At 40.7% G+C, this 57,779-nt stretch overlaps 2 protein-coding genes across 2 annotated transcripts; both read right to left on the bottom strand.

Moving 5' to 3' along the window:
• Positions 1-3,049: 3,049 nt before the first annotated feature.
• Positions 3,050-6,979, bottom strand: prok2 (prokineticin 2). Its single transcript, XM_085455786.1, has 4 exons — positions 6,268-6,979; positions 4,770-5,048; positions 3,433-3,558; positions 3,050-3,256 (listed from the first exon to the last, which is right to left on the bottom strand). Exons 2-4 carry the CDS (start codon positions 4,923-4,925, stop codon positions 3,131-3,133), a joined length of 408 nt encoding a protein of 135 aa, XP_085311912.1. The 5' UTR covers positions 4,926-5,048; positions 6,268-6,979; the 3' UTR covers positions 3,050-3,130.
• Positions 6,980-30,078: 23,099 nt separating this feature from the next.
• LOC146708904 (uncharacterized) lies at positions 30,079-32,306 on the bottom strand. The gene is made up of 5 exons (XM_085458020.1): positions 32,092-32,306; positions 31,546-31,769; positions 31,223-31,370; positions 31,008-31,117; positions 30,079-30,774 (listed from the first exon to the last, which is right to left on the bottom strand). The coding sequence occupies exons 1-5, from the start codon at positions 32,288-32,290 to the stop codon at positions 30,466-30,468; spliced, it is 990 nt and encodes a 329-aa protein (XP_085314146.1). The 5' UTR covers positions 32,291-32,306; the 3' UTR covers positions 30,079-30,465.
• Positions 32,307-57,779: the final 25,473 nt, after the last annotated feature.

Raw genomic sequence — 57,779 nt, 5'->3', positions numbered from 1 at the left:
TGAGTGAATGCATGACCCTGTGAATTCTTTCTGATCTTTAAGGTTTCATAAAGGGGCATGTGAGCAACTTGGTATTGCACCTTCATGCAAAGAGAGTTCTTAAAAGCAACAGAGAGTGAGATGCTTTGTAGGACACATTTTCAGGTGCAATATTCACCATAATGCAACTGAGTGAAAGTGCTATTAGACAATCCCTCCACTGCCCAAATGTCCACTTATTTAAGACCACATTTTCTTTATTCTGTCTCAACCCAAATTCAACACTGGACTTATGTATAGCAATTGGATATAACTGCTTTAACACCATGAAGGAGGGTGCCAGTAAGACCCACTTCATACTTTATTCTTTTACCATTTTAAAACGCTCTTTAATGCTTCTCTCTATTTGAATTTAATTTGTTGCCTGTGAAACAGCTGTTTACAACTGGAATCTCTGATGAAATCTCTTTAATGTTATCTAGTATTAAACAAAAGATAAGGCTAGTGGGGTGTTGAGAAGACATAAACTTGTGTCTTTTGATCCCTTCAAATCCCCAGGAGTGTCTGTAAATGTGTGTGGAGAGTTGCAAAATTGTAACTCTGTCCCTGTGTGCATTTTTGAATGCGTACAAGAAACAACAAGAAACGAGAAATAAATAAATCCGTGGATGTATAAAGATTAGCATATGTGAGAAATAAATGTTAATGTGCTTTAATTATGAGTCGAAACTGTTAGTTAGCTTTCTAAGCTGTAAATTGATCTGAATTTGTAGCCTTTGCTTGTGATTTGAGGTAAAATCTTCACAACAGACATTACATTGAGTTTTACTCATGTGTACAATTATAACTCAGATCTGAGGGCATGCATGCCTCCTTCCACACACATTTGCAGACGACGGCATAACAACCACACTCCCCACCTCCCTTCTCTGTGCACGGGTGAACATCAGGTTTAAATGGAGAATATAAAGAGACACCTTTGCTCTTTGATTCTGACAGTCTGACACCGACCCTGACATTTACCACCAATTTGCCTATCATTGAAGAAATCTCCCGTCGAGCTAATTACAGCCGGCGGGAATACCTCGCGTCAGTTTCACGTCACAATGTCAGTGTGTCGGCAAATTGTTACCATGTATACATGACAAACTGCTCGTAGCTGTTTAGTTTAAAGGCCAGAGGTTTGATTTAAACCTTTAAAAAAGTCTGACAGACTCGGTGTCAACTAACTGCTCATTAAACAGTTAAACAGTTTCCAACCGTGTTTTAATCAAACTCAATCAAGCTCCTGATTGATTCAGCAATAGCTGTTTTGCTAATTGGCATTGGCCTTGATGAATAATAATAATAATAAAGACATCTCTTTGCTTTATGAAGTTTTTTCTGAGCTTCAGTCCTTTTCGTTCTATCAAAAGCAGTATACCAGGTTCCTCGACACACTGTCTGCCTTCAGTGCATCTATAACCATTAACATCACATCATGCATGACTGTTCAGGACAGCTGGTTCTGCTCTGCTGACAGCGTGCAGAGGTCTCACAGCATCGTTTCTGTGGCTCCACAGCTGCAGGAAGATCCTCACCTGCACGTGCTCTCATGCGATGCAGATACAGGGTGGGTATTTTTAGGTACACAATGTTGTCTTCAGGGCACGCAGGCTGCATTGTGAAGCTGGGGAATTATGATTCCTGCTACCTGGATTTTCCTGCTGGCTTTGCTAGAGACCTTCTCATTCTAGCCAACCCCTAAGCAAACCACAGTGACCTCTGTCATCCTTAATGGGTTTTACAAAAACACTGTTTGGACAGATGGAGGTATAGCTGTTTCAAAATGGTACGCTCAACTGAGTATTCAAGTATTCGATCAGTATTCTTGTAGCACCTCATTGATTTAGCTTGTTCCTCCTTCTTGTTAAACACCTGGTGACTACATTACCCACAATTCAGATGCTACTGCTAACAGGGAGGGCTGAGTATGGTCACCACCTTTGAACATCTTTCATTTTCAGAGTGGTCTTCAGCTTCACCTAAGGCTGGCTCAGGTAACACCATGATTTCACTTGCTACCTTTTTTCAGCTTTATGTGTAAACCCTTTAAGACTTCTAGTGATTATTGTTTTTTCTTACTTCCATACTTACTTTTTCACTCCATCATTGGTCATCATCACTGGACTTGGTTAGCTCAGCTGCCTCAGAACTGTAGATGTTAATTTTGATATACTGCAAGTCACAGAAATGCAGCCAACACATTTAAGAGGCAAGAACCTGGTAATGTTTGACATTTAAACTTCCTGGAAGCCCTGATTTTAATATTTTTTTAAGCTTTAGACAGTCAAGTCATATTTTGAAGTTGTTGCGCAGCTAAGAGAGCGTTTCAAGTTGGTTGAATGATCTTCACAGCCACAGAAGACCAATATCTGTTATAAAAATGGGAGATATGAGTCACTGCTTTACACACTGGGCGAATCTAATTTTAGCCTTAAGCCTTGAAGAAATCACAGCCTGACAGTGATTAATTTCATAGCAGTCTCTGTGTTTCCTGGTGGTGTAAACGCTGCTGTTGTGGTGAGTGTGAATTTTAAAAAAAGCACCTTTGTATTTTAGCAGCAATTAAAATGTTCTCCACAGTTCTTGTTTTGGTATTTTGTGGTTGGAAAAGTGATTAAGCATGAAAAAAACAAAGTCACTTCTATGTTTCAGTTATGACTGGATAATGAAACTGTAACACACAGTGAGCATCACTCAGCAGGCATGTCATTTCATTACTGCTGCAATAACACGTGTTTCTTCTCATGCTTCCCAAAAGGGCAACTGCAAGCTCACCAAGAACTTAAACGATGTTAAAGTATGAGTCTTAACAATGCTGGCGTGTCCCTTTGGGCATTTTATTCATAGACGATATTGTTAAATAAAATAAACTAATCAAAGAAATCAATCCCTGAATTTATACTTGTATTATTTTTGGTTTATCTCAAAGTGAAATGTCAAAATGTATTTTAGGTAGCGTAAGATCCAAAAGGACAAGAGGGTTTTCCTTTAAATGGATGGTTTAATTTGAGCCAATAGGGTGACGCGTTGTTAAATATATCTCTTTATTCCAAATAAAAAAGGCTTTTAAAGGCAGATAAAATATTTACAGTGTAAATGCAGGTCCTCAGAGGTAGAAGTCAGGATACTTGTAGGGTGAGAGACATTTGGATTTGCCTTCCATGATGGTAATACATGACAGGTTCGGCAAACAGGGGCAGGTATGATGAAGCCTTTTGCCAAAGAAGGGAACCTAGAGGGAGAGAATTATGAGGTGCTGGTTACAGGTTCGTCAGCCATAATGGATGGTTGGAAAACAGAGGCAGAGGCGTTGTTTTACGGCCTCCTGTGTGAATTTCTGCCGCCTCTTCTCATGCCCTCCTGCATCATCACTGACACCAGCAGTCAGGCTGTTATAGAAACTCTCACCTTGTGGCTCAGAGGATGACAGTCCTCTCCTTCCTGTCCCATGGGCGTACACATACGCAGGCTGCGAATCCACAAACTCACTGCACAGCACGTCCCTCCTCCACACTGGGAGTCCCTTTCACAGGCCTACACACACACACACACACACACACACACACACACACACACACACACACACACACACACACACACACACGTACTACGTATGAAAAAGACAGCTCGATTTTGTCAGGTGTGTAAAAGTTCTGCAAACACCCATCAGTGTTTTCTCCAGTCTAATCAAAGGAAAGATGTACTGACTTTATGTAATTATAGCATGCACACATAAAAAATGCAGTCAAGCAGAATTATGGTAGCGTTAACAGGAAAAGGCTGGCGAGAAATGTGATAGCAGCTGAGGCGCGATTACACACTGCAGTGCATTGTGCTGTATTTTGAGCGTGTGATTACACTTGCAGTCATACCTCAGCAAAACAAAAAAAAAGCTTTAGAACTGCTGGTGATTTTACCGCTTGGAGTGTAGAGCTGAGAAGCTGAGTGACAGCTCTCGCTTTAGATGAGATGAAGGGAACACAATGAAGAGGAACAGAAGTGATTTCATGTGACAGATGCGGATGGAAATCACTTTCTGTTTCATGGCTGCGCGCTCCTCTCTCAATTCACAATGAGCGACACAGAGTGAGAGGGCTGTGGTGACAGACAGGGCTGTTTTATTGGAAGGGTGTGGATGTAAGATTTGACTCGGATAGCAAAATGATCAAAAAGGATGCAGAGGCATTGGAGTTTAGAAATGAAATGAGTTTATTAATGGAAAAACTGGTCATCAACCGCCATGCTTCAGAATCTGAAATGACACACAGTATGTGTAATTGGTCATTTAGGTGTTGTTATTGTTATATATGGATGCTTTGCTTTGCTGGGTGGTCAGATACAAGGAATATTTTGTCTTTGATTTTTTTTCTATTACAGTATTAAAAATGCAAATTAATGTATATATAACATACATTTACATATTCTATTAACAGATTTTTCTTATCTATCTATCTATGGGGATGAATTGTCAGATGAAAAAAAATACAAGTGAATGATAAATGTCACAATGAAGAACTATGTATTTTATATCTACCTGTGTGCATGTGTATGTGTGTGTAGATAGACAGATATAGATAAAGATATTTGAAGTGTTTGAAGTTTGATATGTATAGATAACCCTATATTGCCCATTATTACAAGGCTAATTTGTAGCAGCGTCCATGAAAAACTATCAAAGAAAAACAAAGCATCTGCCTAATCGTTTTATTTACCCATGAAGTATGTACCTGTTTGGCTGTACTTACCCCTGTGATTACGGCTGAAGATCCGTGGGACACAAACAACAGCGAGAAGAGCAGTAAGAAGAAAGACCTCATGATGAAGCGATGTCTTTGTGTTCCTGTGCCCGCCAGGGTTACAAGTAAGGATGCTGAGGCTGATGGACCTTCCTGCATGTGCATCCGTCACAGACTGCAAAGCCAAGTGGCCTCCAAATCCGTGTGTTGAGGGCTGGCATTGGTTTATAAACCCAGCCCGCCATTCAGAAACTCCGTGACTCACTCACACAGCACTGCCTTGGAGGACTTTTTTTTTAAAGAAAGAAAGAAAGAAAGAAAGATAAATTGTCCAAGAATGTCCCTTCCTTTATTTGTTCTGACGGCGCTCTGTGCCTGCATTATTATTTCACATTCTCATAGCAAAATAGAAGGTTATGTTGCCTTCGTACATGCTAAAGCTGGGCAGAAATCAATACAAAACCGTAGTAGCATTGTTGTAGTTTTGTGTCACGTTCTTCACAATTTTCCTTTTCAGATTGCAAGGCCACAGTTATAAAATGTCCTTTTCAACCAACTCGCAACGCAGTTCACAATAAAAGCCACCGTCGTTCATGGACGAGAATTTTTGAGATACTGAAATAAAAAATCTCTGGAGTTGTACAGTTTGCAGATTATTTTAAACTGCGATTTCTATTACAGAAGTAATACAAGGATAACAGGTGTCATTAAAATGTATTAAGTACTTGTATTCCAGTAGTTCAGCTTGATGCGAATATCAACCTGACCAATCCCACAACGTCTGTGTGGTTTAAATAATGTGAAATTTAAAAAATGTGATGAGAAAAGTCCTCTGCGTCTATACTGAAAAAGTTTTAATTCTTTGTGTTGTTTTCGGGACAAATTAAGACACATGGTGACAAAACAACACCTTGTGTTCTGAAAACCTGTTAACTTCTGACTTTATGATCTTGTAGACTGCAACACAACAGCCACTCAGACAGCTAATAAATAACTGAAATACGCTTTGACTGAAGTGCTCCATAATAGCACTTAATCTTTTGGCAGCTATATTCACTTCATAATTATTTAATCAGTTTGTATTGTTAAGACATTTGAAAAAGCTGATTATTGGCTAAAGTAAATTTTGAAGGCTGATGTGGAGCAGCATTTCAAACAAGTGCAGATGGACCGGGCAGGCATCCTGTGGAGGCCTTGGTTTAGTGTACGGTAGAAACGACTGTGTGCAATCGCCTGAAGTCACCGGAGCACAGGAACCCGACTGACATGGCCAATCAACGCTCGGCGAGCTAAATCTGTCTTCATCACAACTCTGCAGACTGACACTGATGACTGACTCACACTGGTAGACATGCAACGAAGTGCCAGAAATCTATTGTTCCTGTTACAATCATTGCAATGAACAATTCAAATCCCATTAAGTCAGATTAGTTTTATAGCATAAAAAACAACAGTTCCCATCCACCCATCTGTCCAGCCATTCATACATACACACATCCGGACTTACAGCAAACTTAGCATCACCCATTGAAGGAAACGGTTTCCAGGGCCTACTCCGTGGATCGGCTTCCTCCGAGGCGTGGACGTCTATCAGCAGAGAATGTACCTTCACCTATCAGCAGAGAATGTCCCTTAGTCTGTAACACAGTCAAATATATTCTCAAGTAATATTCAAGCATGCCATTCAGCGTGTTAGTACGAGCTCGGGAGCAGCTTGGGAGAACAAGAAAACAGAGACTGCTTTAGATTGTCTTCCCAAAGTGACTCAACTTTATTCACAAGTACAACAGTTTATATAGAGGGTAAAATTCATGAGACAGCAGATTTATCAGTTTAAACCAGTACAGACCAAGATAAGGGAGCGTCTTCCTGCCCTTGGGTGAAGAAGCATCCTTTGTGTAGTTTATTAGTTCAGCTACAATTGTGATTATCTCAGCGACATATTTTCAAGGCACAAAACGAAGAGTTCTTTCATTAGTGAAATCTGAAACAAACCATTTGGCCTTCAACAGGCGTCTAAAAGATTAAGAAACTAATGTAGCTGAGGGAGTGATCTCTGTGGTATTTCAACCTTGTACCAGCCTGTGATTCTCACACATCAATTCTTGGGTCAAAGAGAAAAACACTGAAACAAAGGGGCCTTATTGAATGACAGAGTTTTCCTGTATAATGTCACTATAAAACAATATCCAGTAAATGCTACCATGGTACTAAAATACCTAACACCCATCAATCTTTATACAAGTCTTTAGATTGTTGGAGAAACCAGAAGTAGTTAGACAGAACCAACACAGGTATATGCAGCCACGCTGACAGGCTGTGGGCCCAAATGGATAAAATGAATAAATATGAAGAAATACTGGAGACTAAAAAGTCTTTTATACCCAAAACTACTCCGTCTCAGTGAAGTGTGTTACAGCAAAGTTAGGAGGACAGCTTTCTGTTATCTCCGACAGCACTGGGATTGTCATTCATCTGCATTTTTGTTTTTTTTCCCCAGACTTACACAGAAAGCCACAAGTATAGAGTCTTATTCTTCAGAGAAATCAAAACTCCACAGTTCGTTATTCTTAAACATTCAAGTTCGAATGACAATTTAATGCACCCATTAGTTGACGTGCATATTTTAAAACCTTGAAAATACACTTTATTTGCTCCGATCGCTTCCATAGATAAATGCCTGGCTGGACGTTTTTGCTCCTCAAAAAGGAAATAAAATACCAGAAAGTGCGAACATGAAGAACAGAGCAGTTAAAGGTCACAACTATTTATGCTCTCATAGCTGCAGAATAGCAGCATTTTCTGCTTTGGAAAGTTGTTTTTTTCTTCATTCAGTTTTCGTACATATTGTTCTGAAAGAAAAGGAAAAGTTGAATACACAAGAGGGGCCAAGGGCAAAAGAGGAATAAAATTCATTTATCTGGTCTCGATATTATGGAATGATTTGATCTTTCTTTTAATTTTATTTATTTATTCATTCATTGTTAATCTGCTTGGTCTCATATGCTTCTGATCATTCCAAGTAATTCAAGTATGATCCCCTAAAATGGCATCAATTTAAGTGGCAACTAACATAACCATAATCATAAAGGTTGCCTTGCTACCACATCCTTCCTGAATATCTTTGCAAACTCACACCACTGAAGTACGTCATGCAAAGACGGCGTCCTGGATGAAATCAGTGCTTGTATCTTTGGTTAAAAGGGTAGCAAGACACGAGCATTTGGCAGCCTGACAGGCAGGCTCGACATCTTCAGCTTCTCATCGTGTCAGCAGAGATTATTGACTGTTGGGGCCAAACCCCCACTCCTTATTGCGGCGTCTGTTTTTACACTAATGGTTATGATCTAATGAAGAAGGAGAGCCATGACGGAGCGCTTACATCCTTGATAAAAAACAGTTGCCTTGGCAGCTATCCCACAGCAGAGAGCTGTGGGATAAATCATGAAAACCGTGATGTTCTCAAGTGGAAATGCACAGACATGTTGGATATTGCGTGCTGCAGAACAGCTAGAGCCGTTGTTGTTGCTGCTGATTTCTGTCACCCTCTAACTCTGTTTGTTATCTCCAATCTCCCTACATACATAGACATGCAGAAAGGACACATGCCATAAGATTATGGGGTTTATGCGAACACCCGAGTCCTTCTGCCAGAGCATGCTATCAGAGGATCAGTACTTTGGATGACATAATGTTACTGCTGTTATTTCTCCATGCTCGCAGCACGCCTCTCCTCTTATTTTACAACACGCACGTGACAGAATCCCTCATTCACACATAATCTGATGGGGATTTTTTCACCAGATTACACGATCCTTTTGTTCGGGGATTCATGTTGGCCGAATGTGAGTGGGACAGTCCCACTGAACAGATTAGGCAGGAGTATAAGCATGTGAGCTTTTCACTTTTTAAATATATAATATAATATATATATATATTTTTAATATACTAGCATTTACTGCAGAGTATAATGCGATCAAACTCACCCCCAGACATACATGATTCGATATTAGTGTTAATAAGCAGGTCAACTACTATATATATATATATATATATTTAAACCAAATTAACGCTTTTATCGTCATCATCATTTCACAATCGGGCAAAGCAGCTCAGCAGCTCACCTTGTTCCCACACATTCTTTCATGCAGTAGTAAACTGGCAGAGCGTAGAATTTATCCTTGGCCATCAAAATAACAGCAAAGAATTGAGCATACAAAAACTGAAGGGCATGCACGCAGCTGCAGATAGTGTGTCGTGGAAAATTGCTCTGAATCACTCTATCAAGGTAGTGAAGTTCAAGTTTATACTTTGTTCGCTTCTAAACTAAATGATGGAAAAACATTTTAGAACCTCCTCATTTGCTTCTGACCTTCTCTAATTAAAATAGATGTGAGGCAAGAATGTCACCATATAAAAGACAAAGCCCTTCTGTTGGATTTCATTTCTTGTTTTTGAGTAACTGGTCCATGGGTCCAGAATACATTCAAAAACATGTTCATTTCTCATGAAAAAATAAATAAAAGGATAAATAAATAAAACACTGTTGCCTTCCATTGTCGCTCAAGGTTAAAATAAATCTATTCTCAGGGATGTGGTTGCGTTTTCCTCCCACTAAAAGGTACCCGGCTCACACCTCAAACCTTTGTGACAGTCTAATATGATAGAAGTTCAAGCAGTTTTGGGCGAATGCAACATGTAGCAGGAGATAGTTGACTTCAATTGCATTCTCGCTATTGGCCTGGTATACCATCAATAAGGCAGCACAGTGTAACAGTTCAGTAGTTGTTAATATACTTCTCTCCAACTCTCCAACTCATGTACTAGAAAGCTAACATTTTCTTTTTCTTATGTTAGCTATGACACAGGTTTATTTAGAAGTTGCAAAGAAATGACTTCATGTTGACAGTTTCCAATGAAAGTCAAAAATTGGATTTACAGTCAGAAATGTCGAGCTTCTGAAAAGCACATTTATTATACCCTCAGTACTAGATCACCACAGTGTGGCATGGAAGCACACATGGTGTGTGACTCTTGTAATCAGAGATGGGCTGTAATCTGATTACTTTTTTCAAGTAACGAGTAAAGTAAGGGATTACTATTGCAAAAACGGTAATTAGATTACCGTTACTTGCCCGTAGGAACGCTGCGTTTTTTTTGCGAGAATGTCTCATGACAGTGACGTAAGCGAGTGCAACGTTTGTGACAACAGCTGTGTGCAGATCAACAATGAATAATATATCGAGTGCGGGAGAGAGTATGAGCGTGCAGCGTTTAAAGCGTGGAAGTACTGACCTTACTTTGAGTTTGATTCCATAAAAAGTGACAAAAACATTAGTGTCCGGTGTGCGTACTTCCAAGCAAGCACGGAGTGCGCTACGACGTAATTCGGCACACCTGCACCAGGGCCAGTGTTGGGGAGTAACGGAATACATGTACCGCCGTTACGTATTTAAAATACAAAATATGAGTAACTGTATTCCGTTACAGTTACCGTTTAAAAAGGTGGTATTCAGAATACAGTTACTTTGTTGAAATAAATGGATTACACTGCGGTACTTTCCTGTTTCATATTGTGGCGGGTCAGGACTGTTTGGGTTTTGTTTGACAGCTACGTTCTGTTGTTCCAGGCGGCAGCATTACGGTTGCCGTGGTTTCAGGGTGACGCTCTCTCTCTCTGCGTGTTTCCTGGGTGAGGGAGCGCCTTTTTGTTGTTGTTGTTGTTGTTGTGCTAAGCTGCAGAATGCTACAGCTCTAAAGAATGTAGCCTCATGGGCAGTGTAGTCCGTGCTGCAGGGAGAATGGACTGCCATACTCGTTATGTGGCTGTGAGCGCGAGGAGGGAGAAAAAGGGGAGTGGAAAAGTACGAGCTGTCATCGAGCAAAAACGGGAGATGGAAGCATGTAAATATAATAATAACCACTGCAGCCAAGAAGAGTGCCTGATGAGCCCAGTTGTAAGTAAGCTGTTAAGACTCAACTGTACGCTGTGTTCCTGTTTTCCTCCGAAACAATAAGTTCCGTTGGAGCAGCCTTTCAACGCCTCTCTTTGTCTGTTGCAAGCAAAGTTGACCCAGACAACAAAGTAAAGCTAGTTTTCAGCTACGAGCCCGACACGGACCCCGCCGTATTAGTCAGAAGTCCCTTTACTACGGGTTCGGAGCCACGGACCTTCAGTAATAGTAATAAATCACAGCAATAGTACATTCACGTAGTTGTGAAAAGCATGATAATATATTAAGTAATCCAAAGTATTCAGAATACGTTACTCTCGTCGAGTAACGTAACAGAATACGTTACAGAATACATTTTGGGGCATGTATTCTGTAATCTGTAATGGAATACATTTTAAAAGTAACCTTCCCAACACTGACCAGGGCAAACCTCCGCCTACCCCACTCCTGCTTTACAGGCGAAAATAGAGCATCAGTGTCGTGGTCCTGGGTACTGAACCTAGCGTTTTTCCCTGTTGTGTTTTCTTTGTATTTCTCTGTGCTGGTCTTAGACTTAGACTTAGTTCCTCCTACGCCGGGCGGCGCATCGGGCAGCTAGTGATCTCCATCGATGTCGGTCAGCAGCGACTGCTTCAGCTTTGTCCCAGGCAATGTCGACAGTTCTCAGATCGTCCATGAATGTTCGACGCCATGTGGTCTTTGGTCGGCCTTGCTTTCGCTTGTCAGTGTGTGGACGCCATGTCATGGCAATCTTAGCTGGGCGATGAGAGGGTAGGCGTAAAATATGGCCCGCAAAGCGGAAGCGCCTTTCTGCAACAACATCGGCTAATGGGCGGGTGCCTGCTCTTCGTAGGACCTCCTCATTTGTTATTCGGTCCCGGTAGGAAATTCTCAGGATTCGCCGCAGGCCATGTTGTTGAAGCACTTTCAGGTGTTGAATAATTGCACTTGTTGAGCGCCAGGTTTCACTAGCGTAAAGTGCAGTAGGGAAGACGATAGAGTTCAGTAGTCTGATCTTGACCCTTACATTCAGGGAGGTCGAGTTCCAAATAGGTTGGAGACGTCGCAGGACACCAACTGCCTTCCCTACTCTGGCGTCAACATCCCGATCAGAGACCCCGTCATTCGAGATGATGCTGCCAAGATATGTAAAATTCTCCACCTCTTCAGCACGTTGTTGGTTGATCATGACAGGAATGCGGGCATGTGCATAGCCAACTCGGAGTACCTTGGTTTTTTTTGACGCTGATTCTTAATCCAACTTTCGTCGCCTCCCTCTGCAGGGCCGCGGTCAACTTTTGGAGGTCTTCCTGAGTCGAGCCCAGCAGGGCAATGTCACCTGCGAAGTCCAAGTCAGTGAGATTACGCGCTTCGTGTCAGGGCACACCGATGCCAGCTTGGTCAACTGATCGTCGCATGATGAAGTCAATTACCAACAGGAAGAGGAAAGGGGATAGCACGCATCCTTGTCGGACGCCAGTATTGATCTTGAAGAAATCTGTGCAGCCGTCATCCGTCCGGACGCAGCAACGGGAGTTGGGGTAGAGACAACGAAAGGCATCTACAAACTGCTGAGGGACTCCATAGTGGTGTAGGATAGCCCATAGAGTCGGCCGGTGGACGCTGTCAAAAGCCTTCTCGAAGTCAATGAAATTAATAGAAATCTTCCTTTGGTATTCCAACGTTTGTTCAATGATCATGCGGAGGGTGAAGATTTGCTCGACGCATGACTGGCCACTCTCTGTGCTGGTGGCTTTACAGATACTTGTAGCTATTGTTTCCTTTTTATCTAACCTCTGAATTATTTTGAGTTCTCGGTTCCTGGTTTTGCATTTGTATGGTGCTTTGAGTTTTGCTGTCCAGGGTTATACTCTCAGTTCAGAGACTTCAGAGCTTTGGCTATAATTTCCAATTTCTTGTGTTCTTTGTGAAGCCTTCCTGTCTGTGGTAGGTGTTCCTTGCTACATTACCTCCTGTGTTATTTTGAAAGTCATTTTGCTTTGTGCCTTGTATCTGGTTTTACTCACCCGTCTCGTTAGTCTGATTCTGTTCAGCTTTGCTTTTTCCCAGCTGTGTTCCCACTCTCTAATTACCTCTGATGTATATGTAGGTCTTCACTTGGGTTTTTTGTGTGTTATACTATTTGTTCCCTGCTGCTCTGCCTGTGAGTTTTTTCACACTTTCTGTATGGACTTTGTTTTTGCCTGTTGCTGGATTACACCTTTGCCAAATAAATGTTAATTTTTGTTCATGCGACTTAGGCTTGAAGCTATATTTGGGTTTACTTTCACATCTTCAGCGTGTGACATTCAGCTGATCTGTATTTTTTGGTCTGGTGTTTTTTTTTCTTTCTTCTCTTGGCAGTACTTCATAGATTTCCTGTGAGGTTCAGCTCAGGTGAGTTGGGTGTCCAATGAAGCACAGTAATAACCAGTAAAGCAGTTTTTGTGTGAGCACATCCTGGTGGAAAAGGAAATCTGTGTCTCCCTAAAGCCTATCAGCAGATGGAAGCATGATGTGCTCTAAAATCTCCTGGTAGATGGCTGTGCTGACTTTGGACTTTGTAAAGCAGAAGTGGCCCAACATCAGCAGAGGAAGTGTCACCCCAAATTATCAGAGACTGTGGAAACTTCATACTGGTCTTCAGAGACATTGGACTCTATATCTCTCCACTCTTCCTCTAGTCTTCAGGACTCATCTGAAAAGAGAACTTTGGACCAATGAGCAGAAGTCCCACTGACACGCTTCTGACACTGTTTCCAGTTCAGGAGTGGCTTGATGTCAAGAATGCAACAGCTGTAGCCTCTTCCCTGAGGACATTTGTGTGTAGTGGCTTATAATACACTGACACCAGGACCAGTCCACTCCTTATGAATCTCTCAAGAGCTCCTAAATTGACTTTTCTCGATAATCTCTATCTCCACCACACTTCCCTTCCAGCCAATGAGACTATTTTTCAGTGTTTGAACTAGAGATGCACAATGTTTCTATTAATTGAATACTAATTTACTCAAATTCTTTTGATACTGGCCCTTTGTTTTTCCTGACTTGGCCTTGAAATATTTCGCTTTACATGCTCTGAATATAGAATACATAAAACTTTATCTTTTGTAATCAAATCAAGAGAAAAATCCTATTCTAATGTTTTTTAAATGCACAGCATCAGATACTTTTTCACTACATGAACAAGTGTGTGACGTGTAACCACCCCTCTCAGAAATGTTATTCATTGCAAGAGGGATCCACCTCACTTAAAAGATAACAAAATCCTTTTGTAAACAACCACAATGGCTCCTGGATGATAAAAAATGTTCTGTGCTGCTGTTTGCTGTGTTTTATGAAAAATTGCCATTTGAAGAAGATTTTGTATTTGCTTCTCTTGCAGTTTTGTTCTGCATGTAAGCATTTAGTAATAAACTCCAGCCAATGGTTGCAACCCTGTTTTGTGTCTTTTTTCCCCCTTTTTTTTTTAATCGTCCCGATCAACAATCTTCAAGCAGATACTGTTGAGATGGTTCTTGGACTCAGACCACACAGAAAAGTGCATGCTGCCCTGAAGCTGTCTTCTAATTCCTGCAGCAGGACACAGCTAAATGTAATGTGAATAACAGGCTTTCACTCTTAATAAGATTTTTTAAAAAGATAAGAAAGTATTTCCATGGTTCAATTCAAAATCAATGCTCCTTGACTTGGAGAGATATGAATAAATTGTGAATCCAATTTTTGAATAAAATGGCCAAATTTCTCTTGAATGTTTGTCTTCACTCAAATATGTGTGCTATAAAAGGTGACAACATGGGTTTGCGTGTTTTTATCTGATAAAGAATAGTGTTGTGGCTTTTCTGTGTTATACACCATTCAAAAGAAATTCAATGAGTTAAAACATTAGAACTTTAGATCAGCCAACAGTACATTATTACATATCTTGACATTAAACTCTACTGAGGCTCAGCAGTCAGTGCTGTCTGAGCTTTGACAGCTGGAGGTCAGCTTTGCTGTTTTGTGAATTCAATTTGTATTGTTCAGACGTTTTTCAGAGTGTGGAAAGAGGTGCTGGCAGAATATAATATTCTACAACAGTGTGACTAAAAACATGTCTTGGTCTGTGGCTTCATTTGCATCCAGAGTGTATAAATGTATTTAAAGGTGAGAGAAATATATAATATTAGTAAATAGGAAAAAAATGTTCACAATATGCAGCCTATATATGGAAAGTCCTTTACCTCAGAATATAGAGGATGTAATGTTTTAGGAGAATGAAATTCTGAAATGAATGAACACTACCAGTAAAAAGTTTGGACACACCTTCCCATCAAATGGTTTTTCTTTATTTTTATTTTTACATTTACATTGTAGATTCTCACTGAAGGCATCAAAACTATGAATGAACACATATGGGATTATGTAGTAAACAAAAAAGTGTGAAATAACTCTAAACATGTTTTATATTTTAGATTCTTTAAAATAACCACCCTTTGCTTTGGTTACTGCTTTGCACACTCTCGGCATTCTCTCGATGAGCTTCATGAGGTCGTCACCTGAAATTGTTTTCCAACAGCCTTGAAGGAGTTCCCAGAGATGCTGAGCACTTGTTGGCCCTTTTGCCTTCACTCTGCGAGCCGTCTCATCCCAAACTATCTCGGTTGGGTTTAGGTCAGGTGACTGTGGAGGCCAGGCTGTTTGGTGCAGCACTCCATCACTCTCCTTAAACACTCTCCTTAAATAGCCCTTAAACAGCCGGGAGGTGTGTTTGGGGTCATTGTCCTGTTGAAAACTAAATGATGGTCCAACTAAATGCAAACTGGATGAGATGCATGTTGCATCCCCACACCATCACACCTCCTCCATGCTTCACAGTGGGAACCATGCATGTAGAGACCATCCTTTCACCTTTTCTGTGTCACACAAAAACACGGCAGGTGGAACCAAAGATCTCAGATTTGGACTCATCAGACCAAAGCACAGATTTTCACTGGTCTAATGTCCATTCCTTGTGTTTCTTGACCCAAACAAATCTCTTCTGCTTGGTGCTTTTTCTTAGTTGTGGCTTCTTAGCAGCTATTTGACCATAAAGGCCTGAATCGTGCGGTGTCCACAGAACAGTTGATGTAGTGATGTGTCTGCTACTGGAACTCTGTGTGGCATTTATCTGGGCTCTAATCTGAGATGTGGTTAACTTGTGATTTCTGAGCCTGATGACTCAGATGAATTTATCCTCAGCAGCAGAGGTGATCTTGGTCCTTCTTTCCTGGGCAGTCCTCATGTGAGCCAGTACCATCGTAGCAGTATCTAGCTACAATGTAGAAAGTTGTAAAAATAAAGAAAAAAACATTAAATGAGAAAGTGTGTATATTACTAGTCTATTTACATGTCTGCATGTCTACATCTAATAGAACAGAGGGAAGCGGTACAAAGGACTTGCAGCTTTTCAGTGTGCATGAATCATCTGCACCAAAGGCGCTGCTATTCAAAATTCACTTTGAGCTGCTGGGAATGCAATTATCTTCTCTGTCTGTCTGATTAATGTATTTTTGCAGCGGGAAAATGGAGTGAATGGTGCCGCCACGTTCCAGCGAGACTTTAGCAGCCTGGGTGAACCAGTTGATTTGGCTCTACAGCAAACGAGGAATAATGCCAAATTAAACACACCTCTATCCACGGAGGAAATACCAGCCGTCAAGCTCTTTGTATGAACTCTCTTTGGTAGCACATTTGCTAAATATACACACATGCATATACCTTAAGGAGCTTGATCAGTGCAACCATTGTGGTGGATGCTAACGCTTCCCCTGTAGACTCAAAACTTGTGGACATAAAAGGTTGTTTTTAATGCCGTTCACAAGTATGAAAGGATTGTTAGTGTTTGTCATCCTCAGTAAACAAGCCCAAGGTGTCTCATTAAGTTAAAAAAACAAAAAAACAAAACAGAGAGAGTATATATGCTCATTATCATAACAACTTCATTGACATGTTTTTAAAATGCTGCCAGCGGAGACTCTGGGGTGATGTTGGTGCCGAGCTTCGTTGCATCTCGTGCACGGGGACCGTTGGGTCAAAGTCTCAAAGCATCCAAAAGTGTCAAAAAATGCAAAAGGAAAAATAAAATATCTTGATTCGCTGTTACTGTGACATGCTTTAAATGAGTACCTAATTAGAGCCATTGCTCTTACTTTACAGCTAAAAAATGAGCCACTCATAAACAGTAAAACTAAACAACAAAAAAACCTCTTTGTCCTCTTTAACTGACAGATAACCTAACTGACTCTAATGAGGGTCCTTGTCTTGCTAACTCACACACAGAGAAAGCTGTGGGAGATTATGCAGTAATGCCAGTCCATGTCATTAATTCAGCTGGTGTTAATGCTGCAACGCCAGCAGTGGAGAACAACATCTCTGCTGCAACGGTAAGACAAGGGATTGTCAAGCGATTCAGAAAAGCTGAAGGTAAGAGTTCTAATTCTTAAAGAGATCTATTGTTCTCATTTCTAACTACAGCCATACACTATATTGCTGAAAGTATTAACTCATCCATCCAAATAATTGAATTCAGGTGCTCCAATGACCTCCAGGACCACAGGTGTATACAGCCAAGCAGCTGGGCATGCAGACTGCTTCTGCGATCGTGGCTCAAGAGTTGGCAGTTCGTCTTGTAATCGGAAGGTTGCCGGTTCGAGCCCCGGCTCCGACAGTCTCGGTCGTTGTGTCCTTGGGCGAGACACTTCACCGTTGCCTACTGGTGGTGGTCAGAGGGCCCGGTGGCGCCAGTGTCTGGCAGCCTCACTGTCAGTGCGCCCCAGGGTGGCTGTGGCTACATTGTAGCTTGCCATCACCAGTGTGTGAATGTGTGGATGACTGAATGTAGTGTAAAGCGAATGAGAACAAAAGCAACTCAGCCATGAAGTGGTATGCTATGTAAAATCACAGAGCAGGATCAGCAGATTCTGGGGGACACAGTGTGTAGAGGAAGTCAACTTTCTGCAGGGTCGATAGTTACAGATCTCCAAACTTCATGTGACCTTCAGATTGGCTCAAGAACAATGTGTAGAGCGTTCATGGAATGGTTTCAATTACTTTACATCACCACTACAAGCATCATATGCAGTGGTGTAAATCACGGCACCATCACACTCTAGAGCAGCGGAGACGCGTTCTCTGGAGTGATGAATCACGCTGTCTGGGTTTGGCGGCTGCCAGGAGAACATTACTTGACTGCCAAGTGTAAATTTTGGTGTGTTTTTTTTCCTGGAGTTGGACTCAGCCCCTTAGCTCCAGTCAAAGGGACCCTAATGTGTCATCATAAACCCTTCCTTACTGTTTATATTGGAATTTAAAAAACACTGAAGGGAACAATATCCTTTGAACATATGAGACTAAAGTGGAGATGTTTGGCCATAATGTGCAGCACCACGTTTGGAGAAATCCAATCACAGCATGTCAACTCAAACACCTCATACCAACTGTTAATCACAAGCCCATGATTTGGGCTTGTGTTGCAATCACAGCCAACCATAAACTCCTCTTTATATTAAAGTATTCTGGAAACTGTCAGGTGTGAGGCCATATGTCCAACAGGTAACAAAATCTACAACAGAATGGCTGAAAAAAATATCAAGGTGTTGGAATGGTCCAATCAAAGTCCAGACTTTAACTCAACCTAAATGCTGTGGAGACACCTCAAGAGAGCTGTGCATAAATCATTTTCCACAAATCTCTCGAACTGAAGCCACGTTGTAAAGAAGAGTGTGCCAAAATTCCTTCATTTGGAATTTCTGAACTTCCTTCAGATTTGAGAGTCTGAGGAAGTCATAAAGAAAATGATTACTTTACGTTATTGCTGCTAAAGGTGGTTCTACAAGCTACTGAATCATGCAGTGTTCTTAGGTTTTCACAGGACCGAACAGATTTCTACTAAAACATATTTTTAGCGTTGCATGTTTTACAGTTCAAAATACTGCTGTTTGATATTACACCGAGTCCTGGTGCAGCCCATCATTCAGCTGTTTCCTCCCTTCCTAAAAACACGGATATCTGCTCTCACTGACATCATACAAATCCAAGAGCAGAAGTAACTGTGCGTGCGAAATCAATCATTTAGAGCAATCTGAAGCCGGAGCTATTGGCTCAGTACTTGCATATACACTGACCTTAATACGAGCATCTGTCATCTTAACAGAAAACAAGAAAAATTATAACACATCCTTTTAAAGTAACCTACTACAACCAGTTTATGGCACTACATCCCATAAATCTCATTCAAAGCATGCCAGTGAAAACCAGTGAAGACATGGCACACACTGGAGCTTCTTCGAAAAACACACATTTCTGTTGCTGCACTATGATGCTAACATAAGCTCAAATGGCCTCTGGGGATGACGCTTCACTACATGAGATACGATATTTGAGTGCCCACGTAAGTGGGTGGTGATAGTGGATCAGTCCTAACTATATTCCAGGTTTCACAGAGGCCTTAGTGTGGCTCTCTGGTGACTGATTAAAAACATTTTTTAGCCTCAGGGAAACACACTTGTTGTTGAGACTATTACTAATCACCAGTATGCTCCACTTTACTTAAAAATATCTAATGTTTAGGCTCAGTGCACATTCTAGAAATAACCCTTAACACACAAGTGCATGAGTTCAAATGCCCAAGGAAGCTTTAAGTGATGTCACAGCTGAACTGTGCATTTATAATGAAGACTAATTATGGCCCGGGGCTTCATGACCTTATTCAGTGACTAGTACACCACATCTATAGCTTGCAAGCTATAGATGTGGTGTACACTGTAGCAGCACAGATACATCTGTGATTTGCACATGCAGGATCTCTGCAAACTCGGGAATAACTGATACCGTCACCATCCTTTTCCTTTCATCATTTAAGCCATAGAGAAATTACTTTCCATTTCCTGCATATTTAAAAACATTTAAAAACAAGTTTTATCTTTTCAAAAAACCCTCAAATATATTTCAGTACAGACTGTGAGGCAAAACTAACACAAAAACAGAATGTCTCATTACAAGAGGTTGAGTTTGCCTGCAGAAAGAGAGTACGGAGAGTATTTGAGGATGCAGACCACACACAGCATGTCTCCAGCAGTGAAACACAGAACGAGAGTGCAGATATGGGTCACTCACTTATTTGAGAGAAGGCAATCAGGGTCTTAAACGCCTGTCAATGTCCGGGAACATTGGGGTCCAGCTCCTGATTTATCTTTCATCTTTTTAACTGTTATAATTCCTCTTTGGAGTTTTACTTTGATGTTTACTGATGGAGCACCTCTTCAACCTGAGCCTGAGGTTGGGAAGAGTCCCACAGCTCTGGAAAACCTCCTGTGTTGTACCAGTGCCAAAGACTTCACGCCCCAAGGACCTCAACAGCTACAGGCCGGTGGCTCTGACATCCCACCTGATGAAGACCCTGGAGCGGTTGGTCCTGGCTCAGCTTCGGCGCCTAACAAGCTCATCACTGGACCCACTTCAGTTTGCCTACCAGCCTGGCATTGGAGCGGATGATGCCGTCATTCACCTCCTACATCGTTCCCTCGCTCACCTGGAGACCGCTGGAAGCACTGTGAGAATCATGTTCTTTGATTTCTCCAGTGCCTTCAACACCATTCTTCCCTCGGTTCTAAAGGACAAGCTGGAGAACTCTGGAGTGGACCATCACCTCACTACCTGGATCCTGGACTACCTCACCGACCGACCACAGTATGTGAGGACTCAGGGCTGTGTGTCGGACAGGGTCGTCTGCAGTACGGGGGCCCCACAGGGAACGGTTCTGGCTCCGTTCCTCTTCACCATCTACACTGCAGACTTCTCCCACAATTCCACCCAGTGCTTCCTGCAGAAGTTCTCTGATGACTCTGCAATAGTCGGCCTCATCACTGATGGGGACGACAAGGAGTACAGAGGACTGACTCAAGACTTTGTGGACTGGTGCCAGCTGAACTACCTCCAGATCAACGCCAGTAAAACCAAGGAACTGGTGGTAGACTTCGCAGGCACAAGCATTCTCCACTGCAACCACTGAACATCCAGGGTATGGACATTGAGGCTGTGGACAGCTACAGGTACCTTGGTGTTCATCTGAACAATAGACTGGACTGGACTCATAACTCAGACGCCCTCTACAGGAAAGGGCAGAGCAGGCTGTACCTGCTGCGGAGACTCAGGTCGTTTGGGGTGGAGGGCCCACTCCTGAAGACCTTCTATGACTCTGTGGTGGCTTCTGCTATCTTTTATGGTGTGGTCTGCTGGGGCGGCAGCATCTCTGCTGGGGACAGGAAGAGACTGAACAGGGTGATCCGAAGGACCAGCTCTGTTCTAGGATGCCCTCTGGACCCAGTGGAGGTGGTGAGTGACAGGAGAACGGCGGCTAAGCTGTCATCCCTGTTGGACAACGTCTCCCACCCCATGCAGCAGACTGTGACAGCACTGAGCAGCTCCTTCAGTGGGAGACTGCGGCACCCACGGTGTGGGACGGAGAGATTTCGCAGGTCTTTCCTCCCCACTGCTGTCAGACTCCACAACAAAGACTTTAACTGAACAAACACACACATCCACACATGTGCAATAACACTAAGTGCAATAATCTTTTCTGGCATCGTTGTATTTTTACTCAGTTGTATATAGCATTCGTATTCTATTTTTATCTTATTGTATATTTTTATTCTATTTTATTCTACTGTATATAGTATATTATTTTATTCTATTCTGTACAGTTGTGTACTGTATTTATTCTTATTGTATTCTAATTTTTGCGTCATAACTTTTGCACTGTCCACTTCCTGCTGTGACAAAACAAATTTCCCACGTGTGGGACTAATAAAGGTTATCTTATCTTATCTTATCTTACTTCATTAAAGGATAGAAATACATGCATGTTTGATACCTGGGTTGTTGGCTATTTGATACTCAGCCGTACTGCACTCTTCAGTAAACCCCACAGCCCCAAGTTTCATTATACAACTACAAAGCTACTAAGTAAATTTCCTTTACGATGTAAGGAGACCACACAGGTTCAAGCATTAAGATCCTTTACTTTAGTAAAAGTATAAATACTGTGACTTTTGTCTCAGGTTTGACTGTTTAAATATTCGCTAATATGCTCTCAACGCACAGAATCCTCAATGGCAAGGAAACTGCTGCTCTGACTTTCATGAGGTCTAAGCTGCTGTACCCACACCCACCACACTGCCAATATGTTTGGTTTCTTAATGATTTTATAATTATCCACATCCAGCAAACCTTTTCATGACTCCAGTGTTTGTCAGTAGCAGCAGTCAGGCCCAGGCTGGGCTGAATGTGAAGTCTTCTCTCACATGAAAACAAAAAACAGCATCACAGTGGGAGATGTTGACTGTATTGGTTATTTGTATTTGAATCCAGGTGTGTGGCGTTTGCATCTGTGCTTGCACGGGCTCTCTCTGAGTCTTCCTACAGTCCATGCTACTCTAAGATTAACTGGTAATTCTATATTAGCCTATGTGTGAATGTGAGTGTGAATGGTTGCCTGTTTGTCGACCCGTCCAGGGCGTACCCCTCATCTCACCCCCATGACTGCTGGTATAGACTCCAGTAACCTCCAACTCTGATTTAATCAATGTAATCATAGTGAAGACAGCTCTTTATTCAAACCTGTTTTAGGGTGAGCAGATCACTGGCGTTTGTGTGTCAGCTGCCTGGTTAAAGAGATGGAAAAAATTCAGTAGACCAAGATTTTCTTTTAATGGACTATGTTGCTAAAGGCGTCGATTTTTTAAACTGCTCCGCCTGTTTAGGATCACAGAGGGCAAGAGGTGGGGTACACCCTAGTGATGGGATTTCCGTCTCTTTTTAGAGAACCGGCTCTTTCGGCTCCGAACCGGCTCTTCAGGTTGTTTTGTTGCTTTAATTAATTAATTATTAACAATAATATAAAATTATGCACAAAAGGAATTACTAATGTAAAAAAAAGTGGTTTTACTTATATATGTTTATATATAAATATATGCGGTGGCCCCTAGAGGCAAAACGCGTACAAACTCCAAAACACATTTCTAGCATTAACTGAACTTCCAAAACAGAGCTACTAGATCACCTAAATTACACAATTGAAAGCATGAAAGCATATGTGTATTCAGGAGACAACTGAGGAAGCTTCGCCCCAGAAAGGCAGCAGGCCCAGACAAGGTGTGTCCTAGGATGCTAAAGGCGTGTGCTGCTGAACTTGGGGAGCCGCTACAACGAGTCTTCAATCTCAGTCTGCGACTGGGGAGAGTGCCCGCCCTCTGGAAGACATCCTGCATCGTCCCGGCCCCCAAAAGGAACCAGCCCAATGAGCTGAATGACTTCCGACCGGTGGCACTGACGTCACATCTTATGAAGACTCTAGAGCGGCTCTTCCTCAACCTCCTCCGACCACAGGTACAACATGCCCAGGACCCACTACAGTTTGCATACAAGGCGGGTGTCGGAGTGGAGGATGCCATCCTGTACCTCCTGCATAGAGCCCACTCACACCTGGATGGGGGAAAAGGCACGGTCAGGATACTGTTTCTTGACTTTTCCAGTGCCTTTAATACCATCCGGCCCTGTATGCTTCAGGAAAAACTGAACAGGATGGAGGTGGACCCCTGCCTGGTGGCTTGGATCTCCGACTACCTCACCGACAGACCACAGTACGTCAGGCTGAAGGACATCACGTCTGACACAGTGGTCAGCAGCACAGGAGCACCACAGGGAACTGTGCTGTGCCCTCTTCTCTTCACCCTGTACACCTCTGACTTCTGCTACAACTCTGAATTATGCCATATTCAGAAGTTTGCAGGTGACACAGCCATCATGGGGTGTATCTGGGATGATCAGGAAGAGGAGTACAGAAGTCTGGTGAGGAACTTTGTCGCATGGAGTCACACAAACCACCTGCAACTCAACACCTCAAAGACTAAGGAACTGGTTGTGGACTTCGGGAGGTCCAGAGAAGGTCCACTGCCGGTTCAGATAGAGGGGGAGGAGGTGGAGGTGGTCAACAAGTACAAGTACCTCGGGCTGTGGGTGGACAATAAACTGGACTGGTCATGCAACACAGAGCACCTGTATAAAAAAGCCCAAAGCCGACTGTACTTCCTCAGGAGGCTGAGGTCTTTTAACATCTGCAGGAAGCTCCTGAGGATGTTTTACCAGTCAGTGGTTGCTGGAGTACTTTTCTATGCTGTGGTGTGCTGGGGGAGCAGCACAGCAAAGAAGGACTCATCCAGGCTGGAGAAACTGATCAGGAAGGCTAGCTCTGTGGTCGGCATGAAGCTGGACACTCTGGTGACAGTGGCAGAGAAAAGGACACTAAAAAAAACTGCTGGACATTATGAACAATGCTGGGCATCCTCTGCACACGGCCATTAACAACCAGAAGAGTCTGTTCAGTGACAGGTTGCTTCTCTCCAAGACAAGAACTAACAGACGTAAAAACTCCTTTGTCCCAAACGCCATCAGACTGTTTAACTCCTCTCTGGAGGGGAGAGGGAGGGGAAACAGGAGGACAAAGGAGGGGGGAACAACTAAGCTGTAGTGCCTCCTCACTTCACTGTGCAATACCTTTTGTGCAATACTTAATAGTTAATAGTCAATGGTGCAATAGACCTCAATACTTGAAATGTGCAATTCACTTGTATTTTTATTTTTATTCCTATTGATTCTATTTATCCCCTTTGTATATTTTATTTATATTGTCTCTGTATTTATATATGTGTGTGTGTGTGTGTGTGTGTGTATATATATAATATTCTGTAACTCTGTAACTTCTGTCGGTGCTGTGCTTTTGGAAACCGAATTTCCCAGAGGAACCCACCCGAGGGATTAATAAAGTTTTATCTTATCTTATCTTATCTTGTTGTTTGTGTATTTATACACAAGCACTCATATATATTCAAATAATTTAAAAAAAAGTTCATTTACCTGTTACTACCACACACCAAATCCGGTCGTTGGTACTTGCTGGCTTGTGTAGCCACTAGGTAACAAAAGCTCAACACTGCCCCCAGCATTCTGGAGCACTTCTGTTGTCTTTTGTACCTGTTTTGGAGTTTTTACATGTTTAGGAGTTTTTACGTGCTTCAGGGTTTGTACGTGTTTTGAAGTTTGTACGTCCTTTGTCTCTAGGGGCCACCATAAATAGACATTTATTTATTCACTCCACATAAAATGTAATAAATAAATCATATAATACAAAAACCAATTTCATTCAAACCCATTTCAACTTTTAACTATTTAAATTTTCAGCTTTTTCCTTTTAAACAAATTTAAAGTGAAACAACACAAAACACTGCAAACCACAACACAATTAAATATAAATTAAAATATGAAAACAAAAAGAAGATGCATGTTCTCTGTCATATGGACCTGCATGAATAAACTTTCTGAATCCTTTATCATCGGCAACTGAAAATAGTTGTGGATGATTACTAGACCTTTCTAATGTGACGTTGTTGTCCCTGGCTCTTTCTCTGTCTCTCCCTCCTGCTCTGTTTCTGTGCTACTGAGTGTAACTACCGCCCCTTTCCGCTCATCCCAGCATAAAGCACAAGGCTCGCATGCGGAGTGAAGCAGAAAAAAAGTGCGAGAGAGAGGGTGAGAGAAAGAAAAAACAAACAAACCCACGGCTCGTGATGAGGAGCTGGCTCGCGTCGTTCACGTCAAAGACCCGGCTCTAAGAGCTGTTTTGTTCGCGACCGACACATCACTAGTACACCCTGGACAGGTCGCTAGTCTGTCACATGCCTACAGCCAATTTGGAACAACAATTAACCTAACACGCCTGTCTTTGGACTGTGGGGGGAAGCTAGAGAGGACCCACACAGACACAGGGAGGACACCAGCTGCCTGCTGGATTCAAACTCAAAACCCATCTGCTGTTTGTGGTTACAGTGCTACTACTGCACCACCGTGCTGCTGCCATCCTAAATACTACAGATTAAAAATAAAGTTCTGCATGGAAAATAAAGAGAAAAGTACAGCACTGGTGGCTATTTTAGTACATCTATGAGAAATATAAATCATAAAAAGTAAAAGTGCTGAGTGAAAGAAAATGGATCAAATGTGTATAAGATGTACCGTTATTATTAAAAAATGTTTCTATTTTTGGTTGGTTGCTTTAATAAGGTGTGATTAATTTTAATTATTTAATGTAAGACAAATATCTCAGTTCTGGACAACAGCAGATGGAAAACAGCTACAGTTACTAAGCACTCGGCTATTTAACTGTCAGCCATATTTCACAGTTTTTTAAAAGTATTTTTAAATGTTTTTCATGTGTATTTGTATCATATGAATTGCCAAAGCTTAATTTGTTTTCATATTTATTCCACCTGTATTAGAGGGGACATGATATTTTCCTTGTTTGTGTATAATTGTAGTTTTTTTTAGGGCTTTTAGTAATCACACAAATCTTAGTGTATGTTTTTCCTTTGTAAGCTTTCCGTTTCCCACCGATTCCCCCACCACTTCCATCCTCAGACATGTGCTCCAGGGTAAGAGATGAACAGCATGAATCCAGGATAACAAGGTGCTCCTCTGGGAAACTCTCTCCTCCCCTCGTATGTCAAGATAGAGCCCTCTCCTCCTCCTCTATCATCCACAGGGTCAGCCTCTCTGATAAAGAGCATTAAAGCTGTGACTGGGTGATAATTCAGTGATTCTGTGTTTCTTCCTCTGGTATCTGGAAGCCACTTTTTTTTTTTATCTTGCTGTTGTATCTGGTAATGGGATCGGACCCCTAATACAACATGTTTTCATCCCTTCTCAAACACATTTGTTTGTGGAGGGATAAAAACATGAAGCACAGCTCTATCCTGAAGGGTCGTGCTGCATGTCAAACATCCTCTGTGAGTAAACACACCGCGTCTGTGGGGAGAATTGGAGCAGCAGTTACTGTGCATAAATATGCAGACTTGTCCATAGATAGCACCGCTGGGTGTTAATGAGTAACATGATTCATGCACAGAATTACAGCAGCCAGGTCTGGCTTTTTTATTATAAAGAAAACGCAAACATCACTGAAGTTGTTTGTGAAGCGATCCGTGTAACACTGTAGCATGGAAAATGCAGCATGTGTTGCAGCAGACGATGAATTATTCTAAAAACAGCAGGAAATGCTGGAAAATGGATCTGGAAGTTCATTTATTCATTTGTTTCTGCAGCACAGAAAGTCACAAGAGACACCTTGTAAATGTAGTCTCTCTTGCCTTTTGATAGGTTAACAATAACCAGTGTAGCCGCCATTATTATTGTTATTACTGAAGCAAAAACACTGAATAAATAGCCAAGAGTTTGAAACATCATCTGAACTACATTTAGAACAGCAACAGTGAAGAAGAATGCATTCACAAATCAAAAGAAAACCTTTTAAACCAGAGAACATGCCTTATCCATCTGATACGCTGTAGGCTGCTAGCATCTGTAGCTCGGTGGCTAATTTTAGCTAACTTTAACAAGGATGATTTTGGGTAATAACATTTTCTGCCCTCCAGTAGCCATGAGTCCATTAATATTTTCAGGTTTCTGAATGAGTTGACACAGGGAAATTGCCAGGCCGATGGCCCAGCTGGTTTAAATCATCCAGTTACTCTGCTGTGTCCTCGATTTAGCCCTTTAGCTATTTCCTTTCTGATTTTGCATTACATTTAGCATGCCAGTATGAGGTCAAGTCTATGTAAGGTAAACATCCTTTCTCTGTTCTTCCAAATAATATTGTGTCATGAAACTGTATCTGTGAAAGATAAATCTACACAACACCAGCTAACTCAGCTTGCGAAAATAATTTGTTCGGCTTTGTGCCTTTGAATGAATCACACAATGAAAGTGGGAATTCACAGCAAGGAGACTGTTTTAATCTCACAGTTAATTCTGTAGCACAATATTGCACCTGAGTTTTATTTATTTTTTAACTTCCCTGCGAATGAAACAGTTTGAAAACAGCTCTGGGACTGGTAAAAAAAAAAAGGCAACACACAATTATAGAAACTGTAATTGCTGCAATAGGCTTACTGTGAAAATGAGTAAATCCCCACAGACTCTCACATGCCCAACTTTAGAGAAATAAATATGTTTAGAGGCACCAAACAGGTTGTGGTATCCAGACTTATTTTTCCTTACTAACTTTATTACTAACTTTATTGGGTAATGATTTCCTTCGAATGCACCCATTTATGTTCTATAAAAGCTTGAAGTCCCCATGTTTAAGCCACAGACGGGTGCAGACACAGGTTGTTGTAGCCTTTAGCTGTCTGCTAGGCTTCACTTTTGCTGATTTAAGTCACTGAACTGGAACTCATCCACCGTTGTGTTTTTAATATTTTACAGGTAAGATGAATGACCACGTGTTTAGTTAGCACTAAGTAAAAGATATCTAAATCTTTGAAATCTGCTAGCCACATTAGATAACAATAGCTGACAATATAATTTTCTCATACTAATTTGGTCACTTCTGACACTAAATTTAAAAACAACAAAAACAACATGGCAACATTCACAGAGCTCAAATGAAGAATCAATAAAAAGGAGTTTGCAAACCAGTGTGGGATGTCACAGTAGCTATGTCCTTCCTTTACATACAGTCTGTGTGTTCTGTTAAAATACACTCTTTATCTCAAACACATATAAAGAACTGATCATTTTTAAATGTCTTTTTCAAATATACTTACCAGCTACTTCATTAGCTACACTTGTTAAGCTGCACAATTACACCAGTATCTAATTAGTCGATCACAAAACTGCAATTCAGTACATTTAAGCATGTGTACAACATCAAGACTACCTTCTAAGGTCCACAACTAGCATCCTCTCATCTCAGAGAGGAGATTTAAGTTTATTTTGAACATAGCATGGCTGATCTGCATATTTTTTTCTCAGGACTCCTCATTCTGTTTACACCTAGAGGCCAGCGAACACTCTTTCAATGATGAGGATGTACACATCCTGGGCAGGGAGGAACGCTGGTTTGAGCGTGGAGTCAAGGAGGCCATTTACGTGAAAATGGAAAGACCATCTCTGAATCGAGGAGGGGGCCTAAGGGTACATCTTTCACCATCTTACAATACTGTGATTACAGCCATTCCCCAACTCTCAGTGAATGGTACTCATGACCATTGATCAGAGGTTGTTGATCAATGGTCAATTTGCATATTAATGATCAAGGAACTGACCTCACAGCCCATTGTTCATTAGGTGGGTAAGTTTCAGCCATGATGCAAAGGTACTGTTTATAAGGTTGGTGAAACCTGCAGTCAGCTGAGACTGAAGAAGTCACATGGATCAGTGACAAAACGTTTGTCCCACTGAGAACGCTACGTCCAGATGAACGGAACCAACTTTCTGGGAACTATCTCAAGGGCTTACGGAAAATCTGGAAAATAAATATCCACTGTGCTGCAGTTCTCTGTGTGAAGATCTTGATGTCAGAGAACAATGACCAGACTGCTTTGAGTTAACAGGAAAGCAATACTTAAATAATCACTTGCTGGCTTTTTCAGTCATTTGAAACAGACGGGTTACAACAGCAGAAGACCGCACCTGGTGCCACTCGTAAGGCTACAGTTCATAAAAGGCTCACCAAGATTTGATAATAGTTGAAAGTTGGATAGTAGGCAGAATTTGGTGTAAACAACATAAAAGCGTGGATCCAGCCTGCCTTGTAGACAGTTCACGCTGTTGGTGGTGGTGTGATGGTGTGGGGGATATTGTTGCTGACCATCTCCCTTTCTTGATGACCAATCTCCCAATGATAAACTGTGGTCATACAGTACATGTACGAGTAAAAAAAAAAGGTATTTAGAACAATACAAAAACACTGTATTACACTGCAAAAACAGCTATACTTGAAACAAGCCAAATATTCTTAAATCTGACAAAATTTTCTTGTTTTGAGCAAAAAAATCTGCCAATGGGGTAAGCAAAAGTTGCTTGACTAGAATTCTTAAAACTAGCAAATTAATCTAACTGCCATATGCCTTTTAACTAGACAAAATTGTCTAAAATGTATGCTTATTTGAAGAAAATATGACTTATTATAAGTAAAAGATACTTTGATATTTAGAAAATCTGTACCTAAACTGAGTATTATGCTTTCTTGAACAAGCTGTTTTCAAGAATTATTTGCTTACTTTAAGATTCGACACCTTAATTTAGATTTTTCACATTAAAAAAAACACCTTACTATAGGACAAATTTTCTTAAAACTGAATTGTTTCTTTCTTGATTGAGCTAACTATAAGAATTATGTTTCGACTCTGAGAACAATAATCAGCAAAAATTCCTGAGAATAAGACACCATCTCTTCAAAAAGCTACTAAAAATAAGGGAATTCATCTTAAATTAAGACAGCAAAAGCACTCTTAGATTTTGCGCTTTTATTGACACAGCAATGGGTCAGTAACTCACTGAGGTCTGTTCCAGGAGAATCATGTCTAAAATTATACATTTCAGCAGGGTACTGTGTAACATGGCCAATATAAGAAGTGCATATTCCAGATACTCTTAACATGAATAATAACAGTATAACACACTCATGGCTGGTATCAAAAATAAATTTTGCTGAAGCTTAAAACAATCACTATTTCAAATCCTATATTACATAACATTTTAGAAGAACAAGTTTAACGACCACACAAACAAACATGTGTTTTACATTTGAACAACTTTTCTAGAGAGAAAAAAAACAACCTCACTGACCAACACTGAGTCTGATAAACAAGGCAGATGGAGTCTGTCATCTGAGAGACTCACTCAATGAATGACTTCCACTCACCAAGCGCCTTCCTGTAAGAGGGGGTTGAATCTCGGTCATGGATGGAGTCTTTGAGTATTTCAGTTTGCAAGACAGACAGCAGCGTGGAAATGCACTTTGGATATGTGAGGTGGAGGGCATAGTAATATGCCATCAGATAGAGCAGTCCCTCATTAAGATCCTTCCGGTCAAAAGTGCTCACTGGTGTGGTTCCAACAGCTATCATGCAGTTGCCTTCAGAGACAAGCAGAACTGGACAAGCCAGGGGTCGCTGACGCAGGTAGCCTTCAGGGTCTTCTGAAGTCTACATGACAGAAAAAAAGAGGATTAGAACAAGACCGTAAGAAATACAATTTTTGAGTTGCATTACAGTTTAAAATAGATCAACTTTTTTTTGTAGGTTTTATTAACATCAACATGTTATGGGGATCTGAACTTTAAGAATATTTGACTGACTCCACAGTAAAATATATAAAATGAAAACATGAGTAACTGCAAAATTCAACAATATATACACATAGAATATTGCAGCCTTACCTTTAGGACATGGAAAAAAGCCTCACTACAGATGCCCAGCTTCTTAGGTGGTACTGTGCTGGAAGGGAAAAGCACGGGAAGGGCTCTGAACACAGCTGCTGCATGTTCCACTGGTTTGAAAAAAGAAAAATAAGACAGGGCAACACCATTAAGCATTGCAAATAATGTAATCTGCAAAGCATAAATGTAGACAAATCAAGATACTGTAGCATTACCTCCATCCAAAGTTTTTGGCGGCTTCATAACTTTCTTCATGACACCATAAAACTGCACCTTCGAGTAGAAGATTTCCCATCTATCCTTCATCTCAGAAATGTATTTCAAGTTGGATGGTTGAATAATTCTCCGCAGCTCATCAAGGACCTGAAAAATACAGACAGAAACCCAACTGAGATAGATCTGTCTAGCTCTGTATCTGGTCTTGACAATAAGTGATAACAATTTAAACATGAGGGCCAGTATTTAAGAAATTTGAAAATCATATCAAAATGTCCCCAAAGGAATAACAGGATGGCTAAAAGAAATAAGTGCTGCTTACATGGTCCAGTTCTCTGAAACAAGGATATGCCTCTAGTATCTTCACTGCTCTGTCCTGCTCCTTTATAGCATCAGAGTTAATGAATTGTCTTCTAGACTCAAACTCCAGGTTCAGCAGTTGGGTAACAGCAGCTTTGTTCGGTTTTTTGGTCTTGTATATTTCTTGAAGTGTCTTGTAGTGTCTTGCCTGGGTTTTTTGGCTGTCAAAGAAGTCAGCTGAACCAGCTAAACACACAGAGCAGAGGTGTGTAAATCATTTATTGCCACAGTAAGGCTTTATATATCTGTTATTGGTGCAAAACAATAATACAAAAATACCAAAATATTTCTGTAAATTAGATCAACAAATTAACTAACCACCTATCTTAAAATAGTTCATTAATCCTGTGAAGTTGTCACTATTAAATGGAACACAAAGATTCCAAGATAAACAGTGAAGTAGTTGTGTTCCATTGTTAGCAGAATTTTTAACAAAAAAACAAAAAGTATCGTCCAAACCACATTTACACTCAGGCTGTAATAAGAGGGTGTATTATATTATACTTACATTCTTCATCACTGCCATCCTGGTGGTGCACTGGGGTGCCCATCGATCTAACTGGTGATTTATCTAGAATAATAGTTGATGCACTGGACTCCCCACTGCTGTCACTTTTTGCAACGCTTTCATTCCCATCCTTTCTTGGCTTCTTCGCAGGAGGTTTTTTGCCCTTCCTTGGACTTTTGACATTGGAGAGTCTCTTCATTAGCTTTTTAGCAACATGCTCCTAACAGGTACAAACGGTAAAAATTAAAAGATGATAAGATACATCACTCATGATTAACACAGAGTGGTATTGAGCAAATGCTACTTACCCACTCACATAAACAAGGGTTTTTTTACTTTCTTGAAAATCGTTTTTTGCAGTGTATACATGAGAATAAACCTTGAATTATAAAATGTACCAAACCCAAGACACTATGTTCTATTTTTCTCAAACCTCACTTATAAAAGTTAGTTCTAAAATAGTTTGTTATACAACAGTTCAGTTATAAATATAATATACAATTTTATTTAATCTATAATTAAAAAAAGCATTGTGGTTATTAGGGACATGCAATCATTTTCAGCTGCCCATTCAAACAAATTTCCCTTTATTCCGTTAATATTTTTAGAAAGACAATTTCCGCCCTGTAGAAGGGCATCACATATATTATGCAGGATGCCGCAGAATAGTACATTGCCTTTCATCTTTTATCTTTGCAACCCAATTTGATTATTCACCTTATTCTTTTCCAGGAAGTCAGACTTTTCACCGTGTACACTGATGAAAATGTTTTGTGCGAAAAAAAACAACCCGTTGTTGTTCATCTGTTCTGACTGATTGTATCTCAATTAGAGCTTCAGACAGAGATGCATTTTTGTTCAAGGTGGTCAAGCTGATGATGTAATTCCATCATGGAATCTAACACTGAAAGCTTTCCAGAGCAGCCTTCACACTCTAGTTGCACCACAAGAAGTGTCAAGTCTTTGAGAGTTCTCACATCATTTGAACCTGCCAGCTGCTGACAGTTCAGACTATAAATGAATTTGTATTTCTGCACACAAAATCTCACACCTTTCTGGTGTAAAGAGAGACTTGAAAATGAAATGCATAAAGGGATTGATCCGATATCAGATATCTGAAAATATCAAATTTTCTTGCGCACTAATGACATAACAATGCCACAAAAATGCCCTAAAAAAGTCATGGTGTTTGTAATTTGAACTTAACAGCTGTCGCCAACAGTAAGCACAGAAAAGCACAGAAAACCATGGACTTAAAAAGACAGGATGCAGACAGCAAAGACCAGCTCGAAGGGACAGAGTCAGAGAATTTGAAATCAAGTGGCCTGAAGTGAAAATAGTGAGCAGGGGCCTGTGCTTCGTACCGCGCTAAGTAAGTTAGCTGGATGAGATTGTTGACGATTTTGCGTGATCCTGGATCGTTCGGTTCCCCGAAGCCCATCCGGGACTTGCTGTCATAGCAACAGAGCCGTAAGCGTAAACCTGCTGGGGAGCAGGTTTACTTTATGTAAACAGGATTAGATCGCGGCCACGCAGGTATGCCCGCGTCATTCATACGAAAGCAACAGCGATATTCCACCACTGTTTCACCATAAATAAATAACATCACTGTAACCAAAGATAATGCAGCACTTGATCCTTTTATTGATTTCACACAGATACATACAGGTCATTCCCTAAAAAAGGGAAATGTACTATTAACATTCTATTACATGTATGTGATTATTACAGATGTAATTCATATTTCAGAGTAGTAATTGTAAATTACTTCGTGTAATCAAGATGAGAGACCACGGCTATAAAAGCGAAGGTGGATTTGGGAAGTCTGTCGCAGCCATGTCCTGTCCGTTTACGCGAGCAACCCATTGCGGAAGGTGCAAGATTGATAAGGAGAGTCCTCAGAATTCAGCGTATATTGCGGGACAGACAGGATCCTTTAGCTCAGCGCGACAGTGTGCTCATAGAGAGATATCGATTTTCCACTTGTGTCAAGCCAGCCTCCAATTCGAGACTTGCAGTCAAGCCAGCCTCCAGTTGATTTTACGTTCCCTGTGTATTCAAAGTATTACGGGAATGGATGTGGAAACCGGATTTCAAAATAAAAGCCAACTTCGAGTGAATTAACAGATATGTTAAGAACATAATAACATATAATTTAGGCTTTTTTTTTTTTTTAGAAACTCTAATGTTACATCTACATGACACAGCCTTGTACCCTAATTGTGCCCTGTCACTATCAAGGCCATCTTATTTTGGATTTCAAAGTAAAAGCCCTGTGAATCTTCATTTTTGAACTACTCTTTCAATGAATTCATAATGCTCTTAAAAGCAAAAGTCGTATTTCCAAATACTATTTGAACTTTGTATCAACACTTTCCAACCGCAGTCTTTTTCACAGTAATACCATATCAAATAAATTCTTTCTGATTTTGCTTTTCATAGTAATGGCCCTTTGAAATTGCCGATATTTGACTTAATCTCCTAACGATTCAAAATGCTCTAAAATGAAAAATTCTTGTTTCCACAGGGTAATTCCACTTTAGATCAACAGTATACAACCCCGCAGTGATACCATATCAATATCAAGTCATTCTGATTTTGCTTTCAAAAATAAAAGCCTTTTCAAATTGTCCATAATTGACCTACCTTTCAGTGATTTCAAAATGCTCTAAAATGGAAAATTCCTGTTTCCACAGGGTAATTCCACTTTAGATCAACAGTATACAACCTCACGATGTTACCATATCAATATCAAGTCATTCTGATTTTGCTTTCAAAAATAAAAGCCTTTTCAAATTGTCCATAATTGACCTACCTTTCAGTGATTTCAAAATGCTCTAAAATGGAAAATTCCTGTTTCCACAGGGTAATTCCACTTTAGATCAACAGTATACAACCCCACAGTGACACCATATCAATATCAAGTCATTCTGATTATGCCTTCCAAAATAAATGCCCTTTCAAATTGAGCATATATACGACCTACTTTTTTAACGATTTCAAAATGTTCTTAAAAAGAATTTTGCTGTTTCCACAGGATAATTTCACTTTAGGTCAACAGTATACAACCTCACGATGTTACCATATCAATATCAAGTCATTCTGATTATGCCTTCCAAAATAAAAGACTTTTCAAATTGCCAAGATACGACCTACTCTTTTAAAGATTTCAAAATGCTCTAAAAGTGAAAATTGCTGTTTCCACAGGATAATTTCACTTTAGGTCAACAGTATACAACCTCATGATGTTACCATATCAATTTCAAGTAATTCTGATTATGCCTTCCAAAATAATGGCCTGTTGAAAATGCCCATAATTTACCTAACTTTCAGTGATTTCGGAATGCTCTAAAAAGGAAATTTTCTGTTTCCACAGAATAATTTCACTTTAAATCAACAGTATACAACCCCACAGAGATACGATGTTAAGATCAAGTCACTCTGATTTTGCCTTCCAAAATAAAAGTATTTTCAAATTGCCCGTAGACGACCTACTCGTTTAACGATTTCAAAATGCTCTTAAATTGAAAGATGCTGTTTCCACAGGATAATTCCACTTTAGATCAACAGTATCCAACCCGACAGTAAAACCATGTAAATTTCATGTTGGTCTGATTTCGCCTTTCAAATTAATGGCCCGTCGAATTTGTCCATATGTGATATACTCTTTCAATTATTTCAGAATGTTTTAAAAATGAAAATTGCTGTTTCAACACATATTGGGTTTTCATTTTGAAAAGCAAAATCAGACTCAATTGATTATGACAGAATTGAATCATAAAGATGATGTAAAAGGAAGCTGAAATTGCCACTAGGTTGTAATTGATAGTACGTTTATATTTTAAGTCTGTGGAAAGATGTCATGGTTGGTTTGCAAGCTGTTTTGTAATTTCTTTATTTAGAATGACATCTTTCCACAGACTTAAAATATAAACGTACTATCAATTACAACCTAGTGGCAATTTCAGCTTCCTTTTACATCATCTTTATGATTCAATTCTGTCATAATCAATTGAGTCTGATTTTGCTTTTCAAAATGAAAACCCAATATGTGTTGAAACAGCAATTTTCATTTTTAAAACATTCTGAAATAATTGAAAGAGTATATCACATATGGACAAATTCGACGGGCCATTAATTTGAAAGGCGAAATCAGACCAACATGAAATTTACATGGTTTTACTGTCGGGTTGGATACTGTTGATCTAAAGTGGAATTATCCTGTGGAAACAGCATCTTTCAATTTAAGAGCATTTTGAAATCGTTAAACAAGTAGGTCGTCTATGGGCAATTTCAAAATACTTTTATTTTGGAAGGCAAAATCAGAGTGACTTGATCTTAACATCGTATCTCTGTGGGGTTGTATACTGTTGATTTAAAGTGAAATTATTCTGTGGAAACAGAAAATTTCCTTTTTAGAGCATTCCGAAATCACTGAAAGTTAGGTAAGTTATTGGCATTTTCAACAGGCCATTATTTTGGAAGGCAAAATCAGAATGACTTGAAATTGAAGTAGTACCATGGTGTGGATGTACACTTTTGATCTAACATGGATTCATCCTGTGGAAAGAGCAAGTTTCATTTTTAGAGCGTTCTGAATTCTTTAAAAGAGTAGGTCGTATATCGGCAATTTGAAAAGTCTTTTATTTTGGAAGGCAACATCAGACTGATTTGATATTGATATGGTATCACTGTGGGGTTGGATACTATTGATCTAAAGTGGAATTATGCTGTGGAAACAGCAATTTTCCATCTTAGAGCATTTTGAATTCGCTCCAAGAGTAAGTCATATATGGGCAAATTGAAAAAGCTTTTATTTTGAAAAGCAAAATCAGAATGACTTGATATTGATATGGTAACATCGTGAGGTTGTATACTGTTGACCTAAAGTGAAATTTTCCTATGGAAACAGCAAAATTCTTTTTAAGAACATTTTGAAATCGTTAAAAAAGTAGGTCGTATATATGCTCAATTTGAAAGGGCATTTATTTTGGAAGGCATAATCAGAATGACTTGATATTGATATGGTATCACTGTGGGGCTGTATACTGTTGATCTAAGGTGGAATTACCCTGTGGAAACAGGAATTTTCCATTTTAGAGCATTTTGAAATTGTTCCAGGATCAAGTCAGATATGGGCAGTTTGAAAATGCTTTTATTTTTGAAAGCAAAATCAGAATGACTTGAAATTGATATGGTAACATCGTGAGGTTGTATACTGTTGAACTAAAGTGAAATTATCCTGTGGAAACAGCAAAATTCTGTTTAAGAACATTTTGAAATCGTCAAAAAAGTAGGCCGTATATGTTCAATTTGAAAGGGCATTTATTTTGGAAGGCAAAATCAGAATGACTTGATATTGATATGGTATCACTGTGGGGCTGTATACTGTAAATACAGAGTGGAATTATCCTGTGGAAACAGGAATTTTCCATTTTAGAGCATTTTGAAATCACTGAAAGTTAGGTCAATTGTGGACAATTTGAAAGGGCTTTTATTTTTGAAAGCAAAATCAGAATGACTTGATATTGATATGGTATCACCGTGGGGTTGTATACTGTTGATCTGGAGTGGAATTACCCTGTGGAAACAGGAATTTTCCATTTTACAGCATTTTGAAATCACTGAAAGTTAGGTCAATTATGGACAATTTGAAAAGGCTTTTATTTTGGAAGGCATAATCAGAATGACTTGATATTGATATGGTGTCACTGTGGGGTTGTATACTGTTGATCTAAGGTGGAATTACCCTGTGGAAACAAGAATTTTTCATTTTAGAGCATTTTGAAATCACTGAAAGTTAGGTCAATTATGGACAATTTGAAAGGGCTTTTACTTTTGAAAGCAAAATCAGAATGACTTGATATTGATATGGTATCACTGTGGGGTTGTATACTGTTGATCTAAGGTGGAATTACCCTGTGGAAACAGGAATTTTCCATTTTAGAGCATTTTGAATCGTTAGAAGATTAAGTCAAATATCGGCAATTTCAAAGGGCCATTACTATGAAAAGCAAAATCAGAAAGAATTTATTTGATATGGTATTACTGTGAAAAAGACTGCGGTTGGAAAGTGTTGATACAAAGTTCAAATAGTATTTGGAAATACGACTTTTGCTTTTAAGAGCATTATGAATTCATTGAAAGAGTAGTTCAAAAATGAAGATTCACAGGGCTTTTACTTTGAAATCCAAAATAAGATGGCCTTGACAGGGCACAATTAGGGTACAAGGCTGTGTCATGTAGATGTAACATTAGAGTTTCTAAAAAAAAAAAAAAAAGCCTAAATTATATGTTATTATGTTCTTAACATATCTGTTAATTCACTCGAAGTTGGCTTTTATTTTGAAATCTGGTTTCCACATCCATTCCCGTAATACTTTGAAAACACAGGGAACGTAAAATCAACTGGAGGCTGGCTTGACTGCAAGTCTCGAATTGGAGGCTGGCTTGACACCAGTGATTTTCCCGTGAGGGTATTATTCACTTAACCAACTTGTTGACGAGGGGGTGCAGGACCACCACCTGTCTTTTTTTGTTGCTCTGCCCTTTTCTTGGTTGCTGTTATAAACAAACAGATTATTCCAGGGTCTCTTTCCAAGAGACTAAAAGCAATATAAGTGATAAATATTACCATTCTGTAGAATATTCTTATATTTCACTTTTACTTGTTCCCATGTTCTAGTGGGTCCTGTTGTGGCTCTAATGTGAAAGGGGATATAATATAACATATTATAATATAATATAATGTAATATAATATTGGATAATATGGTGTGATATGATAAATTTACCCTACCGCCTACTGGTGTTGGCCAGAGGGGCCGATGGCGCAATATGGCAGCCTGGCTTCTGTCAGTCTGCCCCAGGGCAGCTGTGGCTACAACCGTAGCTGCCTCCACCAGTGTGTGAATGTGAGAGTGAATGAATAGTGGCATTGTAAAGCGCTTTGGGTGCCTTGAAAAGCGCTATATCAATCCACTCCATTATTATTGTTATTATTAAATTACTTACGAGTTTGATTTGTCAGCAACTTCCTGCCAGCCCTCTCTCCTTGCTTTTGCAGCCTTTGCAGTGTTCCCTTGCGTTCTGATTAAACTCTGAAACTCCTGAAATCCCTCACTCAAGAGTTCTTGCTCTGCTGCCGAAAAATACCGAGCCGAGTGCGCTCCGTCGACATTTTCGCCGACCAATCAAAGGGTTGCCGATCAATGTTTCTACTATCGATGCGTAGCCCCTGTTGGGCCACCCAGTGATCTCACATTACTTCATCCAGCTATACTAATCGTCAACAACAGGTGTGTCCGGGGAACCGGAATAGCGAGCTCAGAGTTAGCGCGATGATTTGGTCTTGGATGTTTCATTTGATCTTGGATGTAGTAAGCGACGTACGAAGCACAGGGCCCAGGCGTTTAGAGTTAACTGAGGAGCAGATTCCAGGGTAAACAGAGCCTTGTTTTCAGGTGAGTTGACTTGGAGAGACAGGTCCGACCGACAGACACGAGAGATTCAGAACACAAGGGAGAGCCAGAGCATGAAACCCTCTGAAAGTGCTACCACTATTACTGCTGTAATGTTCTGCTGGTGAGTGGGTGGATGAGCCGGTCCTGAAAAACAGCAGGTGAGCGATTAGATGATGAGGAGCAGATGTGTCAGTCGGTAATGCAGCAGAGCTGGTAAATGGGTTAGGACCCTCAGAGGACCTCACACTCTATCCACTCACACAGTGGATAGATTGTGGATACAGAGAAAGAAAGAAATATATTTTAGTAAGAATTTAAAATACAGCCTGCAACTAAATTCCACTGTATTTAAATGAAATTCTAATGCATTTTCTTTGAAATTATGATGCAATTATATTTACCTACAAATTCTTAAAGCTGTGAACACTGGAATAAGTTTTTTTTTTTGTTTTTTACAGAAAAACAAAGGAATAATTGTAATATAAGTAAATTTAATCTGTAACTAAGTAATGATTAAGTAATTTTAAGTATTGCATAACTTCAGGTATTTTACAGGAATGGAGGCACACAGTACTTCAAATTACTTATACAGAATAATTTGTAGTAATTTGTACATATTGCACAACTTAATGTGTTTTACAAGAAAGAAGAAATAATTAAACAGAGCAGAAATAATTGTAAGTAGTGCCTAGCTTCTGTGTGTTTTACAGGAAAGGCGATAGAGATGATACTGTAAGTAGTTTTAAATAAACAATTTTAGGTACTGTGTAAATTCTTGGTAATTTAGTGAGAAAACAAACGATATTTACTTACTCCGCACATGCGCTGTATACTCCTGAGAGCACAGGCCGTATTATAGAGTGCATTCATCTTCCCTAGTAAAATGTGTCGCTAAATATCATGTCATTGGTGTCAAACACGTTAAAATTCCATTTAATTACAGAGGAATTACATCCAAATGTGCTACCAAATGTTTTATTATATTCCCAGAATATTTCCTACTTGATTGCTTTGATCATTTTCTTAATTTCAGTATGGGATTTTTTTTTTTTTTTGGAAATATCACCTAAATATCTCATTATTGAATCAAGGCAGATGAGCTCTCTCTCTCGTTGTATATATAACTGGGCTCATACTGTACCTGGCCAAGTACCACTGAGGAGCTGTGAGATCAGTGTGAGTTGTGAGTCATCAGGATTGACACTGGCTATCGGCCATTGATCGCACGTCCTTGTTTCTCACACAGCTCTGTGTGTAACACTGACAGAAAAAGTCAAAGACAGCTAAATGTGTACATGTCTACAGGGGAACAGCTGACTGACTGTCCTGATTCTCCGACGGAAGCTGCAGCCTCCGTGGCAGATGTGCCAGTCGGGCAGGCAGGATATGAATATAGACAGCTGAAGTTTTACAAAGAGGAAGTTGTGACAGTTCTCTATATTTTTGTGTCTGCGCTTAAAGGTACAATTGCACTTTACGATTTTTTGGTTTAAAATGGAACGAAGTGGAACGGCGCTATATCTTTTATGACAGATGTCCCAGGATCTGACATGGCAGCATATGACAATCCCACACAAACACAAACGTGCACACACACGCACTTCTGTCTGCTGCTAAGGTGATGTGACACTTGTAAACATATCAAACCAAAGCCTTCAATCTGTCACTCTGCTTATTGTGTGGAAAATGTGCTCAGAAAGCAAACAGTTGTTTGACAAAGCTAAATATAAGCAGCCGCACCTGTAATGTTGACGTTAGTGTCATTCATTGGAAGCGGCGGCGTTCTCTGCATGGTCGCAGTTCAATAGAAAGAAGCTAAAACGTGATCAGAGAAAGCGTGCTGTATGTTTAAAAGATTAATTTATATATTTGTAGATGGAGTCATCTATGAAGCCACAGAGAATTTTTACCCCAGTATCCCGCAGGTAAAGGCAGCATTATAGACTCATGTAGATATTTTCAGAGAAAGAAGTGAAAGTCCACGGAGACTACCCACTCACTTCAAACAACTATGTCTGTGAATATGCAAGTCAAACAAAAGACTGGGAAAATAAAAATCCATCCATCTTCTTCTGCTTATCCGGGGCCAGATCACTGGGGCAGCAGCCTAAGTAGAGAAGCCACCTCCTCCAGTTTGTCCAGGGGAACACCGAGGCATTCCCAGGCCAGCTGCGAGATATAATCTCTCCAGCCTGCCCCAGGGCCTCTTCCTGACAGGATGTGCTGGGAACACCTCACCCAGGAGACGCCCAGGAAGCATCTTTGTCAGATGCCCAAAACCACCTCAACTGGCTCCTTTCGATGTGGAGGAGTAGTGGCTCTACTCTGAGCCCCTCTTAGATGGCTGAACCTCTCACCCTATCTCTAAGGGAGAGGCCAGCCACCCTTCGGGGGAAGCTCATTTTTGCTGCTTGTATCCGCGATCTTGTTCTTTTGGTCACTACCCACAGCTCGTGACCATAGGTGAGGGTAGGGGCGTAGATCGACCGGTAAATTGTGAGTCATCATGATTGCTTCGCTTTTACACTCTCTTCTCTCTCTTCACCACGATAGACCGGTACAGCGTCAGATCACTGCAGCTGCAGCACCAATTCGTCGAAAATAAAAATGAAGCAACAAAAAGAAGAAGATTTATTAAAAGTATAATTTGTTTTTTTTTTGTAAATATATCACCATTACTAGTTATTTTATAAAGGCTCATTTTTTAAATAAGATAAAGTTCCAAAACATGGTCCATTATTCTGATTTATTTTTGAAAATGTCCCCTTCAAGGTCACCTCACTGTGCACCTCTGGACCACGTCCTGTATGACCAGTGAAAGTGCTGTTATAAGCACTTGTGTGTCCACACCACAGATTGTAAAATTCTGGATGGAAATGGAAAAAACTCCTTGCGACTGCTAATGAGATCCAGATTTCCAGCTACAAGCAGACACCACGCAGAGGTTTTCAGCACAAAAGGCCACAAGGCACTTGTGATTGTGATATCCTTGTGATTGTCCACTCCACTTGAATGTTCTCACATGTGTGTGAAAACAGCCACTCTGAAAGCGCTACAGCTCGAGGAGGCTACTTTGAGAGGGAGATCGGCCAAACCGTAATTAGTTGTCAGCCTTTTTTTTTTTTTTTTTTTTTACCATTGGAGGCAATGCATTTGCTGAGTTTTTGCACCAGTGTGTAGTCCTGGTAGAAAATGTAACCAGGATTAAAAAAATAAAGAAAACTGCCCATATTAAAAAATGTGAATGACAGACTTAAACAAAGGAGCACTGCAATGAGCAGCTGATGCTAAGCTTTGTCCTGGCACTTGGTGGCACGCTTTGGTGTTGTTTCAGCTTCTCAACTTGTACGAGCAACCGTACCCGTCCTTTAGGAGTCGACTGCAGCAAAGCATGCTTCAAGCATGAATGGTTATGGTTACAACTGCAGCCAAACTCAAATGTGCACAATAATCCTTAGTAAAATCATTTTCTTTTTGTTGATACCAAGAAAAATAAAATATCACCAGACTTAATCATAAGTGTTATTATGTCTGTGAGTGGACTGTGTTTTATTGTTGTGTTTACAGTCCAGTATTAGACAGGAGGTGTTCCTGACTCCTTTTTTCCCCACCTGTTCTGAACTAGCAGATCACATAGGCAGGATGATTAAAGACCCAACCTGCCATTTACTCCTCCCAGACTCTGCATTTCACCTACTGCAGGGCAAGGCTATCACCTTTAATACACTTCCTTCCCTCTGGATGAGAATCTGACATCCTGCCTTTTTGTCAGTGTCACTTTAATGGCTCTCGTCCCATTCGTCAGGCTGCCTTCGTCCCATGTACTACTCCTCTGAGTACACCATCTGCCAACGGTTTCCCCCTGCATACCCTCATATCTGGCATCTCCTTTAGAAAGAGCCCACTGAGTTTTATTCACGTTTCACTGCAGGAAGGTGCACTTCAAGTATTACTTCGGGGGTAAGTGATGCACTGATGATGACATCTCAGTCCTGAATTCATCTCTTGCTAACAGGACTCCAGGACAACTGAGCACATTGACCACAAGATACAAGTTCTAGCAAAAAAGAAGAGCATGTGAGGCAAAGGCAAACATACTTGTCTCAACCAAGCAATCACAATATTAGTCCTTCAGATCCACGCATATAACCTCGTCTTTGTGTCTCTGTTAATTTATTGGATTTTAGTGCGACTCTTTCAGAGGGCATCAATCAATAAATTGGATTGGGCCCAAGGTGAATTCACATATTTCATGCAAGCTCTGCTTCTAATTTGGTGGTTAATTGAGCTTTGTTCTATTGAATTATAGGACATGACAAGGCTTCCATTTAATTAACCCAGCTGCACTGTTAATATAGTAACACAGACAGATAGGACACTCGCTGTTGCTTCCTATGCAGCTAGATCCATTTATGCATCTATTCGTGGCAGCAGGGTAACTCTTAAAATCATCACAGCTACTTTTTAAGAAATGACTTTTTCAAATGTGCAGCATTTCAGAATTATTAATGACTCATTTCTACATTTTTTCTATAGTGAATGCAGTGTATCTTTATGTAATAATATCCAAGGAAGCCTTTTAGGTCTATAAAAGAAATACTATAGATTCACATACAATGCAAATATGCGATGCACGTAGTCAACATCCCACCAGATCACGTGGAAGCAAAGATGCGACTCCAGCACATTGTTCAGCTAAATTGCCAGAGTGCTCCGCTAAAAATAGGGCACACAACCGAGAGCTCTGGGGGATGTGTCACATGGCAGGAAAAATAAAAAATAATAATAAATAAATAAATAAAAATATGGGCTTTCACTGAAAGCACAGATTCTTCTAAAGCTCTAGAAGAGGGATGATGTAAACAGTGAGCTAAACAGAGAAACAAATTTGCAAAATGTGGGGAGAAAGGAAAAACTGTTCTAAAAATCCCCTCTTACCCTTCATATGCCGGTATTAAAAGGATAGAGGCATCCCACCGAGTTGCCTGGGGGGGATGTTGCAGGTGTAGCATAATTTAAGTTTTCAATTTCCTGCCAAAAATGAGATTTTACAAAGCCGGGAGACGGCGCAGAGCAAGAGAGATCTTTTTCTCTCTCTGACTCAATGGGAATCAAAGGAATGCTTAATGACGACTTCAACAGCGGAGCCGGGCTCCACACTGCAACTAATTTAATAATCACTGTTTATTTCTGAAAGGAGTCGCGGTGGGGGGAGTGGGGGTGCTATCGAAGAAACAGACTATCCTACGATGGGATGTGTCCTATAAACAAACACGTAGACTAGAGAAGCACTTTGAACATCAATGTGGAAATCCTAATGGAGAAAAAGGTAAATGGCAGCAGTGTTCCCGAGACTGCATTAAGCGAGAGAGAAAATGACAGTGGACCAGCCCACTGAGGATGCATCAATCAACTCAAAGCATGAATCATCCCTCGGGAGACAGCACAGACTCACAGACTCCACTGTTTAAACTTTAGCTGTTGTACTTTATGAAAAATGGGTTTTGTGTACAAAAGAGCTTATTTTTCCACAGTCTAGAGAAATACTCAGACCTGATGACACAAAAGCCCAACAAAAGTTTTTATTTAAAATAGTTTTTATCTACAAGAGCCACATTTACCAGTGGACTTTGCTCTCTTCCTTGTCCTTTGTGCCCTTCGCTGGTTCTGCTGGAGGTTTTGTCCTGTTAAAAGAGAGTTTTCCTTCCCACTTTCGCCAAGTCCTTGCCCGTACAGCGTTGTTTTATTGTTGGAGTTTGTTTCTCCGTGTTATTGCAGGATATTTTCCTTGCAGTACAAAGCGCCTTGTGGTGACTGTTATTGTGTCTTGGCACTACAGGGAGTGCAGAATTATTAGGCAAATGAGTATTTTGTCCACATCATCCTCTTCATGTATGTTGTCTTACTCCAAGCTGTATAGGCTCGAAAGCCTACTACCAATTAAGCATATTAGGTGATGTGCATCTCTGTAATGAGAAGGGGTGTGGTCTAATGACATCAACACCCTATATCAGGTGTGCATAATTATTAGGCAACGTCCTTTCCTTTGGCAAAACGGGTCAAAAGAAGGACTTGACAGGCTCAGAAAAGTCAAAAATAGTGAGATATCTTGCAGAGGGATGCAGCAGTCTCAAAATTGCAAAGCTTCTGAAGCGTGATCATCGAACAATCAAGCGTTTCATTCAAAATAGTCAACAGGGTCGCAAGAAGCGTGTGGAAAAACCAAGGCGCAAAATAACTGCCCATGAACTGAGAAAAGTCAAGCGTGCAGCTGCCAAGATGCCACTTGCCACCAGTTTGGCCATATTTCAGAGCTGCAACATCACTGGAGTGCCCAAAAGCACAAGGTGTGCAATACTCAGAGACATGGCCAAGGTAAGAAAGGCTGAAAGACGACCACCACTGAACAAGACTCACAAGCTGAAACGTCAAGACTGGGCCAAGAAATATCTCAAGACTGGTTTTTCTAAGGTTTTATGGACTGATGAAATGAGAGTGAGTCTTGATGGGCCAGATGGATGGGCCCGTGGCTGGATTGGTAAAGGGCAGAGAGCTCCAGTCCCGCTCAGACGCCAGCAAGGTGGAGGTGGAGTACTGGTTTGGGCTGGTATCATCAAAGATGAGCTTGTGGGGCCTTTTCGGGTTGAGGATGGAGTCAAGCTGAACTCCCAGTCCTACTGCCAGTTTCTGGAAGACACCTTCTTCAAGCAGTGGTACAGGAAGAAGTCTGCATCCTTCAAGAAAAACATGATTTTCATGCAGGACAATGCTCCATCACACGCGTCCAAGTACTCCACAGCGTGGCTGCAAGAAAGGGTATAAAAGAAGAAAAACTAATGACATGGCCTCCTTGTTCACCTGATCTGAACCCCATTGAGAACCTGTGGTCCATCATCAAATTTGAGATTTACAAGGAGGGAAAACAGTACACCTCTCTGAACAGTGTCTGGGAGGCTGTGGTTGCTGCTGCACGCAATGTTGATGGTGAACAGATCAAAACACTGACAGAATCCATGGATGGCAGGCTTTTGAGTGTCCTTGCAAAGAAAGGTGGCTATATTGGTCGCTGATTTGTTTTTGTTTTGTTTTTGAATGTCAGAAATGTATATTTGTGAATGTGGAGATGTTATATTGGTGTCACTGGTAAAAATAAATAATTGAAATGGGTATATATTTGTTTTTGTTAAGTTGCCTAATAATTATGCACAGTAATAGTCACCTGCACACACAGATATCCCCCTAAAATAGCTAAAACTAAAAACAAACTAAAAACTACTTCCTAAAACATTCAGCTTTGATATTAATGAGTTTTGTGGGTTCACTGAGAACATGGTTGTTGTTCAGTAATAAAATTATTCCTCAAAAATACAACTTGCCTAATAATTCTGCACTCCCTGTACATAAATAAAACCTAATTAAAGTGAACTGAACTGTCTGTTTCATAGTTTTGTGTTTTATTTCTGTTACTTTTAAATCTTTGGTTATTTGTCATTTTTGTATGGCTTCTCGTGTTTGTGTAGTTTCCTTCTAATGTTTTACTAAACCTGTTCCAAACCAGGTAATCACGCTGCCCAGAAACACAGTGCTTCCCTCTGTAATGTGCCATATAGTCTTTGATCTTTGTGTAGTTTGTGCATTATTGTAGGTCTTTACAAAACAAGCTGCCTTAAAGTGACTTGAACTGCAAATTGAATTGGATGGAATATTTAAGCCTTTCAGATGAGTATCATGTCGCTTCTGATTCCAGTTTTGCGGTTTTTGGCTCTTCAAAATTTTGAAGGTATACCACCGTGTGTACCACTCTTCCTCCTGTTCATTTCCAGCCCCACTGCAGCCTCTCTGCTATTCTCTATGTCTGCAGTGGGGCTTTGTTAGTGTTTTTCACAGCCTGTTTGTTCTGGCTTTGTTGTTGGGAGATGTGTTCCTTTTTTTTGTCTCGGTACTCATTTTTAGTGATTTATTCATAGACGGAGCTCACTTGTAAAAAAAATGACCACCGTCTCAGAAGAATCAGTGCGTGAAGACAAAAGGGCAGATAAACAAAAACATCTCTTGGATGTGATGCAACATTGTGACACAGCACAGCAGATGTAGTTATTTCTGTTTAGATTGTTAACTGCAATACCTGTGTAATACTGAAAAAGTCATTAATAAAAGGTGCTGACAGCAAACTTTGCTGTTGTGGAATTCAGTTCTGATTTAATCCGTCCTGTCCTCCCTGAATCACTCAAACGTGAAAGAAGTGGACATATAAGGATATTACAAAACAGTTTTTTTTCTAGTGAAAGAGATTAGCATTAATTTAACAGCTTCCACATTAATGTCAAATGTTGTGTTTTTCTTTGGATATTCCTGCATGATTTTCTTTGCATTGGCTCACCCTGCTGCCCCTGCTTTAGCATTCCATAATATTGTTCTTGGCTGATTCCCACCTCCTGGAAAGCAAAGCGGTGTTGATACTGAGAGAAATGACCAGAAGGCGGAACTAAGATCCCTCGCGCAGTTTGGTGCCGTGCCAGAAACCGGCGCACTGTGATATCCAACATCAAGGCCAGACATTTCACTGCGAGAGAGAGATGGGGGGGTAGGAGTGGTGGTGGGGGTGATGTGGAGCAGAGATTCCCTGCATCCTCTGGAGGCTTGAGTGTGTGTGTGGTGAGTACAGCACAAGATAAAGGAAAAGCTCGCTGTGAGACCTGATGTCCATCAGTAGTCAGCCTTTCCGTGCTGAAGACTTTATCAAAAGAAATGATTTTCCAAGTTTTTTTCCTCTTTTTTTTTTTACTGCAGAGAATGTCAGTTTATGTAGCATAGTTGCTGCTAACAGACAAATGTATCTGGACTACCATTCCCAATGCTTAAACATAAGCTGTCTCCAGTATTGCCATCTTCCTTTTATACAGATTTATCGCACTGACAGAGAAAAAACAAAGAACTGACAGCCCTGCTCAATAATGTACATTTAAACCCTTAAAATGCTGGTAAGGAATTGTCTTTCAATCTTTTTTGTTTTTGTTTTTGTTTTGTGTGTACTGGGATCAACCGCCTGTTTCCCTCAGCTCTGACTTGATTGGAAATATTCCTCAGAGGTTTTGGTCTAAACTGTCATGACAGCATCACACAGTTGGTGCAGATGTGTCGGCTGCACATCCATGATGGGAATCTCATCACAAAAGTGCTTTATTGGAGGGACCTCGTTGTCATGTTCAAAACCCCAGTTTAAAAGGATCTGAGTTTTGTGACACACTATTCTGCTGGACGCAGCTGTCAGAGGATGGGTGCACTGGGGTTCATAAAGGGATGGTCACCAACAACACTCATGTAGACTGTGGTGTTTCCTCCTCACCATTGCTCTTCAATCAGCCTGAACCACTGACACAAAGCAGGATGGAGCCATGTTTTCATCTTATTTATACCACATTTTGATCACCCATACCTTCCAAACTAAGAAACTCAAGACTCATCAGACCAGGCGAGGTTTCTCCAATCTTCTGTTGTCCAATTTTGATGAGTCTGTGCAAACTGCAGCCAGTTTCCTGTGTGTATCTGACCGCACTGACACCGAGTCTTCTGCTGCTGTAGCCCTTCAAGGTGTTGCATGTGTGTGTGCAACACACAATTGCTCTTTCCGTACCTTGGTAGAACATCAGCTTGAAGCACAACTACCGCACAGTTGATATTTTCTCTGTGAATCCCAGAGATGAATATGCAAAATCCCAGTAAATCAGCATTTTCTGAAAATGCTGCCATGTCTACTGAGCAGATGAACACATCTATCTCATAAATTGGTCAGTAAGTGGATCTGAATACATATTCAATAGAATACCTTTGAAATACTCTCTAACCCAGCTGACTCTGAACAAAGGGACATGTTTGCAAAGCCTTTGTGTTGTTAGCTAGCACAGTGAACAGTGTGTTGAGATTTCTCAAGGACTCCTATTATCTGGCAGAGCTGTCAAATAAGAGGGCATCACTCTTTCCTCATACTCCATCTTGCACCTCGAGCACACCTCTGCGTGGGCAATGGACTACAGCTGTGAGTCACTCGAAATAGTTCTCTGGCTTCCCAGGATCCTGTGCCGCTTCATCTTTCCTGCCTCCAAGATATCTTCAGAGAGGCGTTGGCGTCAGCACGGCTAATTGAGCCAGGGATGTATCGTTAGAGAGTGCTAATGCTGCCCATAAATGGACTCTGTCCCGCCTCCAGGGGCAACAGAGGAAAAGAAAATTTAGAAGTTTGAGTAGTTCAACTATAGAAAGAAATGCTTTAAAAGAATTGGTTTCTAAGGTGGTTCTCTGAAGGGAAAATGTGAATCAAGCAGATGAGCTTAGCTGGCCTTGCACTAGCTGCAATAAAAGCACATATATTTGTCTTTAATGTTTATTTTGTGCAAGTATGAGCTTCCTAGGAGGCTGTCCTAATCCAGAAAAACACCCCATAGATCTTTGGTGCATTTTTTCTACTGGAATTTTTACAAAAAAGTCACAGGGAGCCAAATATAGTCAATATTTGGCTCACCACACAAATATAGTGTGGTGCGCAAAAGGCCATAGCACAACATGTGCTATAGAGACTAACAGAAGAGCGGGCAGCGAAAAGCTCGAAAGAGTGTGTTTGAAAATTGTTCATGGCTCTGAAAGTTGTGCTCAAACTTAGGTGAATAACCATGTCACTGTTTCTGAATGAAACTGTATTTTTCTTCCAATTTGATCTTTCAAGTTGACACGAATACTTGAATTTAAAACCCTTGTGTGTTCTCCTCTTTCTAAGACATCATTTGTGGCAAAGTGACTGAGGTAAAGTCAGCATTGATCTATTAATGTACATATATTTTTATGTTAAAAATGGCCTCACACTGACATTAGCAACACTTTTATTGATTTTAAAGGCATTTTATTAAAATGAAATGTAATTTTGAGATAGCCCAGATTGATCCATGCATCAACTCTACTTTGAACATCTGCCCAGTGTCTGACTTCCTAACTCTTTTCTCAACGGCTGAGCCCCTCCACCCTGTTGAGGAAACCTATTTTGGTTGGTTAGTTCATTGCAATTGCATCTCATTCATTCTACCACTGCTTGGATCGCTAATTTGTAAATCAATACCATTGCTTTTGGGATTTGGGGAGTAAAAAGTCTAATTCTCTGTGTTTTCAGTGTGTGATCGCTACTTTTAGCTGATTCCTCAGGTTTATTTTTGCTTGCTTTCATGATGTCATCGTGGCATTCCTGGGGACGAGAGGGAGAAGTCTCTCTTCAGCCTGCCGCACACACCTGCATCCCATACGTCCACCCCGAGACATGATGGGAAGACAGAAAACTGAAGAGCCTTTTAAACATTTATGACAAAGTGACATGCCAGCACTCAGCTTCTTTGTGAAATTTCATCTGACATTACTCTCCAACTGATCCTTAAGCAACCTCTGTTGCACTGGCCTTTACTAGAGAGTGTAGTTCCCCCGCCTGGCGCCAGCACTGCCACCGCAGATTAAACATTTGATTCGTTTCCACGCAGAAAAAAAGGAAAAAAGAACTTGAAACTCACAAAACTGCAAGGCACTTTGTTTAAATCATCTGCCAAATGGCAGCATGCAACCTTATAAGAGCAACCAGTGCACTGCATATTTACTTCCTAAAAAATTTAATGTTTCCTTAATTGATTTGGTTTCACAGCTTGCCTCACAGCTCCAGTTCCAGATTGCCATTGCCTCCATATGCTGAGTTTGGGCATCTTGGCAACTGCAAGAGTTAACATGCATGAGATGAGTATATATGTGCGGCTGCTGCTTATAGTTTCTATGCATGCACGTGTGCATGTATATGCGTGTCCGTTTAAAATGCTGGTAGTGGTGGGTGCTCGGGCCGAGGAGCTGATTTCACCTCGGAGGCAGCTCAGCCAGTCAGAGAGGCAGAGAACAGGGACGAGCAGAAGGAGGGAGGTAGGGAGGAAGGCAGTGAGAGTGAAAAAAAGGAGTTTGACTCCAGGCAACAGATGCCCAATTAGCATATCCCCATAATTAGGATGATGTGGAAGGATGAAGATAAAGATGTAAGGGCACAGCTGTTGTTGTCCGTCTCAGGCAGCGTGGAGCCGTCTGAATATTCATGTGACATTTTTATGATTTTTCAATTTCTTGCTGCATATGATGAAAGTGCTCTGTTGTGTACCAATTACACAACCTTGGTGCTTATGTTCATTAAAAATGAAGGGGTGAGGAAGGTCTTATAAGCACAAAACTGAAAGTTGCCACCAGTCTTGTGTAGCGCTGTTCAAATTTTGGTATCAAGCCAATACCAAATAAATATTACTGATACCAGTGCTTTCAAATCCTAAAGGCAGCCTATGTAGGGGAGAGTAGCGTTTCATGATTTATGAGATGAATTATCACCAGTTTCCAAATTCTGAACGCATTTTAACGACCACTAAATCACTGCGATTTTTACTTTCCACAATAATCAGCTAACAGACCAAAACACACCTTTTCATGTATTTTAAAACTGTGTTTTTTAGAGACCTGAAGTATAAACGTGTCCGCCTCTAAAGCACGTTGGGTCAGCGTCTGTTGTTTAAATGTAATAGGCCTAATAGGATGTTGTTGTTGTCCTCTGAGTTCAGTATGTATTCCACTGATTGTGTTAAATTAATTCTTTAGTTTTTGGAAAAAAACAACATTTATAGCCTGTAGGCCTACTCTAGTATGAATTCAATACCAATACCAGCATTGGTTTCGATATTATTGATATTTAGATTGATTCGCCCACCTCTAGTGTTAAGTTGCTGTAACAGTGGTGTGCAGTAATCAAACACCAGAGACTCTGTTACCATAAAACAAGAAGACGATTCGCTTTTGTATCGTCGCACACAGCATACTGTACCCGCTCTACAGTTGCATGTTTGCATTTTCTACAGTGTGAATTCCCCCTGCATCAGTTTAATATGTGCAAATGTATGCAAATTTATACTGATGTGGCAGAGTTCAAAACATTTGTTATAATGCAGTTAAATGAAATTAGGCTCCAGAACAGCGAGCGGCTTCCTTTAGCAAACACAGAGGAGCAGAATGAAGAGTGAAAGGCGCCAACCACCAGCTCCAAATAGATGTCAGCTCAAGAGCAAAGAGTGGAGCGGTGCAGCTCTCCCTCGTCCGTCTTTGTCAGAAACTTCTGCTTCACTAACTCCATCCGGAGCCGCTATTGGGCTTTTTTTCTGTGCCCTCGTGACGCAGTTTCGGAGGCCTGCTCCTTCAAACTCAAGATGAATTATTCAGATGGCTATCCTATAAATATCAGTCTGTTAAAAGGGGGAGATACCCATCAGAGGGTCTTAAGAGCGCCGCACGGACCGAAGAGACCCACTGTTTCATGTTGGAGGAAAGAAATTACAGTCTTTAATCTGTTGCAAGAGCTAATGTTTTTTTGAGAGCCTGCATTTAAAATTCAGTGCATTTAAGTTAGGAAATCTAAGGCTAAAACAGTAGAGGCTTTCCTCTGTTATTTTTAGAAAGGCCATAGTGTATTAATTCAGTGAATTTTAAAAGAGGACCGATGCAATGAAAAGCGTTACAAAGCTACAAAAAGCAGGCAACTTTTACACCACTCTATAAATACACCAGCGAATGTTAGCCCAAAGCTAACGATGGCATGTTGGCACGCTCAGTCTGATGCGTCTAACTTCATGAAGTTAAGCAGCTATGGTTTATGTTTGCCATGCTGGTTAGCTCAGCTCAGCGTGTTAGCATGCCGACACAATCCATGCTGAAGGGACCATGTGTGTACTAAATGTCATGCCTGCAGCCAGTTACTGAGGCAATACTATACAGACCTCAAGAAGAACAATGAAAAGACTTTTTAACATTATTAATTTTAATAAACCTCATTTTTATGGCATCTATTAGTCCTGCAACATATTGACGACCTGTCCAGGATATACCCTGCTTCTCATCTTTTGAGAGTGACCCTGAATTGGATAAGTGAAAGATGGATGGATGGAAGTTATTATTAAACTTAATTTATCCCAACTGCAAACCTGAATAGGATAAGAAGATGGATGGATGGATGGGTTTATAGCACTATTAACAACAAGTTTACAATATGATTTGTAAGACAGTGAAAAGCAGATTACTTAGGGGGGTGGACTAAACACAGAGCAGAACATGAATGTCACACAGAACAGATCAAAAAGTGCCAAAAATATCACGACACATAGTGAAAGACAAAAGCAAGCAGCAATATACAATAAACAAGACAACTGAAAGATGGCAGCAGTGACATGTGAAAGACGTCACGTTTGATGAACTCACATAAAAAGCAAAGGAACTCGTTGATATTGTGAGGCACGAGATCAGTTTTAAACACAGGCTGCTTTGGTCCAATTAAAATAAAAGCTTTGCCATTTTGTCAGCTTTAAGGAATCCTCCTTGATATCACAAACTTTGGAATCTCTAGGAACTTTAAAATAAAGTGGACAGGGTTTGAACTGTGCTAATGTTCACTGGTGATAACGGTGAGGTGTTAGATTGTCCTCTCCTCCACCATCATCAAGTGATTAAATAAATGAATATCATGTGGGCGAACAAAGCTCCACGCAGCAAAATGAGAAGCTCTGCATATGTAAACGAAGGCAGGGTGGAAAGATTGAGACTGGGAACGTTTCTAAAGCAGGGAGGGTCCTGCTATGCTTGTTTGCTGCAAGCCCATTTCACAGAAGCCCCAAAGAGCGAGAAGGTGAAATGACACTTCCTCTACTGGTGGAAGAAAGGAAAGACAGGAGCCTGAAGGGCCTGCCACCAACACGCCTGCTCTGCATCCCTGCCCTGCAGAGTGGAGTGAATATTCAGGTCAGCTGGTGCCAAAGCAGAGACATGACTCCTAACGCGCTGCTCCATGACAGCCAGACAGACCCCTAGTTCCCCTCTGGAGACTCTTGAATATTCGCCCCCTGTTTGATATGATATTTTGATGATGAGTTATGGATCTAATCAGTGAGTTTAGGCAGCCTCAGAAATTGGTGCTGGAAAAGCTCACATGCCATCTGACGGCAGCTCCGGTTTAAAGCCAGAGTTCTGTCGACAGACTCATAAGTGGCGCATGATGATAATTAACACACCAATTAGACATCTGCTGTGTTTCCAAGGCTGTCTTGAGAATAATGTGTTTACAATGAAGAGGAGAGATCAAATGAGCTAAGAGGCGCGCATCACCCCCTCCTTAACGGCCAGCGTTGAACGAGAGGACGGTCTCGGGTGAGAAGGGTAGCCTGTGATCGTTGCGTAAGTGGAGACCCGGGGAGCTTGTCATATCTGATTAAGTGGAGGGAGACGCAGGGGCCAAATGAGCTGGATGGAGCATCAAGCACCAGGAGCGACACATTACCACATGGTGTCACCGCTGATCACATCATATCATCGCTCCCCCTCCGCCCCTGACAACTCAATCAATGGCCTAATTGACTGGGACCAGGGCTGCTGTCACAACAGGTTCCAGCGCTCAGGGAATAGTCGGCCGCTGATTTATTCTTAGAGTCAGAAATGGTTTAAAGCCCCAGAACTCTTTTTTCTTTTGGTTTGTTTTGGGGAGTTTCTTAAAGGAAAAAACCCAATGTCAACCACAAGATGGCACAGTCGGACTACTCAAAAAAATACCAGGCTGCTCACTCTTTTCTTCAGAGGTGTTTCGTAACCTTTGTTTTATCTCAGAGCGTAAAGTTCTTCATACATGAATCTCTGCAGAGTGAAGAGATGACACTTTAAAACCCGTAGATGTTTATAGGATCAGCAGATCTACACTGCAATCAGCAGTACAGGTCAGATCCATGCATCAGCTCAGTCTCAGAGCTTAGAAAAAACAATACCTGCAATCATTTTGTTAATATATCTAAATGTGTTGTTTACTGATGCTTAGACAGTCTGGCTCTGATTGCAGACTACGCCTAAGTGTGTGTTTTCCAGATCTCCTGCTGAGCAGTGCAGAAAGAGCCTGGATTTCCACTAGCTGGCAGTGGAACAGACACAAGGTATCTAATCGACTGAGCCCTTTCTTCGCATCCTCGCTTCCTCCTTAGAAGCTTGATGGGAAGAGACCTGCCAATGAAGTCGTGTTCAAGGAAAACCATCTGCCAGGTATTGTATTTGGGTGTGCAGACGTTCATCTCTTTAATAATGGCCAAATCGCAGACACAAAGGCGCTTACAGGCACCAGTGAATCACTGAACTGAAACCAGTTTTCCCAGTTTATATTTAAGCCTGATATAAATACAAGAATAATTGAAGCTTTTTTTCTACTTATGCTAAAAGATTATTACACATAAAAATCAGGACGAACATTTTCAGAACATTTCTTTGCCTTAATGACGGCACTTTTTGTACTCCTTGAAGCCTCCTTGAAAAACATTACAAAGTGCTGATAGAGAAAATCCAAGCTTCAGATTTTATCTGAAAGTTAGAGGAAAGAAAATAATTTTTGATGATATAAGGAACCATGAAATCGACTCATTTCTGTTCTGTTCTGTTGTTGTGCTTTCTGGGATCAAACAAATTATTATATAATTTTTATATAAGTTACAGTATGACAAGTTGGGACTGTGCAGGTTAGGTAAGAGATTGGGGGATAGTTACTGTAAAATGGCTTGTTAGGCATTAATAATTGATACTGTAGGGTACCTTTGACCTAGTTTTTGCCTTGACATACTGAATGTTCACAAGCTTTTGGTATTGACAAAACAGTGATTGGTTGTTGGTGTCGCATTCAGAGGCATAACATTAGACCTATGTGGGCGCTTATGTGGACTGGCCACTGGATAGCTATACTGGCTGCTGAGTTCTGGCACCTCAGAGGTCACCCTTTGAAGTTATTGCTTCAAGACCTGCCAGGAGAGGAAAATCCCAATAGAAATGTTGACTCTCCCAGCTGGGTTATGACCAGGTTGCCTCTTTAAACTTCATCCTAGCACTTACTATAGGATTTAGTTCAATTCAGTTTTATTCATATGGCACCAAATCACAGTCACCTCAAAGTGCTTTATTATAAGGTAAAGACCCTACAATTAACACAGAGAAAACTCCAACAATCAGATGACCCCCTATGAGCAAGCGCTTAGCAACAGTGGGAAGGAAAAACTCCCTTTTAACAGGAAGAAACCTCCAGCAAAACCAGTCTCGGGGAGGGGCGTCCATCTGCCGCCACCTGTTGAGGGGAGGCTGAGGGCAGGGAAACAAGACAAAAGACACATTGTGGAAAGTGTGGAAAAGCTGAAGAACGCATTTCTATGAGAATTTAGGTACGGCTATTGAGATAATAGTAACATATAAATATAGTAAGTATAATAAGTAATGACATGACTACATCGTCATTAGCACTATTATATCAACCCCTCCTGAGTATAAATCTATGGGAAAATCCCAACACAGAAATAAAGCAGCTGTGTGACACTGACATCCTTCCCCTTCCTTTTACTAAAAACGAATCTGTCTCATAATGTCTAAACCTGGAAGCATATCAGTGTCATTGTCTTGTTGCTCTGATGCAAGAGCGCACTTGAGGCTCAAAACACTAACGTGTGTGGCGGCAGGAAGGAGCAGGTGCAGGAGGACCTCAAAGAGATGCTGCTTTGATTGTGATTCTGTGCATGCAGTTTTAATGAGGTTATGTCTTCATGACTAGCAGTCATCGCAATGATCGATGATTAATGACTTTACAATGAAGTGAAAGTATAATACTGCAGAAACCACTGGATCGTCATTGCCTGTGATCATCAAGTGCTTTCTGCACGTTCCTGCAGATGAACATGGTTGTTTGAATTAATGCATTGAGGCAGTATCTGTGATTCAGATCCTTCATGCTGCCTGCTATCATAACATGTGCAGCTAGACTTGTCTGTCAGTGGTTATTAACTCACCAATAATCAATGAATCCTGGTTTGTTGCCTTCAGCGGTTTGTGGTCCTTCCTCAGAGTTACTGAATCTGTAGCATAACAGCAGCATGATCACTATGACGACTGGCAAAACCAGAGCATTAACTTCATTTCTTTAATGTTAACTGGTAATTATTTCCTACGCAGAGAGAGGATTCATCAAAACCTGACGTTAAATCAAAATCTGCCGCCGCTCAGCTGTAACACACAATGTCGCAGCTCTAGAGCGGCCGTCGTCGGGTTGATTCTCAACTACGTCTAATCTTGAGCGGCTGGAGTTCACCCAGGAGAGAGCGTCCCACTTTGTCCTGATAAGA

This window comes from Copadichromis virginalis, linkage group LG5 (genome assembly GCF_057382275.1).
Source record: "Copadichromis virginalis isolate Kocher_CV1m ecotype Utaka linkage group LG5, C_Virginalis_male_GT1.1, whole genome shotgun sequence".
Lineage (NCBI taxonomy): Eukaryota > Metazoa > Chordata > Actinopteri > Cichliformes > Cichlidae > Copadichromis > Copadichromis virginalis.
Note: the sequence above shows the minus strand (reverse complement) of the source record. Positions and strands in the feature narration are given on the sequence as shown.

Bases quoted from the DNA above. Each gene is read 5' to 3' on its own strand.
- prok2 (XM_085455786.1), bottom strand. From the start codon at position 4,925: ATGCACATGCAGGAAGGTCCATCAGCCTCAGCATCCTTACTTGTAACC. The intron at 3,559-4,769 runs GTAAGTACAGCC...GTGTGTGTGTAG, and splicing joins CTTCAGCCGTAATCACAGGG to GCCTGTGAAAGGGACTCCCA. The intron at 3,257-3,432 runs GTGAGAGTTTCT...CTCTCCCTCTAG, and splicing joins GTCATCCTCTGAGCCACAAG to GTTCCCTTCTTTGGCAAAAG.
- LOC146708904 (XM_085458020.1), bottom strand. From the start codon at position 32,290: ATGAAGAGACTCTCCAATGTCAAAAGTCCAAGGAAGGGCAAAAAACCT. The intron at 31,770-32,091 runs GTAAGTATAATA...CTGTGTGTTTAG, and splicing joins GGATGGCAGTGATGAAGAAT to CTGGTTCAGCTGACTTCTTT. The intron at 31,118-31,222 runs GTAATGCTACAG...TTTTCAAACCAG, and splicing joins GCCAAAAACTTTGGATGGAG to TGGAACATGCAGCAGCTGTG.